This window comes from Cynocephalus volans, chromosome X (assembly GCF_027409185.1).
Source record: "Cynocephalus volans isolate mCynVol1 chromosome X, mCynVol1.pri, whole genome shotgun sequence".
Lineage (NCBI taxonomy): Eukaryota > Metazoa > Chordata > Mammalia > Dermoptera > Cynocephalidae > Cynocephalus > Cynocephalus volans.
The window spans coordinates 112633752-112705840 of NC_084478.1; the positions used below are offsets into that span (position 1 = coordinate 112633752).

The window sequence follows — 72089 nt, forward strand, 5'->3', positions numbered from 1 at the left end:
TTGAAACTTTCCCAGATAATGCATAATGATTGGAAAGAAAGAAATAAAAAATATCCCTATTTTCAGATGACATGATAATATTCCAAAGACTGTACAAAAACAAAATTCTAGAACTAGTATGTAAGTTCAGTAAATTGGTGGGATACAAGGTTCACACACACAAATCAATTGTATTTGTATATAGTAACAACAAAAATGTGGAAAGTGCAATGTAAAGCACAATACCGTTTGCAAATGCTCTAAAGGAAATAAAATTGTTGTGTATCAATGTAACAAAACATGTATAGGATCTATATCCTGCACATTCCAAAACACTGATGAAAGAAATCAGAGATGTAAATAAATGTAGAGACATATGTGGTCATGGATTGGAAGACTCAATACAGCAAAGATGTCAATTCTTCCCAAACTGATCTATAAGTCTAATGTAATTTCTATCAAAATTCCAGCAAGGTATTACAGACACAGAGAGGCTTATTCTAAACTTTGTATGGAAATGCACACACCCAAGAATAGCTAAAACATCCTTGATGAAGAATAATAAAGCAAAAGAAATTACTCTGTTTGATGTTGCTCTTACTCTATAGCTACAGCAATCAAGACAGTGTGGCATTTGCAGAGGAGTAAACACATATATCAGTAGAACAGAATGTAGAACCCAGAAATAAACCCACACAAATACGTTCAACTGTTTTTTGAGAAGGGTGCAGAAGCGATTTAATGGAGGAAAGATAGACTATTCCACAAATGATGCCGAAGCGGTTGGACATCCATAGGCAAAAATACATAAATTAATGAATAAATAAAAATGAGCCTTGATCTAAACCTCACAACTTATACAAAATTTAACACAAAATGGGCCACGGGCTTAAATGTAAAATGTAACACTATAATAGTTTTGAAAATATCAAAGGAGAAATTCTTTGGGATCTAGGGCTACGCAGAGTTCTTTGACTTGACATCAAAAGCACAATAAAAAAAAATCAATAAATTGTACCTCACTGAAATTAAAAACTTTGGCACTGTGAAAGGCCCTGTGAAAGGGATGAAAATAAAAGCTACAGGCTGGGAAAAGTGTTTTCAAGCCACTGTTCCAACAAAAGAGTAGTATCTAGAAAATTAAAATAATGCAAAACTCAACAATAAACAATCAAAGAATCCAAGTAGAAAATGGGTGTATTAGTCCACTTTCTGTTGCTTGTAACAGAATAACTAAAACTGTGTAATGTAGAAAGAAACAGAATTTATTTCTTTCAGTTTTGAAGGCTGGGAAGCCCAAGGTCTAGGGGGCACAACAGGTGAGGGCCTTCTTCCTGGTGGAAACTCTCTACGGAGTCCTGTGGCAGCATAGGCAATCACCAGTCCACGCCCATGAGAACCCATTAAACCATTAACCCGTTATTTCATGAGTAGGTTAATCCATTCATGAGAACATAGTCCTCACAATCTTATCACCTCTTAGAGGCTCCACCTTTCAACACTGCCACATTGGGGGAATCAAGTTCCCACATGAGTTTTGGAGGGGACAAACGTTCAGATCCTAGTAATGGGCAGAAGACATAAAAACAATTTTTTTTTTCACGGAACAGGTTACACAGGTGGCAAATAAGCACACCAAAATGTGTCCAATATCATTAGATGTCAGAGAAATACAATTTAATAGAATGGTGAGATATCACTATGCACGTATTAGAATGGCTAAAATAAAAAATAGTGATAACACCAAATGCTGTCAAAGATTTGGAGAAATTATATCACTCATACATTGCTGGTGGAAATGTAAAATGTTTAAGCCACTTTGGAAAACAGCATGGCAGTTGCTTTAAAAATTAAACATGAACTTAATATGCCAGCCAGAAATCTCTCTCGTGGGCTTTTAGACCAGAGAATTGAAAGCTTAATTTCATACAGAATCTTGTACATGATTGTTCACTGCAGCTTTATTTGTAAATAGCTAACAAGTGGAAATAACCCAAATGTCCTTGAATGGATGAATGGCTAAAGAAACTGTGGTGCATATGTACCATGGAATACTACTGAACAATAAAAAGTGACAAACTCTCGACAAATGCAGAAAATTTGATGGATCACCTGAGAATTACGGCGAGTTAAAAAAAAAAAAAGAAGAAATTACATACAATTCCATTTATTTATTTTTGTAATGGCAAAATATTGAAAATGGAGACAGTTTGTAGTTTCCAGGGGGTAGGTATGGGGAATTGTTCTGGGAAGGAGATGGGTGTGGTAATTAACTGGCACTAGTCAAGGGATTATTTTGGTCATAAAACTGTATATTACCTTGTCTATTGTAGTATATACATGGACCTGTGCATGTGATAGAACTTCATAGAACTAAATACACACGCACACATACAGACACACACTCAAGTAAAACTGGGAAAATCTGAATAAGATCAATGGATATCATTGGTGTCAGTATCCTGGTTCTGATATTATACTATAACTTTACAATATGCTAGCATTGGCGGAAATTGGATAAAATGTACATTGGATCGCTATGCAATATTTTTTGCAACTGCATGCAAATCTACAGTTATTTTGAAGTAAAAAGTTAAAAAATCTCCTCATCCACCCTGCATCTATGGTGCATTCCTCTCCTATTGAAATTGCAAAGATCCTGAGATAAAGTTTTGTGGCGGCAAAGTGGGTTTCCTTTTTCTAGCTTTCTGTCTTTCTTACTATCGCACTAAAACCTTAGAATTAGGATTCAGAAGGAAGATGTCATAATGAGTCATTCACACAATTTACTCAAACTGAAAAATGAAATCAGAATTGTTCTTACAAAGAACAATTCTGATCAGATTTAATATTGTTTTTTCAGTGAGGCCTAACTTTCCAAATAAGTCGTCTGCTGAACATTTTCCATAAATTGATTAAACTATATTTGCAGCACCAAGGTTTAGAAAAAGTGTAATTTTAGCACATATAAATATACAAGATGCCAGAAATTACATCCTTTAAAAAAAATGAGAAGTCTGTTTTAAAAATTCTTCTAGGGGATATAAGAGAGAAGGAAACATAAAAAAGCAACACTACCTTAAAACTCTACTTTTAAAAAGTCTCTGTGCTATTCTGACCAACCAATGATTCACCTAGAGACAGGGTTAAGTAATTTCTCATCCTACCCTGCCTGGCTGCCCTCAGTACAAGGGGCACTCTAATCTCACCTTTCAAAATTGCTTTCTGTTCAGGGTTCCCCAGGCAGTATCTGACATTAGGTTAGGCTGGTGTCCTGTCCTTTGAGGGAGGGAGAACAGGCTTTCTAATTATCCCTTCCAAGGGTTCTTCAGGATTTTTTTTTCCCCTCTGGACACCGTAAGCACTTCAACTCTCTATCACCCATTTATAAAGTAATACCGAGTTCACAGTGAGTTAAAGATTTATATTGTCTTTAACATTCTTCTGATAAATAGTATTGACAAGGCTTACTGTTCCTTTCCACTGAAACACAATTTAAAGCGCAGTGTGGTTTAAGGCTTAAGGCAACTTCTTGGAATTTGCAAAATATGTTCAAAATATAGAGACTGGGAAGAAACCCGACCTCCTGACCCTCAATCCTGATAACTTGACCAATGACAATTATTATAATCATCCACTTATCAATAAGTTCAATTGTTTTGCTAAGCTCTATATATACATCATCGGAATGAAACCCTATCAACAGTCTGATGAAGTTGACATTAGTAATGTCATTTCACCAGTAATTAGAGTAAAAGAAAGAAACATTTAAGAAGGAAAACAACAGCAAAACAAAAACGCCACAATCGCATGGTAATTGCTACGAGGAAACGAGGAAACATAAGACACATCTGATAAGGTGACCAGAGGTGTGAATTAAATAAGGAAGGTGGCTATAGGGACATGTGGGGGCAGAGCGTTACAGGAAAACTCGTAATGGGATAGGGGTATGCTTGGTGAGTATGTGTTAGAGGAACAAAAGGAGGCTAGTGTGGATGGAGAAAAAAATCATTTATTCATTTCAGAAATATTCAAGTATCCATTGAACCAGGGACTGCTCTGGGCACTTAGAATACATTAATGAGCAATGGACAAAGATTATTGCCCTCCTGGAATTTGTATTTTCCAGCACGGGAGACAAGACAATAAAAAACAAAGACAGCATATGAGTAAAATAAATGGTATCCCAAAGGTGGCAAATTCTGTGTAAAAGAAATAAAAACCAGGTAGGGAAGAAGTGGAACCAGGAGTGAGAGGTGAGAATTGGACATGTAAACAAATATCCTGCAACTGATAGTACCATTTTTAGATGGGTGGAAGTTTTCTCCTTTGTGCTTTGTCAGGCGCAAGTGTAAATGCTATGCTGGCTTCACTGCACAGAGGTCAGAACACACTTTTCCTGTCTTTGGTCTGGTCTCGATTCCCTTCTTAATACACCAGAGAACCAGGGACACCACTGCCTGATAGCCGTTTGTCATCAAGTGCCTACTCATTTTGAAGTTATCACCCCCTGCTACACGTCCACTAAATTTGGGCTTTAGTTGTCTGGGCTTGAGACCCTGCCTGGTAGAAGCCCTGGCCAGGCAGTGCCCAGACCACAGGCAGTGACACTTTTCCCGGAAGATCTTAGCCGGTGGGGCAGGCACGTGCTCAGCATCTTTCCACCAGCGCCGAGCTGAAGGGAACGCGGTTCCTCCCAGTATGAAGCTGATTGATGGAAGCAGGTCACGTGACTCGGGGTTAGCCAATGCAAGTCGTCTCCAGGATGCTTTAGCTTGGAGAAGAAACTGACGGTTAAGATGCGGGGGCCACAAAGACTGGGGTCTTGTTTGCGGCAAGCTCCTAAGTGGAAGAAAGGGACTCCAACTGCTGCGGTCCTGGATGTTTCCCAAGTTTTTTCTGACTCTTTTTCTTTCAATTAGGTTAATTACAACAATATCTTTTTTGTAAATTAAACCTATTTTGCTGTAAATTACCTAGGGTCAAGGTTTACGGATTAGTAGGAAAGGCCGTCCAGCTGTTCAGTGGTCCACTTTCTTTCCACCCTCTATGAGTCCTCATGTGTGATTAGCTTCAATTGCATGGCTAATCAGTTCATACGCGCTCTAAAATTCTTCAAACAGCCTTTGTCTTCTTCAAAAAGTTAAGCTTCTCCTTTGCACCTTGGTTTTGTGGTTACTTTTGATATGTCAGGCTTTTAAAAGTGAGATATTTCCCTTTCTATTGTATTTCATCTATTTTATGCTTAAAAACGATTTTCTCATCTGAAGAGTGAATAAATATTCAGCTGCATGTTGAAGATGACTGCTTTCATTTCTTTCTTATAATGGCCTCTCTAAAGCAATTTGATTTTGTAATTATAGGTGGGTGGCATGGGGTATAATCACAATTTGTGGTAATGAACGATATGTTGTGAGCCTTTATCCATCTTTGTATCCATTCCTCTGACTTTATTTCAACTGGTTAAACTATTGAACAGTGTGGTTTATAGATAACCATCCATTTAGCCACTCATTTTGTCTCTCTTTCATTCTGTATTTTGAAATAATCTAGACTTACAGAGCAGTTGCAGAAAAAATTGTACAGGGAGCCTTCACCCAGATTTCCTTAACGTTGACATCTTATATAACCATAGAAAAATTACCGAAATTAAAACATTACTATCAATGTAATACTACTATATCTAATATATAGAATTTATTTGAATCTCACCAGTTATCACATAATGTCCTTTTCTCTCCTAGGATCCCATTCAGGATACCTCGTTGCATTTGTCTGTCATTTCTGCCTACTCTGCTCCAGGCTGACAGTTCCTCAGTCTTCACTGGTCTTTCAGAAGCCTGACACTTTTGAAGATACCGGTCAGGTATTTTGTAGAATGTCTCTCAACTTGGGGTCATCTGTTGTTTTCTTAAGATTAGATTGAAGTTATGCATTTGCGTCAAAAATACATGTTTTATTCTCCTCCCCTTCACCCCATTGGTGAGCGTGCGATTCCCACCCTAGTGTTGTGGGGGTGGCCAAACACATGGCACCCAACATTGGACAGATGAAATCCACAGCAGTTTATTAGTCACATCTACTCACAGCCTGGGAGAGGAGGACCCCACAGGCCAGGCAGAGCCACACAGCATCACAGTCTGGAAGAAAGTGGACAAGCAGGGTCTGTAGGGCGCAGTATTGTAGTAAGAGGATTAAGTGCCCCTCGGTTCATGGGAGGATGACTGGCTTCTTTGGATAATTCTGTGGGCTGGGTGAGAACTGAAACCTGCTACTTAGGGATAAGTAAGCACTGTGCCCGGTCCACATGATAAGGAGGGTACTTTGGCTAAGGGACCTTTTTCTGTGGGAACACAACAGGGAGCAGAACCTGTGGGTAAGCCATAAACGGTCATCCCCTCTTCCCTAGACGTCAAGGCACACATATTATTAGGCCTTAATTTTAGGTCTTATATCACATTACTGCTAACATTATTTTGTTCCCTTCTCTGTGAATCATGTCAGGGGGTAGGTATATGATGCCCATATGTTGTATTACTACTAATGTTCACCTTGATTACTTGGTTAAAGTGGTGGCAGTTAGGCTGCTCCACCATACCATTGCTATTTTCCCGTTTTTTAGTAATAGATAGGGTGTGCGAAATACTTTAAGGCTCCGAAAATACACTGTTTCTTCTCAGACTTTGACCCATTACTTTTGGAATCCATCTAGGTATCTTGCCTACAACAAATATGTTTCCTAATGGTAATTTTCTATTTTCCTCATTCTTACTACATGTATTCATTGGAATTATTCTGTAAGGAAGAGCTGTTTGTTTTCCCCATTTATTTGTTCAATTTATGTACATCAGTATGGGCTCATGAATAATTATGTTATACTATGAGTTATAATCAAATTATATTATTATTTACTTTGTTCCTCAAACTGTTACAGCTTTGGCCATTGGGAGCGTTCTTTGGTTGGTTCTGTGGTCTTTCGATATGCCCCCATTCTTTCTTGCACACTTCCTTATGTTCTGGCACAATAAGATGTTCACAACCATCTTCTGTTCTTTTGTTTGTTTGTTTGTTTGTTTGTTTGTTTTTCCCCCACCATACCTCTGGATTAAAACCGTTTCTACAAGGATCCCTGGTTTCTTTTCTTGGAGAATAACATTTAGAAACCTGTATTTCAGTGTATATTCATTGTTACCGAAATTTCGTTGCTGCTAGGATCTCTCCACGGACAGAGGTAGGAAGTATATTGTATGTACATTCCCATGCTTATAGATACATCTGTTTATTTCTGCATCTACCTATTTGTATAGATATTAAAAGCCAGGAACTCATACTGATACTTCTGATTCCAGTCCATTCTAGCCTTACCTGTAAATTCGTTCTCTGAACTGGCTTTCATTATCTATGATGCGCTTACTTATTTGTTCATTCCTGGTGTGTGTACACATAGCTTCAGAATTGCTAACCAATACCCCTGTTGGAAACAGATTTACTAACTTGTATTTGTACACAGTTTTTTTTCGTCTTCAGCCCTAGAAGATACTGTCAAAATGCTTTTTCAAAGTTTCTTCGCTTCAATATTTTCTTCCTCACTCCTTCAGTGTGGATAAATTAATCATTTGTAATACAGTTAGCTGACTTTGCTGCTACTTGTATTGGACTTTGTGTTTTCCCCCATATCCTGGTTGATTTTAATTGTTAATATTTGGGGTGGAAATGTTACTATGATTCAGAGTCAGGCCTATAGAGAAACAACGTGTACTCAGAGAAGTATCGCTTCTTTCTCATTCCTTCTACCTCATTCCCATTCCCCATTTCTTGCTATTTCTTTCCCACCCTCCCCCGTAGGGTAACCAATTTCTTTAGTTTCTGGTTTAATCTTTTCTGTATTTATTTTGCACAAATTAGCAGAAACATGATTCCTTATTTTCCCTTTTTACACAAAGGATAGCATACTATTCATATTTCTTTCCATTTTGCTTTTGTCATTTAACAGCCTTCCTGAAACCACCCCATACCGTGTCATACAGATTTTCATCATTCTTTTTCTTACAGCTACACTGGACTCCATTGCATGGCTGTACTATACTTTATTTAACCACTCATCTATATGTGGGCTTTTAATGTGTTTCCAGCATTTTGCAGCTACAAACAATGCTTCAGTGAATAACCTTGGGCACAAATAACTTTGTACTGGTGAAATGGATCTTCGAAGTATATGTCCAGTAATGAGATTATTGGGCTAAAAGTTAGGTGCATATGTAGTTTCTTTAGGCATTTCCAGATTTCTCTTTGGAAGGGTCGTATTGGTTTTCATTTCCACTAGCAATGTTATGAGAATGACCGTTTCCCCACAGCCGCACTAACAGAATAGGTTGCCTCACTTTTTAAACTTTCGCCTATGTGTTAGGTGAGAAATTGTACCACGGTGTTGTTTTAATGTATGTTTTTGTCTGTTGGTGAGTAAGTTTTGACACATCATGTTTGAGGACTGTTTCTATTTTTTTTTTTTTTTGCATGAATTGTCCGTTCATGTCTTTTCCTCATTTTTCGATCCAGTTTTTGGTTATTTTGTCATTCAATATTTAAGAATTCTATATATGTATTTGGAATATTATCCATTTGTCTGAGGTATATGCTGCAAATACTTTATCCCAGTTTGTCAGTTGTGTTTTGATTTATTTATGATGTATTTTTTGCAACACTTTCTTTCGTTTTTATGTGGTCTAACTGGTTATTCTTTTCTTTCATTGCCTCTGGAATTTGAATAGTAGATGCCTTTCCGTACACTGAGGTAAAAGAAGAGCTCTGCCATATTTTATTCAAGAACTTGTATCGTTTCATTTTTTATGTTTAGATCCCTGACACGTGCAGTCTATTTTTGTGAATGGTGTATTGTATGGTCTACTTTTATTTTTCCTAATGTCTCAATTGCTCCAACACTATTTAGTCAATGACCATCTTTGCCCTCATGATTTTACATGCCACTTTTATCATATGCTAATTTCCATATGTATTTGTACTTGGGTTGTATTTTTTGGTTTTCTCGTCTATTATTCCACTGAGCTATCTGTAATTTAAGGAAGTTTTCTCTGCCATCACATGTGGAATCAAAATCCCAAGTCTTTAGAATGTTAGCAAACTTTTCCTGTAAAGAGCCATATAGCAAATATTTTAAGTTTGTGGACCATAGTGTCTCTGTCATAACTACTCAACTTTGTCATTGCAGCACAAAAACATCTATAGATAAGATATAAATGAATGAGCATATCTGTGTTCCAATAAAACTTTATTTACAAAACCAAGAACTGGACTGTATTTGACCCAATGGGCCACAGTTTACAGACCCCTGCTCTAGTAGATTCCTCAGATAGGGTTGAGGGGTGCAGAATCTCCTAAGTTCCTGTCTGTTGAAAACTGTTTTTCTATAAGCTGTGATATTTGAAGGGTCAGCCCTGCTGGATGTAACATCTTGACTTCAGACGTTTTTTAAAAATTTTATCATTACACAATGTAAACATTTTTTTTTTGTGGCCCTTTACCAATTCCTCCTTAACCTCTCCTCCCCCTCCCCCTTTCCCACCGCTGGTGTCCTCAGTTCTGTCCTCTCCTTTTGAGAGTTCAAGGAATTTTTGTGATTGTTGCATCACTCTTCTTTCCTTCCTTTTTTCAGCTGCCGCTTATCAGTGAGGACATGTGGTATTTCTCTTTCTGTAAGTCTGACTTATTTCATTGAACATGATTTTCTCTAAGTTCATCTATGTTGCTGTGAATGGCACAATCTTACTCCTTTTTATGGCAGACTTGTATTCCATTATGTCTGTATACCACATTTTCCTTACCCAGTCATCCGTCAGTAGACATTTAGGTTGCTTCTGACTCTTAGCTATTGTAAATAGAGCTGGAATAAACATGGGAGTGCAGGTATGCCTTCGACACGATGATTTCCATTCCTTTGGGTGTACACCCACCAGTGGGATTGCTGGATCATATGGCAGCTCTATCTGTAGTTGTTTGAGGAACCTCCGTACTGTTTTCCGTAAGGGCTGCACTAACTTACAGTCCCACCAGCAGTGTAGGAGGGCCCTTCTTTCTCCACATCCTCTCCAGCATTTGTTATTCTTTGTCTTTCTGATTCTGGCCAGTCTACTGCTGTGAGGTGATATCTCAATGTGGTTTTGATTTGCATTTCCCTGATGCTTACTGATGTTGAGCATTTGTTTTTTCATGTGTAGTTTGGCCATTTGTGTATCTTCCTTTGAGAAATGCCTATTCAACTCCTTTGGCCATTTTTTAGTTGGATTTTTGTTGTTGTTGTTGTTGTTGTTGTTTTTACTGTTAAGTTGTTTGAGTTCCTTGTATATTCTAGATATTAATCCCTTGTAGGATTCATAGATTGTGAATATTTTCTTCCATTCTGTAGGTTGTCTTTTCACTCTATTAATTGTTTCTTTTGCTGTGCAGAAGGTTTTTAGTCCATTTCTGATTTTATCTTTTTACAAATATTCTGATCGGAGGTAGGTTTCATATCCTCAAATGCTTGTTTGAATATAGTTAATTCTGTTTGAACTGTTCACTTGGTTTCTTTCTGCTTCATGGTTGTTTGCTTTGTGTGAACTTTTGTTTCCTCATCTTTTTTTAAGAATGTTTTTGTATGGTTTTTTTTCTTCCTTTTGTTTATTTGGATGATATTAGTTTGTTTTACAAAAATCCTAGTTTAATGATGCCATTTTTTGTCGGTATAGCAAAGTCCAGGTCTTTAAGCCTTTTCGTTCGCTTGTTTTGGTGGCAAAGGGAGAAGTTTTGAGTGCTCTGATTCTGTGCTTCTCTCATGTCCTGCAAGACCACTTTTCTTTTCCCTTTTTGTTTATTTTCCCTGTCATTACTAAATGCCAAATGATGCTTCACCCTTCCTCTTTGCCTTTTCTCTTTTTTTTTTTTTTTTTTTTTTTCCTTTGTGGCTGGCTAATATGGGGATCCAAACCCTTGACTTTGGTGTTATAACACTGTGAAGCTATTTTTAAGTCTTGTAAGTCTTCCCTACCTCTTTAAATGGCACACATTTTGAAGTCTCTTCTCTATAGACCCTGCTCTTATCTTCCAGGATATCTTTTTGGTATTTTCAGACTTATTATGGGCCTAGTCATTCTGGCCGTACTTTTAGATCAACTTTAAGCTTGCCATCTTTCTTCCTCAGTATCTCTTGCAGCTCTTCTTGGTCTGTCTTTGCTTGCCCCTAAGCCCACAGATGAGCGAGTGACAGATCATGTGCTGGAATTTTGTGCTTTTTCTCGTTTTACTCACAATTATTTTGAAGTTTTGTCATCTGTTTCTAAGTGATGATGAGTATGTGCTTTTGGACAGATTTACATTTGTTTTTTCTTGGTGATTTGTATCCTTTTGGAAAGAAGTATTGAGAGGCAGGTAGATAGATGGTCAATGTTGTCTTCTGCTCACTTACCCCTGATTTCTACTGACATTTTATCTTATGCCAATATGTATATGTATGAAGGCATACACAAACGTAAACACTTACACACACACTCGAGTCTATTCCTATTCTATGTCTACAGTGGAGGTCTCCTGAGGTGGCTGCCTGATTCACCATATACAAGGGTACTTCAAAAAGTTCATGGAAAAACAAAATTAAAAGATAATATGTAACTTTTCATAAACTTTCTGAAATAACCGAGTGTTTATTCAATAAATATTTTGTCCACTGCTAACCATGGTGGCAAATAAGGGACTGTGGATGTCTTCTCAGGATTTCTAAATATTCTTCACTCTGAAGCAGGTTTATAGAGATGGACAAAAACGCCCCAGCCACACTACTAGACCTTGCTGTACGAAGTCTGCTGAGTAATGAACGTGTAGCTATCCATGCCCTTGAAGAGCTCCCAAGAGGCATGTTCATTCTGTTTTTCACTGCCGCCTTCTTGGGTGGTCATAAGAAGGTATTGAAGGCAATGGTGAGGATTTGGCCCTTTCCCTGTCTCCACGTCGGGACATTGAGTGTACAGGAGTCACAATATGACAATTTCGAAGCTATGATTGACGGTCTGCAGATCCTTCCTGCCCGGAACTCTTCTTCTTGGTAAGACTATGTATAATAGAGACATAGTGAGTCAGCAGGAGGGTATGCTGGAGCCTGGGGTAGGAGACGGCCTAACAGTCTTTCAAAGGTAGTTAATGGTGAATGCTGAGGATCTCTGTGAGGCTGTTGGTGGAACATTTGGGGTCACCTTAAGGTCTCTAATGTCTTACAGAGTTGATTATGGAACAGAAGGGATTGAGGATACTATTAATAGATTTGCCTCCTGGGTATGATTACATGGAAAAAGGACATGGGCATTGAGACTGGGAACATCAGGAGAGAAGAAAAGATGGGGAAAAGAAAGAAAGGTGCTAAATTTTTATGGAAAAGGCTTTGTTGGTAAATGGTGTGTGGAGTGAAGACCAGGGATAAAGGGATTTTGTTTCAGCTTCCCATCATTGATCCTGCTGGGTTGTATTAAAATCAGCTACCTCTCAGATATTCTGTCTTCTCCTCTCCTTACAGGGGGCCAAAACTGAGGATTCTAGATTTAAGGCAGGATCCAGGCTGCAGGACCACATGCTCTGGGATCAGGACCACATTCCCTTTCTGTTTTCGTTCATGTGTTCACTCTCAGCACTCTATAGTGAAAATAGAAGAAGCCCAACACAGAGTTAGGTGCCCCGGAACCGTAAATTCAGAGTCTGAGCCTCAGTCATCCAGGGAACCTATGGAATTATTAGTGGACATTTCCCTAGATGGTACCTCGAGAACAAAGCAATTTCTTTCTTTACTTCGGAATAAAGTACAGCAGAGCGTTGGGTCCTTGCACCTCTGCTGCAGAGATTTGAAAATTGATAGAAGGCTTGCCCATGAACACATCCTACAGCTTCTGGATATGGGATGCATTGATCACCTGAAAGTGGATGAGATTTATCTGAGTGAACTCACCAGACTTTTGGCTCAGATGACCCACCTCCACAGGCTTAGTATGTCTCACATCCCTTTTACATCTTATATGAGGAGAAGCTTTGGGACTTTTCTTGCCCATCTTGGGCAGATGGACACCCTCCAGGAGATCAGCTTGTCGTACTGCCACACACATCCGCTTCACGAACTGCTCAGGTGAGGAGTTGGGGAAAAACGTGGGTTCCCTGAACCACCCCATTGTTAGGACAGGAGAGCAACCATTCTTGGATATTCCTAATCTCCTTGTAACCCATTTCTCCTTCCAACTCAATATGGGCACTGCTGGGAGTATGAAACTGGCCAGGCTAGAGAAACTAGAAAAATAAGCTGTGATCATTCATTCATTCAGTCAGTCAGTCGACCATGTGCAGACACCATAATAAGTCTGTAGATACATTGGTGAAAAAGACACAGTTCTTCTCCCCTTGGAGTTTACAGCCTTTTAGGGAGGAAGGGGAGACATTCAGATGGGGAAATGTTTTATGCTGTGGCACTGATGCACCTCACCATGGACTGGCCAGACAGTTAATACTGCCAGATCATTTTGCTCCTGTATTTTACCCGAGCGTTAGGCCCTGAATCGAGAACTTGTCATTTGGGTTTTGGTCAAAGGGAATCCTTAGTTGACTGCTTTCCAAATAAGTAAACTAAATCCACCATTGATTACATTGTAAGTATTAAGTGAATTAAATTTTTTCCACTTAATCTTTCCCACAACTCTACATAATAGTTGCTATTGTGCATGTTTTAAAGATTTTAAAAACTGTATCTCCGAGTAGAAAAGTAACTTTCTTAGAGTGTGATTCCAAAGCCCACATTGTTAACTGCTGTTGCAACATATGTGCAAGTTAGTTTATTCTAGAGCCATAGATACCTCTAACTCAGGACTCTTTGTCCTGGTCCAATCCTCATTGAGCAGAAATAACTTTCTTTTTTCTGTCTACAGATGCCTGCCACCTCAATTGGATGCATTGTATCTCTCTTTCTGTGGACTTTCTAACAGAGACATCACTGTCCTGTCCCAGAGCCCTCCAGCCACCCATCTAAGATTGCTGAGTCTAAGTAACAACGAGATATCCTGGGAACTTTCTGAGTCCTTCCAGACTCTGCTGGCGAGTGTCTCAGGCACCCTGCAGCATCTAGAGATAGATAATTGCCTGATAACTGATTCTACTCTCACTGCTGTCATTCCGGCCCTGAGCCGCTGTTCCCACCTCCGTGTCTTTAGCTTTGCCTCCAACCCCATTACAATGCGTGTGCTCACCAGTCTTCTGCAGCACTTAACAAACCTGATGGAGCTGAAGCGTGTAATTTATCCTGTCCCTGTCCATTGCTATGAACAATTGCGTGATCCTGGCAGTTTGAACCAACAGAAGCTTTCTGAAGTGCAGGCCCAATTGAAGACAATGCTGCAGGCGGTAAAGCGGAATGACATGCGCTGGACCAGTTCTCCTGAGTGATTTTCATGGTACAAGGACTTGATTTAACACTGACGTGTGGCCGTTAAAGCACGTAGTGTTCTCACCTGATGCCCAAGTTTTAGAGACACATATGTAAAAATTTATAGTTCCAGGAAACTGGTGTTAGGAAGATTCCATGTGTAACTGACCTCTATAAAAATAAAGAACTCTGAAGAAAACAGAGGGCTTGGAGAGGTCCTATGGGTCTCTTACCGATTGTCCTCCAAATCCTCCTCCCTGCTCCTGACCACAGTGTTGGGTATGCGACATTGGCTGACCTAGTCATGGTATACCATTTCCCTGCCCAGACTAATTGGTTCACTTGTGGGTACTTGACACAAGTCAAAAGAGTTGAAACCTTTTCTTGATGATATTTTGGAATAGCTGGTGGATGTTAAAGCCAATAATTTTACCCTCCAAGTTTCTTTAAACTTCTCATATTTATGACGGCCTTAGGCTGCTTATGAGAAACTATTTGCATCTAAAAGGAAACAAAACAAAACAAAAACCTATGTCCATACCTACTGGTGTCTTTATCAGTACATTGCCACTTCCTTTCTTAGGTCTTAGTACCCTGTGGCTCAGTCGTTCCTTATATCACACACATTCACCAAGGATCTCTTATTAGTTCAGTACTGTTCCAGGTGCTGAGAATAAAAAGGCAAATAAGGCAAAGCCCCTACTTCCAGCCACTCAGAATACAGCTGTTCCTATGATTTGTCTGTTCCCCTACTCTTTCTTAGGGCATTTGGGAAAGTTATTTAAACTCCCTGGACCCCAGGGTTTTTTTTTTCACACACTCTGTTCAATCCACGCTGGCCTCTTTATGCTGTTGGATAGCTCCTCAGCACTCAAGTCATGGCTTTAATGTTACCTCCTCAGAGAGGTTTTCTTTTACTTCCCTTTACTTATTGTACTTCCCTTACTTCCTTTGCTTCCCTTACTTTACCATGTTGTAGCTCTCTCTCAATGTACCATGTATGTTCCCTTCATGGTACCCATCGTTCCATATGCATTTGCTCCCTCTGCTCTTACAGCAATAATTTGTGCATATCGTTTACCTGTTGAAGTGAAAGCACTGCACTTCAAAGACTTAGTAAGAGAATAGAATGTTAAAATAACTAATTATGTATCTTCTTATATGATGACACATTGAAATGGTAAAACATTGTGTTTCAAAGACTTAGTAAGAAAAAATGTAATGTCAATTAATAATTTTTTCTAATTGTTTATATGCTGAAATGCCAAAAGACTGAATGTCAATGAATCAGTAACAAAAATGAATGAAAAGTAATTAAAAATTAATGTATAGTGTTCCCATGTTGAAATGAAATCAGACTACATTTTAAAGACTTAGTAAGAAAGAAGTTGTAAAAGTAGTTAATGTGTTTATACTGTTTCCATGTTAAAATGATAACATACTGCTTTTCAGACTCAGTAAAAAAATAATTAAAATTAAATAAATTTTGTTCTTATTGCTTACATGTTGGAATAACATACTGTATTACAAAGACTTAGAGAAAAGAATGTAAAAAAATAATAATTAATAAAAATAGTTAATAATGTTTTCATTGCTTCCATTGTGTAATGACAACAAACTGCATTTCCAACTTCGAAAGAAAAACATGTTAAAATAACCAAAACAGAATTTGTATGTGTTGTTTTCTTGGTGGAATAACAGATGTGGTTTTAGTTTGCATTTCCCTGATGGCTAATGATGGTGAACATTTTTCATGTACCTGTTGGCCATTTGTATGTCTTCCTTTGAAAAATGTCTACTCAGTTCCCTTGCCCATTTTTAAAATGGATTATTTGGTTTTTTACCGTGTAATTGCTTGAGTTCCTTGTAAATTCTGGATGTTAATCTCTTGTTAGATTTATAGTTGGCAAAAATTTTCTCCCACTTTGTAGGTTTTTGTTTCACTCTGTTGCTTGTTTCCTTTGCTGTGAAGAAGCTTTTTAGTTTGATATAGTCCCATTTGTTTATTTTTTCTTTTGTTGCTTTTGCTTTTAGGTTCATGTTCATAAAGTCTGTGCCCAGACCTAGTTCCTGAAGAATTTCCCCTATATTTTGCCTTAGTAGTTTTACAGTTTCTGGTCTTACACTTAAGTCTTTAATCCATTTTGAACTGATTTTAGTATATGGTGAGAGGTACAGGACCAGGTTCATTTTTCTGTATATGGATGTCCAATTTTCCCAGCACCATTTATTGAAGAGTCGGTCTTTTCCCGTATGTGTGTTCTTGCTGCCTTTGTCAAAGATCAGTTGGCTGTAAGTATACAGGTTGATTGCCGGGATTTTTATTCTCTTCTATTGATCCAAGAGTCTGCTTTTATGCCAGTACCATGCTGTTTTGCTTACAATAGCCTTGTAGTATAATTTGAAGTCTGGTAGTGTTGTGCCTCCAGCTTCATTATTATTATTATTTTGCTCAGGATTGCTTTGGCTATTTGGGGTCTTTTGTTCTTCCATATGAATGCTTGGATTGCTTTTTCTATTTCTGTGAAGAATGTCTTTGGTATTTTGATGGGGATTGCATTGAATCTGTAGATTGCTTTGGGTAGAATGGACATTTTTGTGTTGAGAACTCTTCCCATCAAAGAGCATGAAATGTCTTTCCACCTTTTTGTGTCTTCTTTATTTCTTTCATTAGTGTTTTGTAGTTGTCATGTAGAGATATTTCATGCTTGGTTAAATTCATTCCTAGGTGTTTTATTTTTTACTGTGCCTGTTCTAAATGGGCTTATTTTCTTGATTTCTCTTTCTGTTAGCTCACTATTGGAGAATATAAATGCAACTGATTTGGGGACATTTATTTTGTATCCTGCAACATTTCAGAAATTATTTACCATCTCTAAGAGTTTTTTGAGAGAGTTTTTAGGTTTTTCTATATATTGTATCATGTCATCTGCAAATAGGGAAAGGTTGACTTCATCTTTTACAATCTGGATGCCCTTTATTTCTTTCTCTTGCCTGATTGTTCTGGCTAGTACCTCTAGTACTGTGCCAAATAGAAGTGATGAGAGTGGACATCCTGTCTTGTTGCTGTTCTTAAAGGAAGAGACTTCAGTTTTCCCCCATTCAGAATGATATTGGCAGTGGGCTTGTCATAGATGTCTGTTACTGTCTTGAGATTCTTTCCTTCTATACCTAATTTGTTGGGAATCTTTACCACGAATGGATGTTGAATTTTGTCAAATGCTTTTTCAGCATCTATTGAGGTAGTCATATGGTTTTTGTCCTTGATTTTGTTGATGTGTTGTATCACATTTATTAACTTTTGTATGTTGAACCATACTTGCATCACTTGGATGAATCCCACTTGATAATGGTATACAATTTTTTTGGTGTTTTGCTGTATTCTGATTGCAAATATTTTGTTGAGGATTTTTGCATCTATGTTCATCAAGGATATTGGCCTATAATTTTCTTTTTTTGTTGTGTCCTTATCTGGTTTTGGTATCAGAGTTATTCTGGCCTCATAGAATGAGTTAGAGAGAATGGCTTCTGTTTCAATTTTATGGAATAGTTTGGAAATAATTGGTATTAGTTCCTCTTTAAAGGTTGGGTAGAATTCAGCAGTGAAGCCACCAGCCCTTGACTTTTATTTGTTGGAAGATTTCTGATTACTGCTTCAATCTCATTGCTTGTTATTGGTCTGCTCAGGTTCTCTATGTCTTCTAGGATTGGTCTTAGGATTTTGTATGTGTCCAGAAATTTATCCATTTCCTCCAGGTTTTCATATTTATTGGTGTAGAATGGTTTATAATAATCTCTAATGATTCTTCATATTTCTGTGGTATTGGTTGTAATATCTTCCTTTTCATTTGTAGTTTTTGTTATTTGTGTCTTGTCTTTTTTTTGTTTTGTTTTGTTTTGTTTTTTTAACCTAACTAATGGTTTGTCTATTTTATTTATCTCCTCCAAAAAAACAACTTTTTGTTTCATTCATCTTTTGTATCATTGTTTGGATCTCAATTTCATTTAGTTCTATTCTGCTCTTCATTATTTATTTCCATCTACTATCTTTAGGATTTGATTGTTGTTGTTTTCTAGTTCTTTGATTCATACCATTAGGTCATTTATTTGAAGTCTTTCTGTCCTTGTGATATAAGCATGTATTGCAATAAACTTCCCTATTAGTACTGTCAGTATCCGACAGGTTTTGGTATGATGCATCTTTATTTTTATTAGTTTCAAATATTTTTTTTTATTTCCTGTTTAATTTATTCTTGGACCCATAGGTCATTCAGGAGCCTATTGTGTAGTTTCCATGTATTTGTATAGTTTCCAGTGTTTTGCTTGTTATTAATTTCCATTTTTAGTATCTTGCAGTCTGAAAAGATACTTGGAATGATTTCAGTTTTTAAAATTCGCTGAGACTAGATTTGTGACCTAATATGTGTTCTATCCTGGAGAATGTTCCATGTGCTGATGAGAAGAAAGTATATTCTGTAGTTGCTGGGTGAAGTGTTCTGTATACATCTGCCAGGTCCAGCTGGTCTAAGGTGTAGTTTAAATCTTGTGTCTCTTTGTTGACTTGTTGTCTGGAAGATCTGTCCCATACTGAGAGAGGGCTGCTCAGGTCACCCACGATTACCGTATTAGGGCCTATTTCTTTCTTTAGCTGTAAGAGTATTTGCTTTATAAATCTGGGAGCTCCATTATCTGGTGCACACATATTTGTGATATGTCTTCAAATGGGATAGATCCTTTTATCACTATACAAAGGCCTTCTTTATCTCTTTTTATGGTTTTTGCTTTGAAGTCTATTTTATCCGATATAAGAATAGCTACTTCTGCTCATTTTGGGTTTCCATTTGCATTACATATCTTTTTCCATCCCTTCACTTTTAGGCTGTGTGTGTCTTTATAGGTTTGGTGGGTCTCTTGAAGACAACACATACTTGGGTCTAGTTTTTTAATCTAATCAGTCAATCTGTGTGTTTTGGATGAGAAGTTTAATCCACTTACATTTAGGGTTGTTATTGATAAGTATAGCTTTATTCCTGTCATTATATTGCTTTTTGTTTAGGTGTTTTAAACATCATTTTTCCCTTTCTTCCACTTTTTATTTTTTATCATCCATGCTAGTCAGATTTTTAGGGAGACAGGATTTAGCTTCTTTCTCTATCTTGTTTGCATTTTGGTTGTATTGGCAGGTTTTGTTCTTACTAGTGAATACATGATATTGATTATTGTTTTGCAGATTCTGGATGCAGGAATAGTTTGAGTATTTCTTGCAGGGCTGGTCGTGTGGTAGTGAACTCCCATATTTTTTTTCTCAGGGAAATACACAATTTTTCCCTCATTTCTGAAGTATACCCATGATGGATATAGGATTCTTGGCTCGCAATTTTTTTCCATTTAGCCTTTTGAATATGTCATCCCATTTCTTCTGGCTGTAAGGTATCAGTTGGGAAGTCTGCTGTTAGTCTGACGGGGCTCCCTTATAGGTGACTTAGTGCTTTTCTCTTGCTACTTTTAGAATTCTCTCTTTGTCTTTGAGTTTTGCCAATTTGGCTATCACATGTCTTGGAGAGTATCTTTTCAGATTGAATCTGTTTGGGGATCTTTGGGCTTCCTGAATCTGAAGGTCTGCATCCCTCCGTATACCTGGGAAGTTTTCTGTTATAACTTCTTTGGATAAGGTTTCAATGCCTTTTCTTTTTTCCTCCTCTTCTGGAATACCCATGACTCAGATGTTTGTGTGCTTGACATTGTCTACTAGCTCTCTTAAATCTTTTTACTTTTTTAAATTCTTTTTTCCTTTTTCTTGTCTGCCTGAATTATTTCAAAATGACCATCTTCGAGGTCTGAAATTCTTTCTTCTGCTTGTTCTAACCTGTTGTTCAAGCTTTCTATTCTGTTTCATAGTTCATTGGGAGAATGCTTCATGTCCAGGAGTTCCATTACATTATTTTTAAGTTATTAATCTCTTTGTAAATTTTATTCTTCATATCCTGGATATTTTTTCTAGTTTCATTGTGTTCTCTAGTTGATTCTTATTTCTTGGAGTTTTCTTAAAATGAGTGCTTGGAATTTTTTTTCAGACATCTCAAGGGTTTCTTGCTCTATGGCATTTGGTACATGAGAATTACCATATTCCTTTGGTGGTGTCATATCTTCTTTATTTTTAGTTTTAGTATTTTAATGCTGATGTTTGGTCATCTGGTAGAACATTTAATTCTTCTGTCACTCTGGAGTGGGTTATGAGGGGGAAGACTTCCTCCTCTGTTTGTAGGTTCTGCTGGTGACTATTCTTTTATCAATGCAGTTGAGTGTGTGGTGAGCTGCCTTGGCTCCTGTTCAGTCAGTGAGTGGGTCCTGTGCACACTCACCTGGATGGCCCACATGTTGGCTTGGTGGGGACTGTGAGCCCCTCTGATGCTCACTTGGGTGTGTTTGTTTGGACATTTTAAATTAACACTGGATAAATTCCGAGCTACTTACAAAATTTCATTCTAGATTGAATAAAAAGAAAAAGTGGTGACCACTAAAGAATGCATACTACAATCTCTAATTGCTTAATGTTGCTTTGCCTCCCATGGATTTGTCACCTCTCTTCCCCTGGGTGATGGAGCCACAAAAGGATTACTCAAAGCCGATCTCTTCCAAGCAGTGAGAGACCATGAAGGGGTTAATCTCCCAGAACCTGCAAGAGTGAGGCATTCCTTCCTGGGGAAATTAACCATGTATTAGGGTTCTCTCCCCACATTTATTTTCCATACCAAGAAGTTACAAAAAAAGAAAATAGGTGGGGTAATAGTTTAAAAATAGAGGCAGGTAACAAGCAAAATGACATTCCATAATGCAATTTGCAAGAAGTTAAGTCGATCCACTAATAAAGGCTTGATCTTAGCAAACACCATTTTTCTCTACAGCAATTTCCCAGTATCTTTACATATCAATCAGTAACCCATCTGTCTTTGAGCCAGCAACCTTGCTGTGTTACAAATCTTTATCTTATAACAAAGACTTTAGTCTGGGGAAAGTTTCCTCTCTTTTGCAAGGTTAACATTTTATATGTACTTTTAAGAAGTTAGGCTAAACCTGAAATTTCAGGGAACTAGACTCTTGAAATATATTTGCTTTATAAATGTAAGTGTACTCCACAGCTTAAAATACCCTCCAACCAACTGCATATTTCAATACCCATCTGAGAGATACACAGAAATCACTTATTATTATTTAAGCAGGTGTTATCACGGAAAGTTCAGCAACCCTGTGGGTAAGCATTCTTATCCCCATTCTACAGAGGGGGAAGCTGGGCTCAGAGAGAGTTTGGGTTATGTGTTCTATCCTCCCACATCCTGCTTTACATGGCAAATAGCTCCAGGACACCCTTGCGTAGGACACCAAACACACTGGGGCCAGGGGGACCTACATCTCTCTCTCAGGAGACAATGGGGCACCAAGTTTCAAAGTGGGAATGAGGCCACTTGGATCTGGGATACCTTCTTCTCCCCACAACTGAGGGAGGCTCAGCCCCCACTGTAGGGCAACCACACCCTGAGCTGAGTCCAAACACCTGAAGGGGGGACTCTAGTCTTATGGCAGGGCCACAATGGTCTCTATTAAAAAGTTGTCACAGTCGCTACTATGACGTCTGGTTTCCATGGCAAGTGTAATCTGCAGTCTTGTCCTTCACACCTAAAATACCTCTGTCCATCCCTATGTCCTGATTAGTGAGTTTGGAATGAGAAATAAGGGTTGCACAGCCAGGGCCCTCTTCCTTCAAAACTCAATATTAAGCTGCTCTTCAGGAGCACTTGTTCTGCTCTGCCCTCTGGGATGGCTCTCATAGCAGACCCACAGCAATTTTTCCCTTTCTGTGTCTCTGTGGCTCTCCAACTATTCCTGTGGTCTTACTTCACAATGCTTGCATCTTTAAGGGGCCCCTAAATACCCTCCTGCTCTTAGTCAGGGCTCTAGGCAAAGAAATATGACAGAAGAATAAGGACAAGAATACATCAACTTTATTCTTTAGAAAGATGATATTAAAGAATGTGATTTAGATCTGCTGGCATGTGGGCTTCCTATGAATGAACCGCAAATTTGAACAGACTTATCCACTCAGCAGTGCTGCATTGCTGCATTGGGACAGTCACAAAGGCCAAGGACTGCAGTGCATATCTATTTGCTGTCTGCTGAAGGAGCCATGTCTATGTGTGCACAAGAAAAGTGACCTTGTAAAGGGATATCCCTGCAGTAGGAAAAAGTGTTTCAAGACACCATCTTTGAGAAACACTTCTCAAAGTGAATAAATAGCCCTTGTCCTGATTGCATACTTATCAAGAAACCTGCTAAAGATATGGCTTTCCTTATGGCTCAGGTAGCAGTTTGTAATAACGGCTCATCAATTCATTCACACAAATGATTGCAATGGAGGTTCATTTTACCAAGGGGGATTGAAATTAAATTCTAAATTCCAAGAGTGGGTTGAAAATAAAATAATATGAAAAATTCCCTTGAAAATCCTTCAGAAAAGAACTAAGAAAATGTTCAGAAATTGATACCCACATATAATTTCATATACAGATGATACCAAGTCCTACCAAGGCTTTGATGGGGTTCAGAACATGCTACCCCCATATCTGGGACCTTGGCTTTTATGAAAAGAGGAGAATCATGAAGGTGACTTTCACCTTTCCCATCCCATCTTCTTGGATCACTGTACAACCCAAAAGAGGCACCAACTCTTATACACAATGTGGGTCTGTGTGAGTTCATTTCCCCCCCTTTTGTCATGTTTCCAGAAGCTCCTTAGGGCACATTTATGTTGTTTAGGGCTATGCAGTTTAGGTAAAAGTCATCTCAGAAGCAGAAGCTAGGAAGTGACTTGGTGTGAGGAAAATGGAGTCAGTATAGTCAGGCCCCCTTGCCTCATATCTATCTGGGTGTGATTCAGCACGTCCATTGTAAACAAGTTACGTAAGAGTGGTGTGACTGCACATGTGTGCCCATATACTCCTTGGCTAGTTGCCATTGTTGTGTACTTTTGGTATAAAAAGGCAGTGGCTCTGAACCACTGGCTGGCAGAGCTCATGTCGGAATAAAGCATGTCTATCCTGTTATCAGCTGCCAGAATCTTTTTACAATTACCTGACTCATGACCAACACAGGATGGGGCAGAGGGGTCTGTGATCCAGCCTGACACTTGGGAAGGAAACTAATTCTTCAAGGGCCTACCACTGGCCAGACAATGTGGTAGGCACTTTACGTACTGTTTCTCTAACTCTCTACACCAGTTCTCCAAGTTGAGTATCAGTATTCCTCATGATAAGTCATTCCTCCCTCAAGACTCTACTAAAGCTCATAGACGTTAAATACAATTTCTAAGGGAACATGCCAGGGTTGCTGAACTCCAAAGTTGGGTTCTGCTCAGAACCTAAGCCCATAGGTGTGGATGGTAACATTCAACCAGCTCTAGAACAGGTTTTCTCAACCTCGGCACTATTGACATGTTTGATTGGAGAGCATTTTGTTGCAGGGGCTGTCTTAGGCATTGTTGGATATTTACTTTCAAGAAGCTAAAGATTTTTTTTTATAGGTTTCCCCATGTGGCTACAGGACCCACAGTTGGATATTCTGTTCTGTCTTTTTCATTCTTTTTTTTTTTTTTTTTTTCAGTTCTGGAAGTGTCTGTTGGCATATTGTGAAGTTCACTGATTCTTTCCTTAGTCATATGTAGCCTAACTCGTGAGCAAATCAATGACATTCTTCACTTCGCTTGGTGTTTTGGATTTCTAGCATTTCGTTTTGATTCTTTCTTAGACTATATGCTTACACTGTCCATCTGCAATGATGATTGTAGTTGTCTTAAATTTGCTGATCTGATAATTTCAAAATCTCTGCTATATCTGAATCTGCTTTTGATTTTCTCTTTCTGTTTTTCTGTCTGTCTTTAAGCTATGTATTGTCTTTCTGTATACTTTGTAATTTTTTGTTAAAATCTGTGATGTGCTGGGCAAAAGGAATTCAGATGTATAGGTCTGTGGTGTAAGGTTTATTTGTATCTGGTTAGGAGTTACTCTGTATTTACACGTTCTTGTATCTGTAGGTTTCAGAGGTTAAAATTTCCTCTGATATCCTTGCTTTTGTATTTGTCTTCCTTGTTGTCTTTAGATTTTCCTAGAGATTTCTTTTTAATAAGTTCTGACATGTGAAGGTTTTTTCCATTGTATATCCCTGTTATTATATAGAAGTCCGGTTGATTTGTTGATAAGTAGTAGGGGAAGAGAACTGTTCTACTGTCCTATAATTAAGTTTTAGTCGTTTAGTGAGTCTGTGCCTCTGGGCTGTGACCTCCACAAGTACTTCTCAGTTCTCCTCTGCCAATTAGTTGACTCAGGAAGGCTAGAAGTAAATGTAGTTTTATATCTTCCTTCCCCCAATTCGGTTTGTATCTCTTGAGGTCAGGTGTTATTATGAAGAACAAAATGTCCTGGGTGTATATCAGACAGTTGTTTTACCCTCCCCTTGCTAGAAACAGGAGGATATATTTTTCGGATCTTCACTGTGAGAACCTGGTAGGGATCTTGGAGGTAAAACTCACAAAAGTGGGGGATGGGCTAAGACTGGGCCTACTTGGAATTTTTAACTCTTAATCTTGCTCACACTGCACTAGCAATTCATCAATTGCAGTTTAAGTTTTCCTACTGTGGTATTGACTCCAGTGGTGGTTTCTGCTCCTGAGTAAGTTTCTGCACTAGTAAGCTGTGATTCTCTCTATATAACCTGTCTTGAAGAAAAAAAAAAGAAAAAAAAACTGTCTTTCCAATTTTGGGGAAGAGATGCAAGTCATGGACTTTGAGGAGTTCAAGTGAAAGACACATTCATGACAAAGATCAGAGATGCTCCTTCCTCTGGGGGTAGAATCTCAGGGTCAGCAACTCAGCCAGTTTTCTGCACCTACTCTAGTGCAAGTTATATAGCAAAATATCATTCTCTTCTTTCAATGACTCACCTACCTCATTTTTCATTCATTCAAGAAATGTCAGGTTGTACCTTATGAGGTTACCAATGTGTGCCTGGGTTTGACCTAAAAAATGCCAATTTCATACCTTTCAACCTACAATCTCTTGAAACCTACCAAGTGTCAGGCACTGGGCTAGATGCTGGATTATGCCCTAGTGAATCAAATAGACATGGTCCTTCTGAACATGGAATGTACAATCGAGTAGGAAAGAAAAACATGTAATCCCAAATTGTGGTAAATAAGTAGAACAGTATCCTAACAGAGATAACAGCATGATGGTTTAGACCAGGAAATGAGAGAGGGACTCTCAGGAGGAATAATTTTTAAGCTGAGTCCTAGAGGGTAAATAGGTGTTAGCCATGGGGAACTGGTTAGCCTTCCAGAAGGAGAAATAGCATGTGCACAGGCTCTGAAGCAGGAAACTCCTTGGCCCATTTAGAACTAATAAGGACCAGTGTGGCTGGAGCTTAGCAATGAAGGAGAAGAGTAGCTGAGTGGGAGGAGTGGCCAGGAACCAGGTCTTGCAGCGCCTGATGGCCCCGGTAAACACTGGATTTTTTGAAGTATTTGAATGCAGTGGAGGCCTTTAAAGGGTATAATTAAGGGGAATAGTGTGCTCTAATCTTCCTTTAAAATATTCCTTGGGTTGTCACGTAGAGACTGGATTGAAGATAGGCAAGAGTTGAAGCAGATCACTGATCACTCAGTTGCCTGAGGACTGTGAAAGATACAAAACAATTATTAAACATGACCCAAGACATCATGGAGTAGGGGTGTGGGTCAAATATGTGGTCTCTGCATAGGTACACTGAATATAACAACTGCTGGGAAAAATAAATTGAAAAACTCTGGGGTCCTGTCAACTCAATAGGAGTCAGAGAAGAAGAGTATCTGTAGAGCCAGAGATGCTGTCGTGATGAAGAAGAATCTGGGTTGGGCCTTGAAAGGTGGGTACAATTTAACAAACTGCCCTTGTTTTGCTTGTTTATGTCAGGGCTTCAGGGATCCCCCAGATTTCTGTCAGTTGGGGAGATTTTGCTGAGTCATATTCATTATTCTCTCTCTCTCTCCCCTCCACCTGAGCACTGTCACTTTCTGAACTACTTCAGTTATTTATGCCCTTCCTCCTTTCCTTCCAAAGATTATTCAGTATGTCTTCTTGTTGTCTTTCACCTCCCACCCAGGGCCTCTTGAAGATGCAGTGTCCTGGGCCATTTCTATTTTTGAGGCTCTCAATATATTGTATGCTTACCCAACATCAATTTTTCCCTTCCTCCCTAGGAGAACTTCAAACGTTCAGGTGTCAACCTCATCCCACCTCACCTCTGACTTCAGAGAGCAAGTTCTAATTATTCCAAATCTGTCCAGACCTGAAATTTACCTGAGGATCATTACTAGTTGAGTGTAGCCAACTATCTTAAAATTGTCCAGTCAAATTGATGGAATGGCCTTTTTATCCCACACTCGGGAAAGAGATTTTCCCCTCTCTCCTGAGGGGCAGAAACAAGAAGGAATGTAGCCTCAATCGCCATATGCAGCTATCTTGTTACGTTAGAGATAACCCCCAGCCTAAGGATAAAGCTAACACCAGGCATAGCAAAAGCTGACCAAAGATGGAAGGAACCTGAGTCCTTGATGACATCTTTTAGTTGCTGAATCAATCAGCCCTGAAGCCTGTCTTGCCTACCTCTGTTCTTCTTGCTATGTGAGATCATATACTTCCTTGATGTTTGAGCTAGTTTGGATCAATTATTCTTCACATACAGCTAGGACTCCCTATCCAATATAACTGATATAACAATATTTCATACAGAGTTTTCCATTTCATTTTGTTCAGAATTCTTCTACTATTTATAATGGCTGCATGTTTTTCCAAAGTATTATTTCATCTCAATGTACTTACCTTTCCCCATATTTATGAGCATTAAAGTCTTACCTAATTTTTTGGTACTTCAAAAATGCCAACATAAACACTTTATTATTGCATATATTTATATACTTGCACACTTGAATATTTTCACAGCCCAGATACACATCATTTGTATGATTATTCACCTGGGATGTAGTATTAGGCATATAATTTCTAGGTTAAAGGCTATAAAATTGTTTTAAGGCTTTTAATACATATTTCCAAACTAACTTCCAGAAAAGTCGTACCAATTCTAATTCTTACCAGTACTGTATGAAAATGCCCATTTTTCTAAACCTTCACCTCTAGGTATAAATCATGAACAATGGCTTGGACTCAACAGTCATATTGTCTGTTTTCAAATTCCAGCTCTACAAGTTAATAGTGATGTGGCTTTGGGTATGTGGCTCAATTCCCTTATAATAGTATCTGTATGCGACTTATGTGATTAGGAAAATTGAAAGAGATAAAACATACAAAGCACTTAGAATATAAGTGTTGGTAAATGTTGGCTGTTATTATTATTAAAATTATTTACCAACTTGATACTTGAAAATATTTTTGTTCTGATTTGCATTTCATTGATTACTGATTAATATGGACTCGATGTTTGTGTCTCTCTCCCCTCCACACCCCCACAAATTCATATGTTGAAGTACTAATCCCCAATGTGATGGTATTTGGATGTAGGGCCTTTGGAAGGAAAATTGGGTTAGATTAGGTCACAAGTAGGAAGCCCTCATGATGGGATCAATGCCCTTATAAAAAGAGGAGGAGATATGAGATCTATGTCTCTGCTCTTGAGGTTACAACAAGAAGGAATCCTTTTGTAAGCCAGAAAGGAAGTCTTGACCAGAACCAGACTATGCTGGCACTCCGACTCCCACCCTCCAGAACTGTGAGAAATAAATGTCTATTGTTTAAGCCACACTGTCTATGGTATTTTGTTATAGCAGCCAAACCTAAGACACTGATGAAATTGACCGTTTTTTCTATGTCTATTAGTTAATTGCAAAATTTTTTACCTTTTCCTTTTTTTGTCTATTTTGATATTGCTGTTCCCCCCCCCCTTTTTTTGACTAATTTGAACCAATTCAATACATGGTTATAGTATTAACACTTTGTTTTTCCTATACGTTTTCCCCCCAGTCTTTCATTTGCCTCTCTTTATGTTGTACTTATACTATACAAAAGTTTATTTTTTGTGTAATAAAATCAGTTCTTTTCTTTTTAATTTCTGCTCTGAGTTGTATGCTGAGAAACAACTTTATCATGCTTGAATTGAATTATTGTCTATATTTTCTCCCAATTCTGTTATCATAGTATTCTATTTGTTAATCCATTAAACAACTTTGTTTTAAATAATTCTTAAGGATATTGGAAAAAGATTATCTTAAAATGTTGAATGAAAAAGAAGCATATACAGTTTGGTCCAATTTTTATAGAACAAGACTCTATTTGTGAATATTTCATGTAGAATAAAACTAAAAGATACTGAAATATTTAACAATGTTTACAAAGATTAAGATGATTTTAAAATTTTCTTTGTTATCCTCCTTTGTGTTTTCCAAACTGAATATATATCATTGTTATTATCAGAAATTTTACAAATAAAAAATTTTAATTTAAAAAACACAGTATATCTTTAAAATGATTTGGAATGGTGCTGTTTAATAGATATATATTATGAACCATATATCTAATTTTAAGTTTTGTAGGAAACACATTTATTAAAAGTAAAAAGAAACAGGTGAAATTAATTTTAATAATATATTTCATTTAATGCAGTATATCCAAAATTCTATAATATCAACATGTGATCAATGTAAAATCATTGATAAGATGTTTTACATTCTTTTTCTTGTACTATGTTTGAAATTCAATGTGTACTTTACACTTATTATTTGCTGAACCATTGCTTTAAATCACTTTTGAAATGTAGTTGATATAAATTAGAGCTTACAAATTGATGTGCCTCTAAAGGTCAGGAAGATAACTAGGTAATGTGTATAAGTAAAGCTGAGTAAAACAAGTAAAACTGAAACACATGCCTTTCTAATGGGTCGAAGCCATCGCTAGGCTCTTTCCAGTCAATTAGTGCAACATGGGAATGCAGGCTCAGAGTTGACAGATGTTCTGGTTTTTCATGAAAACCTAAATTATTGATTGTTCTGTGCAATTTATCAATTATTAAATATCAGCAATGACTCAACAATTGTACAGCACTGTGTGGGACCAACAAATTGTGTGCTTACCAAATGTGATCCTTCTTATGCCAAATTTTGACCTCTGGTATTAATAATTATTTTTTAAAGACCACTAATTTCATTAACCTGGAAATATTTTTAGTGAACCTAAACATATTTTTTCCATTTTACATAATTTATTACATTAACAGCTAACATTTACTGAGAGCTAAGCATATGACAGGCATCTTGCTAAATACTTTCTACATTTTACAGATAGGATAACTGAAGCTAAGGGAGGTTGATCAACTTTGCTCAAGGTCACAGAGCTTGTAAGTTGTGGTGCCAATATTTGAACTGAAGTCTGCCTGACTCCAAAGTCTATGCTTCTACAAATGCTCCTTTAAACTGCCTAGGAGTATCCATGTTTAGGTAGTAACCAATCTCTCTCTCTCTCTCTCTCCTCTCTCCTCTCTCTCTCTCTCTCTCTCTCTCCTCTCTCCCCTCTCTCTCTCTCTCTCTCTCTCTCTCTCTCTCTCTCTCTCTCTCTCTCTCACACACACACACACACACACACACACACACGCTCACTCACTCACTCATTCCTCTAAACCCTTTTACTCACAAGAGTACTGCATAAACCTAGCCTCTGTCTGTCTGCCTTGGCCTCAATCTCTTTCATATTTCCCTCTTTTATGATCATTTACAACAGACAGTTCTTTTCTTCACTTTCACCTTCTATTTTCCTTGCATGGTATTGTCCCTGTTTTAATCATCTTGATGAAGGAGGCCTCTAAGCTAGTGGTGTGCTCTCGATAGATAATTATGTACATCTCTTCTCAACTCTGCATTAAGTGACATCATGTTGGTAGCTGAAAATCAACTGTAGTAAGAGTATTTACACAGTGGAAATAGGCTAACACTACGAATAGTTTGTTAGAAACTCAGTTAAACATTTATCAGTACACAACTGCCTTTGTCACTGTTAAGGCATCTGTTTTATTGTTTGTTTGTTTGTTTGTTTGTTTCTGTCTGAGGGTGGCTGTAAGATGTTAAGAAGCATACCTTTACATTTTCCCATCCACTTTTTCTTTTGGTTTTGCAAATATTATCTTTTGGAACCCAAACATTTACATTAACTTCTTCAGCTGATTATGTTGATTCATAGTTTGTGTGTGATGAATTTTACTCCTTTGATATTCAGAAGACAATTTTATTTCCAGGTCTGTTGGGACACCTTACTATAAACTTCCTGTGGAGTGAAACTACTTTTTATTCTTGTTTAAAAAAATCTATTTCAGTACATCAAGTATCCATTAATCATCTGTTCTGAATGTATTTTCCTCACTGGGCCAACTGAATATAATAGTCAGAACCCCCTTCAGCTCATTCTGCTTTGCTTTTTGCTCTGTTTTTGCATTTTTTTTTTTTTTAATTTTATTTTGTCGATATACATTGTGGCTGATTATTGCTCCCCATCACCAAAACCTCCCTCCCTTCTCCCTCCCACCCTCCCCCCCAACAATGTCCTTTCTGTTTGCTTGTCATATCAACTTCAAATAATTGTGGTTGTTATATCTTCTTCCCCCCCCCCCGGTTTGTGTGCGTGTGTGTGTGTGTGTGTGTCTGTGTGTGTGTGTGTGAATTCATATATTAATTTTTAGCTCCCACCAATAAGTGAGAACATGTGGTATTTCTCTTTCTGTGCCTGACTTGTTTCACTTAATATAATTCTCTCAAGGTCCATCCATGTTGTTGCAAATGGCAGTATTTCATTCTTTTTTATAGCTGAGTAATATTCCATTGTGTAGATGTACCACATTTTCCGTATCCACTCATCCGATGATGGGCATTTGGGCTGGTTCCAACTCTTGGCTATTGTAAAGAGGGCTGCGATGAACATTGGGAAACAGGTATACCTTCGACTTGATGATTTCCATTCTTCTGGGTATATTCCCAACAGTGGGATAGCTGGGTCGTATGGTAGATCTATCTGCAATTGTTTGAGGAACCTCCATACCATTTTCCATAGAGGCTGCACCATTTTGCAGTCCCACCAAAAATGTATGAGAGTTCCTTTTTCTCCGCAGCCCCGCCAGCATTTATCGTTCAGAGTCTTTTGGATTTTAGCCATCCTAACTGGGGTTAGATGGTATCTCAATGTGGTTTTGATTTGCATTTCCCGGATGCTGAGTGATGTTGAGCATTTTTTCATATGTCTGTTGGCCATTTGTATATCTTCCTTAGAGAAATGCCTACTTAGCTCTTTTGCCCATTTTTTAATTGGGTTGCTTGTTTTCTTCTTGTACAGTTGTTTGAGTTCCTTATATATTCTGGATATTAATCCTTTGTCAGATGTATGTTTTGCAAATATTTTCTCCCACTCTGTTGGTTGTCTTTTAACTCTTTTAATTGTTTCTTTCGCTGTGCAGAAGCTTTTTAGTTTGATATAATCCCATTTGTTTATTTTTCCTTTGGTTGCCCGTGCTTTTGGGGTCGTATTCATGAAGTCTGTGCCCAGTCCTATTTCCTGAAGTGTTTCTCCTATGTTTTCTTTAAGAAGTTTTATTGTTTCAGGGTGTATATTTAAATCCTTAATCCATTTTGAGTTGATTTTAGTATACGGCGAGAGGTATGGATCAAGTTTCATTCTCCTGCATATGGATATCCAGTTGTCCCAGCACCATTTGCTGAAGAGGCAGTCCCTTCGCCACTGAATAGGCTTGATGCCTTTGTCAAAGATCAGCTGACAGTAAGTGTGTGGGTTGATTTCTGGATTCTCTATTCTATTCCATTGGTCAGTGTGTCTGTTTTTATGCCAGTACCATACTGTTTTGGTTATCATAGCTTTGTAGTATAGCTTAAAATCAGGTAGTGTTATGCCTCCAGCTTTATTTTTTTTGCTCAGCATTGCTTTGGCTATGCGTGGTCTTTTATTGTTCCATATAAATGTCTGGATAGTTTTTTCCATTTCTGAGAAAAATGTCTTTGGAATTTTGATGGGGATTGCATTGAATTTATATATCACTTTGGGTAGTATGGACATTTTCACTATGTTGATTCTTCCAATCCAAGAGCATGGGATATCTTTCCATCTTCTTGTATCCTCTCTAATTTCTCTCAGCAGTGTTTTGTAGTTCTCATTATAGAGATTTTTCACCTCCTTGGTTAACTCAATTCCTAAGTATTTTATTTTTTTGGTGGCTATTGTAAATGGGCAGGCTTTCTTGATTTCTCTTTCTGCATGTTCACTATTGGAGAAAAGAAATGCTACTGATTTTTGAGTGTTGATTTTGTATCCTGCTACTGTGCTGAAATCATTTATCAATTCTAGCAGTTTTTTTGTAGAGGTTTTAGGCTGTTCGATATATAGGATCATGTCATCTGCAAACAGGGACAGTTTGACTTCATCTTTTCCAATCTGGATGCCCTTTATTTCCTTCTCTTCTCTGATTGCTCTGGCTAGTACTTCCAACACTATGTTGAATAGGAGTGGTGAGAGTGGGCATCCTTGTCTAGTTCCTGTTCTTAAAGGAAAAGCTTTCAGCTTTTCCCCATTCAGGATGATATTGGCTGTGGGTTTGGCATATATGGCTTTAATTATGTTGAGATACTTTCCCTCTATACCTAACTTATAGAGGGTCTTTGTCATGAATGAGTGCTGAACTTTATCAAATGCTTTTTCAGCATCTATAGAGATGATCATATGGTCCTTGTGTTTGAGTTTATTAATATGGTGTATCACATTTATTGATTTGCGTATGTTGAACCAACCTTGCATCCCTGGGATGAATCCCACTTGATCGTGATGAATAATTTTTCGTATGTGTTGCTGTATTCTGTTTGCTAGTAATTTAGTGAGGATTTTTGCATCTATATTCATCAGGGATATTGGCCTGTAGTTTTCTTTTTTGGTTATATCTTTACCTGGTTTTGGTATCAGGATGATGTTTGCTTCATAGAATGAGTTTGGGAGATTTGCGTCCGTTTCAATCTTTTGGAATAGTTTGTAAAGAATCGGTGTCAATTCCTGTTTGAATGTTTGGTAAAATTCTGCTGTGAATCCATCTGGTCCTGGGCTTTTCTTTGTTGGGAGGCTTCTGATAACAGCTTCAATCTCCTTTATTGTAATTGGTCTGTTCAAATTTTCTACGTCTTCACGGTTCAGTTTTGGGAGCTTGTGTGTGTCCAGAAATTTATCCATTTCCTCCAGATTTTCAAATTTGTTGGCGTATAGTTGTTTATAGTAGTCTCGAATGATTCCTTGTATTTCAGATGAATCAGTTGTAATATCGCCTTTTTCATTTCTAATTTTTGTTATTTGAGTCTTCTCTCTTCTTTTTTTTGTTAGCCATGCTAATGGTTTGTCAATTTTATTTATCTTTTCAAAAAACCAACTTTTTGATTCGTTGATCTTTTGAATTGTTTTTTGGTTTTCAATTTCATTCAGTTCTGCTCTGATCTTAATGATTTCTTTCCGTCTGCTAACTTTAGGTTTGGATTGTTCTTGTTTTTCTAGTTCTTTAAGGTGAAGTGTTAGGTTGTTCACTTGCCATCTTTCTATTCTTCTGAAGTGAGCATTTAATGCAATAAATTTTCCCCTCAATACTGCTTTTGCAGTATCCCACAGGTTTTGGTATGATGTATCATTGTTTTCATTAGTTTCAATAAATTTTTTGATTTCCTGCTTGATTTCTTCTTGGACCCATATGTCATTAAGTAGAATGCTGTTTAATTTCCATGTGTTTGTATAGTTTCCAGAGGTTCGTTTGTTATTAATTTCTAGTTTTAATCCATTGTGGTCTGAGAAGATACATGGGATAATTGCAATTTTTTTGAATTTATTGAGACTTGATTTGTGACCTAATATGTGATCTATCCTGGAGAATGATCCATGTGCTGCTGAGAAGAATGAATATTCTGAGGTTGTTGGGTGGAATGTTCTGTAGATATCTGCCAATTCCAATTGGTCTAGAGTCTTGTTTAGATCTTGTGTTTCTCTACTGATTCTTTGCCCAGATGATCTGTCTAATATTGACAGTGGGGTGTTCAGGTCCCCTGCTATTATGGTATTAGTGTCTATTTCCTTCTTTAGGTCTAATAGAGTTTGTTTTATAAATCTGGCTGCTCCAACATTGGGTGCATACATATTTATGATTGTTATGTCTTCTTGATGGATCAGTCATTTTATCATTAAGTAGTGTCCCTCATTGTCTCTTTTTATGGTTTTTAGTTTAAAGTCTATTTTGTCAGATATAAGAATAGCTACTCCAGCTCGTTTTTCTTTTCTGTTTGCATGGTAAATCTTTTTCCATCCTTTCACTCTTAGTCTGTGTGAATCTTTATGGGTGAGGTGGGTCTCTTGTAGACAGCATATAGTTGGGTCCTGCTTTTTGATCCAGTCAGCCAATCTGTGTCTTTTAATTGGGGAATTTAAGCCTTTTACATTAAGAGTTGTTATTGAAAGGTGTTGATTTATTCCTAGCATTTTATTGGTTGTTTGGTTGTCTTAAGTGTCTTTTGTTCCTTGCTTTCTGATTTACTGTTTGTTTTCTGTGTTTCTTGGTTCCTTAGGTTGTAGATAGTGTTTTTGTTAGCTTGTTTTCTCTTCATGAATGCCATTTTTATTATACTAGTGGGTTTAGAATTTTCTTGGGTTTTTATGGCACTGGTAGTTATTTTTCAGGAACCAAACCCAGTACTCCCTTGAGGATTTCTTGTAAGTGTGGTCTTGTGGTAGTGAACTCCCGCAGTTTTTGTTTGTCTGAGAAATATACTATTTGCCCTTCATTTCGGAAGGATAGCCTTGCAGGGTAGAGTATTCTTGGCTGGCAATCTTTGTCTTTTAGTATTTTGAAAATATCATCCCATTCCTTTCTAGCTTTTAGGGTTTGTGATGAAAAGTCTGATGTTAACCTGATTGCGGCTCCCTTATAGGTGATTTGACGCTTCTCTCTTGCAGCTTTTAAGATTCTCTCTTTGTCTCTGAGTTTTGCCAATTTGACTATGACATGTCTAGGAGAAGGCCTTTTTGGGTTGAATACGTTTGGAGATCATTGAGCTTCCTGGATCTGAAGATCTGTGATTTTTCCTATACCTGGGAAGTTTTCTGCCACTATTTTGTTGAATATGTTTTCAATGGAATCTCTATTTTCCTCCCCTTCTGGAATACCCATGACTCGGATATTTGATCGCTTATGGTTGTCTGATATCTCTCTCAGATTTTCTTCAATGTCCTTGATTCTTTTTTCTTTCTTTTTGTCTGCTTGTGTTATTTCAAACAGCCCATCTTCAAGTTCAGAGGTTCTCTCTTCAACTTCAACAAGCCTGCTGGTTAAACTCTCCGTTGTGTTTTTTATTTCGTTGAATAACTTCTTCAGTTCAGCAAGTTCTGCTACATTTTTTTTCAGGACATTGATTTCCTTATACATTTCCTCTTTCAGATCCTGTATACTTTTCCTCATTTCATCATGATGTCTAGCTGAGTTTTCTTGTATCTCATTCAGTTTCTTTAGAATTATCACTCGAAATTCCTTGTCAGTCATTTCAAGGGCTTCTTGTTCTATAGGATCTAGAGTTTGAGATTTATTAACTTTTGGTGGTGTACTTTCTTGATTTTTTGTATTTCTGGTATCTTTTTTTTGGTGTTTATTCATTGTGGCCGGGGGTTTCACCATCCACCGGTTTGAGACTAATGACTAACTAGGATGTTGCTGTGGTTGCCAATTTCGTATGGCTCCCTCCGTGACTGCTCAGTTGGCCTCTAGTGCCTTGTGTGTGTGGTCTTGGGCTTCTCCGGGGAGCCACCTTTCTGGTCAGCTTGGACTCTGCTGGGCTGGTGGGTCATGTACCACAGGGTGTGTGATCTCTGTTGAGCTTTCACTTCCTGTGCAGGACTTCTCCCTGTTCCGTGTGCTCTGGCCCAGGCTGTTAGATCGTGCAGTAGCGACCCCACTGGGTGTGTGGTTTTTGTCGAGTCTCCGCCTCCCTGGCCGCACGTCTCCCCACTCTGTGCGCACTGTGCTGGGCTGGGGCTTGTCTTCTGCACCCCTCGTCTAACAGCTGGGCCTTCAAGACCCTGCTCGGCACCGCCTCGCCCAGGAAGTCTACCAGGTTTCTGCTGGGCACAGACGACCGGTCTCTCTGGGTGCCTTTGTAGCACTATGTAGATCTTTCTCGGGTCTTGTTCACCTTTGTATCCCCCCAGTATAAACCGAGTCTAGCGCCCACCTGCAGCCTGGTCTCCGGCAGGTTCAAGCGGACCTGGAAACTCTCCTACCACACTATTCCCAACCAGAAATTCGTTAGGCTTTTTTCCAAACTGGTGGCCGCACAGATGGTATCTCCCTCCCAGTAACAGGGAGTTTACCTGGGGCCGGAGTCCAGGGTATGGTGGAGTGACAGTCGGCCCGCCCGTACTTCCTTGCCCTCCCAAAACTGGCCCGGGACGCCCTCCGCCACCAGCCCCGCCAGAGAACCGCGGAGGGAGTGGGAGCCAAGGCCGGTCCGCAGGCTCCGGAAAGCCTGGCGCCAGGCCAGCAAGTGGGTGGGCTCAGTGATGGCCGAGCAGGGCGGAGCTGACCGCACCTGGGAAAATGGAGGCAGCACCGGAGGTGAGTGGGCTGGTGGTGCAGGCGGGAGCCGCGTGGGCATCCACCCCCCGAACAGAGCTGTGCCAGGGATCACTCACAGTGCTGTGCCACGTCGGGTGCTCGCTCTCTGTCTCTGGTTTGCCGCCTTTCCCAGTTCTCGGCCGCTGCCGCCTCGGGCTGTTCAGTCGCGGCGCGGCTCGGGCGCTCCCAGGAATCTTCTTTAATGCCGGCCTGAAACCTCGAATCCTGAATAGGGCAGCTGGCCGCCTTCAGCGCGGCCCCGGCCTCCGGGATCCTGGCTGCATCCACAGCAGCCCTGGCGCCGTGTTCCCTGTTTCGAAACTCACTTTTGCAGCTAAGAAACAGTTCTTTTCCTGCTCCACACTTTAAAGCTGTTGTCTGTAAATGAGGCAGCCTCTCCTGCCGGGGGCAAAGTGGCGGTCACCCCCCACGACCGGTCAGCAGCAGCGGTCCTCCCTTAAGAGATGGCGAGAGGAAGGACCACAAGTTTTCCGGCTGCCTGAGGCCCAGTGGCCGCCTTTTCCACCTCAGCTACTCCGCGCCAGCCGCCGCAGCCGCCGCCATCTTGAAAAGCCTCCTGTTTTTGCATTTTTCCTCCTTTCCTATGCTGCCTCTTATCCTACACTTACACAATCTATTTCATGGTTCCCTTCCCTAAAATCTGCTAAAATTTGTCCTTGGACTTCTATCTCTGTTTTAACCCCAAGCTGCTTAAAGGATCTCCAAACCTTCTCACATGTGCACATTATTATTATTATTATTATTATTATTATTATTATGCTTCATGAAGCACTTCCATGGCCCTTCCTTCATGAGACTACTGCCAGATGACATCGATTGGGGTACTAGATGTTCTCAACCCTTTCATTATCATATTCACAGATAATTTCTTACTTTATCCACAGAGATGGAAAACCATGCCCATTGTAAATCAGATTTACCTGTTTATAACTCTCAGAGGACATTCTCATTTCTCAGATTTGAGGTCCTGAGAACCCACAAATTATATCATTGATAAACTTATATAAATCCCCTAAATTTTGTGCTTCTTGAAGAAAAAATAACTTCATGGTGACATACACCATGCCTCGTTTAATCACACTGGAGGATTAAATGGTTTCATATGTCTGTTGTCTCAGTTTCATGTTTCCTATAATATGGCTTTAACTTTTCATTGCAGGTATTTACTCACCCATAAAAATTATTGATAATCTTATGATCTGTGCCTGCATCTTTCCAACTTTGTCAGCCTGGCAGCCACTTTTTCTAGAAGATATTTTTTTCTTCTAGGGTTAAACAGGTTGTTCTGACAAATCTGATTAAATATAAAACTGTTTTGCCAAGATTTCTGCAAAATGCACATATCAGAATATCAAATGACTGTTTTTGGTTACTCGGTTGTGTGTGTGATGCCTGTCCCTGCCCCCCAGCCTACCATAAATTTTCATTACATAAAATAGAGCAGCTTTTCTCTTAGCATTTGATAGACTTTCAGAGTCTGTGGCCTCAGGCCTATGTTGGATCTGAGGCTCTTTTTTAAACACACACATTTTGTCAGCTTACTAGTAGAAATCTTTCTATTACATTGTTTCTGTCATTTGCAAACTGACAAGGCCAATAGTGTTGATCAGACACCTAATTTATTTTTTGTTAGTATATATAGCTGGGATTAAAAATTATAAAACTACTAGGAATTTGAACACTGGCTGTACATTAAGTAATTTTTGCTCATTTTTATGTGTGATAATGGTACTGTGGTTATGTTTTAAAAGCATCATTATCCTTTAGAGATACATACTGCGTTAGTTATCAATCGCTGTGTAACAAATTAACACAAAATGTAGCAGATTAAAATAACACACATTTAGTATGTCAGAAATTCTGTTCTCATGTTGGGTTCCCCTTTTTCTTTGCTCTAACCTTCTCCTTCTCCTGCCCATGACCCCATCCTCCACGTGTGCCCCTGCTCTGACCTCTGCTTCCTCAAAGGCTTTTCACGTTTCAGTTTTTCGCAGCTCCTCTCACCTGGCGTCCACTTGGCTGTGCTCCATTGCCTTTTGACTCCAGCCAGAATTTCGCCCAGCCCAGCTGCCCTTCCTGTAGCTAATACCTGAAATGGATGCTGCCAGATATTCCACTGTAAACTTCCAACCTTTCCTTGACACCCGTCATCACCACTGGGCCTCGGCTATAATTGCTGTCTCTGTTGCTACACTAAATGCCACCCAGGTGTTCCTCTGTTTTTGCTCATCTTCCTCCCCTTTTGGAGTAAATGACATTTTATTTCTGTTGTTAAACTAAGAGACCAGCTCCTCGCAGGACTTTTATGGAACATCTGCCATCCACAAGGCACCGTCCCTAGGCAGTGGAGTAGACATCACTGTTAACGTGGCTGCTGTTCATTGTCAGTCATGCTCCAGAACTTTCATATACTTTATCTTATTGAATCCTCACAACAAGCCCATGAAATTGTTATGTTTTAGTCTTGTTTTACAGATGATGGAACCAAACTCAGAGAGTTAAGAAACTTTCCCAGCCTCCCATAGCTAGTAAGTGGCAGATTTGACGTCAGGGCTCCCTCACTGTAAAACCAGGGCTGCTCCCCCCACACCAGACTGCATGATCCCTATTTTTGTAGATCCTGCGGCCTAACGAAAGAAATGTCAACAAATAATACAAGAATTTAAAGATGGAGGACCATCATTTAAGGGCAGTAACCTTGCTGTAAATGATTCTCAGTCTGTGGGGAGGCAGGATGTTTGAGGGCTGAGAAGTCTTTAAGGAGGAAGTAGAATCTGAGCTGAGCATTCAAGGCTCTGGGCGAAGCAGAGACTGGGGTGAGGCTGTGAGCTGAGGGAAGCAGGCAGAGAAAGCCAGGTCTGTTGAGGAGATGGAGGGTGACCCCCTGCAGCTGAAAACAGAAAACAGAGAAAGGACAGCTTGGAGGGATGAGCTGGATGCCAAGCTAAGAACAAAACCAAACTCAGAAAACCAGAGAAGATTTTTGCACATTGTTTTAATGAAAGCGTCGTTAAAAGTTAAAATGTAGAGCTGTGGGGTCAAATAGATTCAAGATCAGAGGCAGGTAGGTGCCCCTCTCCCCAGCAACAGTGCCTGGTTTCTCCCAGTCCAGCTGAGCTGCCAGTTCAGTTGGAGGTGGGCTGCTCACGTCCACAGCCGGTGGCCGACTCGCAGCACCACAGCTGCAGCGTGGGCTGGTATAGGCGGTATCTAAAAGGTAACCGCAGTTCTCCAGCCATTCAGTCTGAAAATCAGAATTAAATACATTCACCTTCTCTGCATGGTATCTACTCTTTTCTTAGCTTATTTACCCAGTAATGGGATTAAAGGAAACATTTACATGAACTTTTGAAAACAAATATTCCAGTTTTGTCTCTTCTCCTGCTTATTCCCCACCTCAGCTCCAGAGTCGGCTGCAAGAAATCTGTTTGATCTGTGAGAACCAACTGGTTAATACATAAACAAATGTTATCTATTGACAGCACAACTGAAGGGAAAAAAAAAAAAAAAGAAACTACAGGAGACATTCATAAGTGTCCTTTGTATTAGCTGCATGGGGGTTGTTTGTTGGCCCTGATTCTTCCAATGTGAAATACGGGCAGACAATAAGAATTTGTATTTTGCTTCAAAATAACCAACAGTAGCAGGCAGCTGGGATGGCCTTCCTTGTGACAAAACCAGATAAAAAGACTTCTAGATAAAATTCCTCATCTCGTCCTGCTGCCCATTCCCACACTCCCCCACCCCTCGTCTCCCACAGTTCCATACAGCTACAGAGTAGCAGTGCCCAGTACAGAGATCTGCTCCTCACACTCAAGAAAAGCAAGACTCCATATTTCACCCCTTCCTCCTCTCCTCCTTACATCAATAAGTTCTTTTATTTTTTTTTAATTTTTTTTTTGTCTTTTTCGTGACCGGCCAGTCCTATCTAGGATCCGAACCCGCGGCGGGAGCGCCGCTGCGCTCCCAGCGCCACACTCTCCCGAGTGCCCCACGGGGTTGGCCCCATCAATAAGTTCTAAGAGCTGTTACCTATTCTCCACTGTGGCAGAGGTGTTGGAAGCACAAGCTCCATAACTTGCTGGTTTCCAGTGTTTCACTGGGAAAAAGTATGGACCATTAATCCAGATGAACAATCTTCAGGAAACACAGCACTGCTCCTGAGAGACTGTTTAAAATCCTCTCCGACTTTGAAAAAGAGTTTGCTTTTTTACATCACTTTTTGATTGCCATGAGCTGGATTTGTAAATATTGTAAGTGGCTGAGTAATACTCATCTGGTAAACTGACCGAAGGAAATGGACATCTTTTTTTTCCACTCTTACAACTTTGATATCCCATGCCTGCCCCTGAAAGGGACTCTTGAGTACTGGAAGGGAAAATCTGCCTCACCAGGTGCTAGTGGTACCAGGCAGAAGCCAAGTGAGGTGCGGAGGAGACGATGCCATGGGCAGGAGCCTCACCAGGTGTCTGGGGTGCGCACTGGGGGCAAAGAGCATTCATTGTTTAAGCAGTTGGCGGGTTCCCAGAAGTTCAACTGTCTTTCCTCATTCTGAAATATCAGACATTTCCATAGCTGAGGGATGGATGACTTGACCACCTGAGGTTTAAGCACTATTTGGAGGTAGAAGAAATAATTCTCTCTTTCAAACTGACTGAATACAATTCGAGATCTTCCTATGTCCATACAGGAGGATGGTCTCCTGTGTCCTCGAGGCCAAAACCACTTTCCTACATCAAAGGTGTTGGAGGCCCTCTCCTGCCTTCATCGTTAAGAAACATCAAACCCTCTGAGGTTATGTGTGGCAGTGTTGTTTTTTTTTTAAATGGGGTCTTATCTTTTAGTGATACTTACTGAAATATTTGTAGAAGAAATATGCCTGGGATTTGTTTCAAAATAATGCACTGGAGACAGGGAGCAGGTGAGGGTACAGGTAAAACCAGACTGGCCATGAATTGATCTTGTCAGAACTGAGTTCAGTATACTCTTCTGTGTACTTTTCTATATGTTTAAAATTTTCCACCATAAACAGTTAAAGAAAGCAGGGACACAAAAAGAAAAGAGAAGATAAAAAGAGAAGTTTATCCCAGTTTTTCAGCCCCAAGGAGTCTGGGCCCCTCTCCCTGATCAACCCCACACTCTGTTGTGAGTCAGCGTCCCCTGAACAGCTCCACTAGTACAGAGAAGGGTTAAGAGCACCGGCTGACGGGTCCGACCCTGCTGCACTCCAATCCTACCTCTTCCTCTTACCAGCTGTAGGGCCTTAGGTACGAGAATCAACCTTCCAGAACCTGGCTTCCTCATATCTAAAACAGAGATGAGGGTTATTTATTGCAGAGAATTAAGTGGGGCAGTATATCAGTAGCACTTGTACAAACCCTGGCACGCGTGAGTACTCTGTGTATGGCGTGGCTTAGCTTTTCCAGGCTTTAAAAAGATCCTTGTTTACTCTTTCTGAAACATCTTTCAGAGGAAAGAGATGGCTACATTCAGATAGGTGCCAGAGCTGTAATCACATTCTGAGAAGGCCAGACTTTTTTGAGAGGAAGGATTGCAGTGATAAGGTATACAAACACCTTCTCTTTGACCAAAAGAACCCACAAGGCTGAAGTTGGCTTGGCTTATCACTGTCATTTGCCACCTTGAAAGACTTCCTTAGCTGACCCTCCGTACATACCAGTTTAGTTAAGCCTGTTGAAAATCTCCTCCCAAAGGACCCCTGTTTGCTCAGAAAGGGTTTAAAATATAAAAGTCTTATTTATCATTGCTCTTAAAGTCCACCTTTTCATCTTTGGACAAGAACCCCCCAGTTTATCACATATTATCAATTTACCATCTCAGACATCAGTATCTGAAGTGTATGTTCATTTGTCATAGGTATTGTGTGCCCTGTCATGCCTTCACTTGGCACCATTTGTCTAATTCAGTTTCTGTGATAGAAAAAATAGCAGCTTAAAAAGGAATCGCTGTATTAATAACAGTTCAAATAGATCCACCCACCATTCTGCTCACCCTGTGCTATGGAAATTCTCAGAAACCCAGGAGCCTTTCTCTGTCTTCTCGGTGTCTCTACAGTATTTGTTGGTGGATATTGACCACTTTTTGAATTTGCTCATCAACTGGCCTCCTTGATACATTTTCCCAGTTTCTTCCTCCCTGTTGACTGTTCCCTCTGTGTCTTATTGCCTCTTTTTGTCCCTTCCAGATATTCAGTATATTTACTCATTTATTTAAACATATATGTGTAGTGCCTCTTTTATGTGCCAGACTCTGTTCTAGGTGAACAAGAAGGCACCGTCCCTGCTGTAGATGCTCACATGCCAGGGGAGGAGACAGATAGTAACCACCTGAATACCTAATCAATGATTTAATAAGGGTTACTGTGGGGACCTGGTGTGATGAAGAGAGCACAGTCAAGAGGTGAGGAAGGAACTCTTTGAGGAAGTGACACTGATGTTGAGCTTTGGGGGATTAATGAGGCCAAGGGGGGATCTCTCTGGCTGTGTAGGGGTCAAGGGGTGGGAGGAGCATGGCACATTGGGGGAACTGAAGAAGGCTGGGATGACAGGGCACAGGGCACAGAGAGTGGCTGCCAGGAGCAGAGGCCAGCTCGTGCAGGGCCTTGTAGGCCAACATAGAGAGTTTGCATCTCAGTTTAGCCATTGAAGGGTTTTAAGCAAGGAGGTAACCTGATCTGATTGACATTTTATAAAGATTGCTCCCACTGCATTGTGGAGAATGACTGAGTAAAGCGAGAGGCAGGTTGGGCCAGCACTGCAGTTTCATATCAGAGACGGTGGTGACTGCCCATGCTTGCAGGCCTCTTCCCGGGGATTCCAAGCTTTGTGTGCATAAACTAAAACCAGATGTATTTTCTTCTTCCCAATCAGTTGTTGTTCCTGATTTTTTTGTTCTCATCTCTTGTTCTGCTATCCTCATAATCACTGTGCTTTGAAAATTTACGGTCACTTGCATCGGCCTCTCCTCCAGGCCTTCTTAGCCTTGGTTCAGAACCCTTGCTGTCCAGGAGCTCCTCAGCCCCAAGTGCTCTCCCAGCTGTGATCCTGCCTGAGCTCCAGTAACACACCTCTTCTTAAAACACCTCTCATCATCTCCCTTATTTCCTCAAAAACTCGGCACCCACCCTTGTCCCACGGTGAGCCCCGGCTCTGGAGTGCCAGTAATTGACCCCATGCTCCACCTCCGTGTGTCTGCTGCCTCCATTCCCTTTGTCTTCTCCTGATTCTGCACAACATAAACCTTACACCCCTGCCAGGAACAAGTTTTCAACAAAACACCACACATGAGGCCAACTGACCAAGAAGGAGTGGGACTCTTGCCCAGGTGGAGCTTCCGTTAAACCCGAAGATGATTCTAGAGGCAGAAATCAATGAAAAGAAGATTTGTTGTTCTGGTTCTGGCAAGAAGATGGACTAAGATGATACTAACACACACACACATACCCACCCCTCACTCCAAGCATCTTGAAATGCTAGATAAAATATTATAACCACACCCCCAAATGTTAACACACAGCTGAATTTACAAGGAAGAAAGGAAATCCTTAGATGAAAGAAATGAAAAGGAAATTGAAAACCAGAGCCCAAGTGAAGGAACCAATGCTGCAGCTGGATGGTTATCAGCCATTGTGATGCAGAGCAGGGCCGGCAACTGCTGGAAGTGGCCGGGGAATAAAGGGTTTGGGCTGGGCAGACCACAGATGGTACGTCATATCCCCTCCTTTTACTTTTTTGACAACTCTTTAAAGATATAAAAAACATTCTTAGCTCATGGGTTGTACAAAAGCGGACCACAGCCAGATTTGGTCCATGGGACTGCAGTTTGCAGACTCCTGAGGCAGAGGCTTAGGTTTATGTCCACACGAAAACCTTACGTCCCTGAGAGGTGGGACTCTCAAAAGATTGGCTCATCCGAGAAAGAGGCGATTTTAGAAAAAATTCACTCATTGTCACAGGGAGATGACAAGGAAGCTTGCCATATATTCTTTAAGTCCTTTTTCAATATTCAAAACCATGGGCAGGCTGTGCTTACATGGGTTGGGTTTAAAATTTACACTACCTGATCTACATTGAACCCTGAGGATCTGGGGATAGAATTCAGGAACTTGGATGGAAAACCAAATTGCATTCTTGTTTTCACTAACACCTAATTGAGATTTAATATTTTCTTCAATTACAAATCTAGGCAACAAACCATAGTAACATTAGTAGTATTTGTGACTTTGTCACCAACAGAAATCAGATATTTTCATGTCAAAATATAGTGCATTACCTAAGGGATTAAAAAATATATATATTTATAACCATGTTTCAGTATAATTAGAAATTTTAAAACACACTTCTAAATAATTGGGCTAAAGAAGAAATCATTGTTGAACATTTTTTAATATTTAGACTTTAGAAACTAACAATGGAAATTTTTAATATCAAAACTTGTAGGCTTAGAGGCATAATATTTAGAAGAAAGATGGAAAATGAATGAGCTAACTTTCAAGAAGTTAGAGAAAGAACAGCAAAGTAAATCCAAAGAAAATTTATGAGGAGGGTTAGTAAAAATAAATGCAGAAAATAAAACAAAATGAAGAAATGGGTTGGTCAACGAAGTCAAAACTTGTTCTTGGAAAAGATTAATGAAAAGAAACATGCTTGTGGCAAGGTGGTCAAGGAAAAAAGAGAATGCATAAATTAGCGGTGTTAAAAATGAAAAGAGAGACATAGATACAGTCCAGTTTGCATCTCTTAACGATGGGGATGTGCTCTGAAAAATGCATCGTTAGATATGCAAACTTCATAGGGTGTGCTTACACAAACCTAGATGGGGATAGCCCGCTACACATCTAGGCTGTATGGGATAGCCTCTGTCTCCTAGGCTACAAGCCTGTATAGCATGTTACTGTACTGAATACTGTAAGCAATTGTAACACAATGGTATTTATGTATCTAAACATAGAAAACATACAGTACAAATACAATATAAAAGATTAAAAAATGTCACTCTTGTATAGGGCACTTAGCACGAACAGAGCTTGCAGGACTGGAAGCTGCTCTGGGTGAGTGAGTGAGCAAATGGTGAGCGAATACGAAGGCAGAAGACATTACTGTGCTCGACTGTAGACTATAAACACTGCACATTTAGCCTGTACTAAATTTGTAAAATAATGTTTTTCTTTCTTCAGTAATAAATTAACCTTAGCTATAACTTTTTAAATTTATGATCTTTAAATTTTTTAACTCTATGACTCTTGTACAAAACACATTGTACAGCTGTAGGCTTGTTTACACTAGCATCACCACAAACACGTGAATAATGTTTGCACTACAATGTTATGACGGGTACAAGGTCAGTTGGTGATAAGAAATTTTAGCTCCATTATAATCCTATGGGACCACCGCGGTATATGTGGTCCGTCATTTACCTAAGGGTTGTGTTGCGGTATATGACTGTAAAGTGTTTAATTTATAAGATAATATAGTGAAAAGTTTTATGCCAATAATTTCAAATACTCAGAAAAAGGCAGTTTCCCAGAAAAAATATAATTTAACAAAACTGACTCAAGAAGAAGGGAAAACAGAACTTCTGATGTGAGAGACTAAGTGTCAAGTGAGTGTTCAAAGACATTGAGCAGCCGTTTATTCATTTATTCAGCAAATACATACTGAGTCTCCAGGCACTGTTGTAGACACTAGGGATACAGTACTAAATAAAATTTAAAACCCCATATAGTGTGTTGGCGCTGTCCAATAAAACTTCCTGTGACGGTGGAAATGTTCTTTATTGTCACTAATACGGTAGCCACTGGCCAGACGTGACTATAGAGCATTTGAAATATGGTTGGCACAATTGAGGAACTGAATTTTTTAACTTTAGTTTGAATTAATTGCAACTTAAATAGCCAGATGTGGCCAGTGGTTACCTAGAGTACAATCTAGCTACTGAGATCAGTTATGCCCTAGTGGCTGCATAACATAGGAGAATCAGGAGCTGGACTGTGTGAATCCTGGCCCTTCTCTGAACCAGCTCCTCAGTCTGCAGTGAGCAGTCCTGGTGGCCAAAAACCACAGAACCCTCTGTGGGGCTGGTGGACAGAGCTGAGCTCGAGGGGAAGACTGGCTGCGAGGGCCAGTGCCCTCCTTTGTGTCCTCTAGCCAAAAAGGTTAGGTAGTTTAAAACTGGAAAATACGAATACAAAAAAATATATATGAAGAAAAGTCCCTCTATTGGGGGATAATTTTACAGATGGGTGACAAAAGGATCTTGGACTCAAGAAGACAAGGTGAAGTCATGTGGATAGTGGAGAAAATGGATTCTAGAGTTAACATTTCTTTGTAAACTCTTAAGCCTTTTGCTTTATCGATGCTTCATCAATGCACGATCCGGTTGGTCACAAGGGTGGCCACCTGCAGCAGCTTCCACAACCCCTTTGGTCCAAGCTGCACACAGAAGCTACTGCCAGGGTCTTAGCATGCACACCCCTCCTTGCCTGAGTGTTGAGTGGGTGGCCCAACCCCACCCAGGTCCCCCCAGTGTCTTGAGGTGGTGAGGGCTGTTTCCAGTTTCCTGAAGCCCCAGCCTTCTGCACCTACCAGCCTGCAGAGCCAGAGTCACGCAGCAGCAATGCCCGGGCTGCTGCCAGCCCCGACCCTACCCGAGCATGAGCTGAAGGCACAGAGGGAGACACATACTGGAGAACTGTATCCAGTATCCTCTCTGCAGATACTTAATGAAATGTGTGATGCTTTTCTGGTATGGATCATTAAAAGAGGTATTTTCTGCTTCTGTTTTTCAGGGATGATAATGGTGATTTTATTACTGCTTGTGGCTATTGTGGTTGTTGCAGTCTGGCCAACCAACTGATGGCAATAAAGGGACCACCAGCCATGACACCTGCCAGTGACAGATAAAAGCCCAGCACCCTTTTGGTACATAAAACCCGCTCTCAATAAATCCCCCCAAAGCTCTGAACTCTTGATGTGCATTGCTTCAGTAAAGGCGCATAGCTCAGCAGCTCTGCAGAGCTGCCTGGAGCATTAGGCCCCACGTGGCCCTTTTGGTTTCAACCTTGGTCATTTTGGTATTAGTCAGAGGTCCCTCAAGCAGTCACTGCCCCATAGCTGCTAGTGGATTCCTGCCACCCCACAGTGTGCTTTGCATCTCGGGAATTCCAAATTAACATGTAACCTTGATGTTTTTCTGCTTGGGGAAGTCATGTGCCCATGTAGGAAATGAGTGGACAGTCAAGGCCATAGGTGTCCAGGCAGTGGGGAAGGGTGAGATAAGGCCATGCGTAAAGGGTAGCCACACAGACACATGTCTACTATGTCCTACTATGCCCAAGTCACCCGCAGGGCTCAGCACTACTTCTGGTGGTGTTAGCTCCCACTGCCGAGAAACATGTCTGGATTCTACTTTGGGAACTGCCTTTCAGACCTGGGAGCACATTCTTTTTCACTGCCTCCATAGTATTAAACTCATTTTTCAAGGCTGAAACATCTTTCTTTATTAGCAGCCAGAATCAAGTCTGTTGAATCTGGTGGGTGGGTGGGAAGTGGCAGGCTGAAAAGTACTGCTTAGGGTTCAAAGAAAGGTAGGATTATGAATTAGGAGAACACTGCCTTTATTTGGCTCCTAAACAGGCCCCGACAACCCTGTGTGGGCAAGTGTGCCATGCATATGTATGTGTGTGCGTGCATTTTTTAGACAGGGTTGACACTTGGGGTAGGCCTGCAAAAGACATAGGCCCATGGATTGGGTGAGTCCTGAGTTAGAAGGGGCAGAGGCCCAGGAGTCATGCCCTCTCTCCTGTCTGTATAAAACACAGAGGGGCCAGTGGCCTTGCTCTGCCCTCTTTGGCAAAAAGAGAAAAAATTAGGGTTGGTGAAGGGGTAGTTTACAAAGCACAAGATTTCACTGGGAAGAAGGAGAGAAGGGGCTGTGGTAGGGGACAAGAGGGGGGTCTCCTGTGGATTTTCTTAAGAGGATGTGACCCCAAACCCCCTCTGGGCAGAGACAGACACCAGGAAGAGAGCCATGGTGCAGCCTGGCTTAGGGTTATTTCCTAGGACCTTGAGACCAACGCCTCCAGGTGTGCTGGGAAGACCTGGGGTCTGGGAGTCCAGACATCTGCCCAGCCTGAACATGCCTCCTCACGCCAGAACCCAGGCTGATAGGACAGCCACTGCAGTCTCTCTGGCAGAGGAAAAGGGGGCTCTGGAAGCTCTCATAAGAGCAGTGAAATGTTCGGCCCAGAAGGCAGAGAGCCTGAAGCGTGTGGCGAGCAGCCATGCCACCTCCTAGCTCGGTGGACATGAGCAAGGTATCTCTCTGTGCCCCCATTTCCTCACCTGGAAAGTGGAGATAAGACTATTTTCTTCTTACTCATAGGTTTATTGTGAGGATAAGTGAGTTAGCACATGTACGCACAGAGCACACTGCTTGACCCATTTAGAAAAATGATTCTTCCTCTCTAAACCCAAGTGTAAACTAAATGGGTCAGATGGTCTCCAGGTCCAGTGCTTGGGCGTTCTGTCACATGCTTTTCACCTAGTGCAGCGAACAAATACTGTGAGGACATGAGCGTGATCCAGGGCGGAGGGACGAGCACTCCTGTGCATGTGAACCCTGATCCCCATTGACCTCCTGGGGTTGCCAACACATGCAGACCAAGGCCAGCCTGGGCACGCTGAGGCTCTTGCAGCAGGTTTAGTGGAATGGCTGGGGCAGTGTGGAGGCAGGAGGTGGCAGGGCTCGGAGAGTGCCCAGCAGGGACAGCTGGGAGGGGAAGCCTCGCTGTCAGGGACCTGGATGTGAAGGGAGGGGGAGGAGAAGTATGCAGGCTCGGTGCAGGTGGGTGTGACCCTGAGTAGAGGAGCCACAGAGGACGGGGGCCCAAGGGCTTTGGGATGGTAACATGCCCTAGGACTTGGTTCCTTGTTGGCATGGGACAGTTGCTAATGGATCATCCAATGAAAGATCAAGAATCCACAGAGCCACATCTTCCAGTCTTGTGTGAAACCTCAAATCTGTACAAACAGTTTTTCCTTCGTCCCCCCACTTTGAGACTCAGGGAAGGTGGCATTGACAGTCTGTGTGACTTTCTCACCTCTTCTTGACTTGCTCAGCATGGAGCCCCGGCGACTTGTGGGGCATTTGAACAGGGGTCACAGAGTCCTGGCTCAGTCACACTGAAAGCCCTTTTCAAGCAAAACACTGGCCTGATGTCTGCACACAGCAGCTTTTGTTCTTTTGGCTGAATGTGCTCTAGGCCCAGATCTGGTATTTTCTCTGTGTGACCCTGGACAAATTACTCCACTTCTCTGGAGCCAAAGGCAGAGTAGGATGGATGAAAACTGCCCAGGAGGTTAGAGTTTGAGGACCTGCCATCCAGGCCTTGGGCAGTGCAGGCCATAGAGCATGGGGACATGCCTGGCAGGAAGACCCCGTCTCCCCTTAGTCTTCCTCATGTGAGATACCTACCCCAATCTGAACAGAAGGGTAGGCCCAGAGGGGCAGGGCATACCCTAGTGGCTGGATGAGCCACTTTTGGGGATCTGTTGCCTTAAGTAAGACTCATGCTGAAGAAACGTGGCTATTATAAAGGTGGCATTTTCCAGCATGGTTTGCAAGGCCTAATTTTTCAAACCCTCTAAGTTTCCAGGACCTCAGTTCAGGTGATCGTCCAGCAGGTGCTCTGGAATTGGTTGGGTGAGACTTAAGATTTTTAAGCCTAAAGAAGAGAGGCAAGACAGGGTCTTAGCACCCGCCACCTCGGGTGCTTTTTCCATGAAAATAAACTATTAAAATAACAATAGAAGTATTGTTTAACTCTACTGATTATTAATTATAAGCATTTTAAGTCTCGATACCTTATAAATAAATCCAGTTAAAACTGGGTACAGCTGGTACTTTTGTTACATTTAAAATTCAGTATTATTAATAACTGTAAATAAACCTTATTAGCCCCAAGACAATCTGCTCCTTTCAAGACCCGCAGGGACCCCGCCCAGACACAGCCTCCCCCTGTCGTTTGTGGCTTTGATACGAAAAGTCCTCACGCCTCTTGCCTCTGTGCTGCTGCAGGTTTCAAGCCTGGCAGGGCTTGTGCTTACTCCCTGAGCTACAGATCCCTGCAACTTTCCCTCCGCAGGGGTGCTGCAGAATTCCCAACTGATCCTCTGCTTCAGGGTCTGTCAGGCTCTCTCCTGACTAGTCTGAGAAGTGCTAGTAGGCCCTGTAGCTGCGTCTTTCCTCTTAGTTGAGAAAGAGTGCCTTAGCCTCCTTAGACTTCTGTTCCCTGCTTCCTCAGGTTCAGAGATACACTGATGGCTGTTTTGCAGACTAGTTAAAGGTAATCTCTTATCTACTTACATTTTCTATCCTAACCCTACTGAAGTGTGTTTTCCCCCCCCCTTATTTCAAAAAGAGGGCTAAGATTCATCTTTCCTCTAATTGCTTCATATAATTTCACAGACTTCCTCCCAGATACATGCCAATAACAAAGGCATTAACCTCTTTCCAGAAAAGACTTGCTGTCCCGCTGAGTCTCCAGTCTGATAAAGCAGTGAGTTCTTCCTTTCATCCCCTGTTTTTCTTGGTGTATTTCTTATATGTCTTTATTTAGTCTTAAAAAGAGCAGGGAGATGTCTGTTCAACAAAATCTGAAACCTAGGGGTGTGTCTGCCACAAGTGGGTATCCCCACGCCAGGGCACTGGCTCCAGGAGGTGAGGGGTAGGGGAGGGCTTTACAAATGACAGCTGACTGGGATAGCCAGGCAGACCCTGTGAAGCTTTGTCACCCGTCAGGGATCTGCCCTGACCCCTGAGTCCCTGACCAGGATCACTCAGCTTCCTTGTGCCTCAGTGTTCCAGTCTCTAAATGGGCTTTTCCCACCACCTTGGGTCAGTACTTAGCAGCAACCCAGCTTATTCCCAATATTGTTTGAGTTTGGCCCATGTCAATGCCCACTAGAGCATAAGGCCCTGGGAGGCAGCGGGGCTGTCTGGAGGCCATGTTCTAATGTGCCTCTGACTGACAGCATGTTCCTCCAGGCCTTGGGGCTGCAGCTGCCGGTACAGGGACTGGCTGTGGGGAAGTCCCAGAGGACACACGGCACTCTCAGACAGGCACACTTTTTTTTTAAATCGCCAGATAAAAGCCACATCATGAAAGTCCTTGAGAACTGCACCCTTGACCTAAAATGACCAAAGCTGAGAATCAAACTGCTAAGTGCAGACAGACCTCTTAGCTTCAGACTCTCTCTCCATGTGTCTTAAATCCTGCTAGGTCAAAGCCATGTTTTAAAGTTGCGCAAAGACCATCCTTCTCTTACTTCCCCGCATGCCCACGACCCATAGCTCAGGCTACCAATAAAGACAATATTATTTAATGATATCTGAATTTAGTTCTACCATGTGGGGACGATGTGACAGGTTCCATCTGGGTCCATTATAACTCTAACCAAAAACAAAACAAAAACAACAAAAAAAGAAAATCCACAACTTTTTTCATGTCATTAAATATATTTATATATAATAACCATAATATATTAGTATGCATTGGAAAGGAACACTGACCCAAACAATATGTCATGGTCACAACTAAACATTTACAATTCTGAGTGAACAGAAATCCAAAGCACAGGAGGGAGCTGAGGGAGGTTGGGAAGTGCATTTGGGAGCAGGCAATGGGAAAGGACATCCAATGATACAAGCAGTGGGACTGGCTTGGTTTTTGGCAGGGGGCAAGGCCCTGCAAGTACACATTGTGTTACCCCTTGGATATGGCATGGCTGTGGCCCACAGGAATGTGTGTCTGTGAACCATGGCCCAATGGCCCCATCAATGAGTCTGAGTCAGTTCGTCTATTCTCTAGGCTCGAGTGGCAGAGGGAGGGGGCAGGGGGGACTTCCTTTAAGAGTTGAGACCCTAAATGTTTTTCGGTTTCGTAAAGGAACCATTTCCCAATCCCTTAGGGATGCTTCTTAAGTTGAGTCTCATTCCAACCTGGGGCAACTTCAAGAAGGTCTGTACCCATTTCCTGTATGCTACTACTGAGGCAGAGTTCCAGGACACCAAGGGCCTTGACCCCAGAGGTCTTTCCTTCAAGTTTGGAGGAACCTAAGATGCTGCCTCCTGCTCTGCTTTCTGGGAACAGAGCTGTGGCCTCTGTCCTCTACAGGTGAATCTAGGGGCCGCCCCATTGCCTTCTCTCCACCCCAAGTCTCTAGCATTCCTGCGTGTCAGTAAAGCAGGCACTCAGCTGTCAGGGGCACCAGACCACCCAGCTGGTAAGAAAAAGGACAACCGGGGAACCTGTTTTAAAAACAAGAAAAGGACTAATGTGGTATGTTTTTCCTCAAACACCTACAAATCACAATTCTGGTTAATACAATCTTCAAAATCAAAGTCTAGTTCCGTTTTACATCCCTTCCTAACTGTAAAAACCAGGACACCTCAATTCCTATTTCCATCCCCGTCCTGGGGTGGGGGGCAGGTAGAAAAGGGATGCTTTCCTAAGGATGGTCGCTGGGTTCTGGCTGGGGTCTGAGAGACGGGAAAGGCAGCCTGTGATGACTGCTTAGTCCCACCAGTGACCTTGGCCCCGACCTGGCTGAGCTGGCCCCAGAACGGATGGCCTTTGCCCTCGGGGTGCTGAGTGGAGGGTGAGGCTGGTTGAATTCTCAGCAGGATGACTTGCTGCTTGGCAGGCCCCTGGATCTGTTGCTATGGGGGTCTCGGAGACCAGCAGTGCAGCCCCTCACTGGACACGGAGAGAGAGTCAAGCCCTGAGGGAGGTGCCAGGGCTGCCACAGCCATTCTAGGCAGGGTGGAGAAGTCAGGCTGGGATAGGCAGTACCAGGACAAGTGTGCAGGCAGCATACTGCTTTTCAATGCTAACGGCGCTCACAAGCTGCGCTGGGCGTCAGAAGGGGCTGGGGGCATGGAGTGGCCCTTGCCCTCCAGCTCCAGAACTGAGCTCAGGGAAAACAAATACTCTTTCCCAGGAAATTCTGTCTTCTCCTTGCCCTTGAGGCATCTCTGCCAGTCTCTCCCGGAATCCTTCTAACCACCCCTAGGCTGCCAAACCACCTTTCTAGGAGCAGTCAGGGCCTACCTTCCTAGAACCTGGGCTTTCCTGGGGCTGCCCTCTGGCAAGTCCAATCCCTGCATTAGCCTCCTCTCTAGCTGTCATCTCTGAAGATGTTTTTGTGTCCTCTACCCCCAACCCCAGGCTCCTGTTGCCAGGCTGAACGCCAAGGTCCTCAAGAGGCAGTAACCAGAGCACCCCTTGCAGTGGCTGCAGGAATTGGGTGGGTGGGCCAGTGTGGCCTGTGGTCAGAAAGCCTGGCTCTGGAGTCTCAGTCCCACTTATTAGTGGTGTGACCTTGGGTGCAGGTACTCCAGTTTCCTCACTGGTGAGAATCCTTGTCCCACAGGGTTGGCCCCCAGGAAAGGCTGGGAGCACGAGGGTAAATTGCCTGGCACAGAGCAGGCGCTTAGTAAATGGGCGGCAGTTGTGGAGTACACCAACATTTATAAAGCAAATGTATTTCACAGGGCCTATTTTCCAAAGCCCTGTAGTCTCAGGTTTAGCCTAACCTTTTGGAACTACATATAGAAATGTTAACTGTGCAAAAGACAGGAAACGTTCCACAGGCTACCGTCTTTGCAACACAGCAAAGTTGCTGGCTCAAGGATAGAAGAGTTACTTGATTGATATGTAAAATACTGGGGAAATTGCTGTGGGGAAAAACAGTGTTTGCTAAGATCAAGCTTTTGTTGGTGGATCAACTTAACCTTTTGCAAATTGCATTATGGAATGTCACTTTGCTTATTTCAATGATGTTACTAGTTTTCTATTTGTTAGGCATAATTCTGCCGATATCCTTGTATCTTTGTAATGGTTAAATCAACTGAATTTTCTTCTAAAACTTCCTTGTCTTTACAATAAAAGGGAGAGGCTAACTTTGGAAGCAACTGACACCTTCAGTTTTGCCCCTCATAATGAGGAAATTACTGAAGTGCAGTCCTTCTGGGCCTCAATGAATACATAGTGCTTGAGTATTTGCGTAATTCTTTTCTTCGTATCCATTACACAGGGAAAAGAGGTCTAACAAGCAGTGACGTGGCAGAAGTGGGGGAGGCAGAGGGAAGCCAGACAACCGAGGGGCCGAACTGCATACTTGGTATGACCCTTTTGAGCAGCCAAACTCCTGCAGGGAAAATGAAACCAATTTCCTGACTGAGAGAGGAGCCAGGCCTCTAATTCAGTGTGCCAGGTTTGAGTACGGGACACGGCCAGAGGCCCCTGGGCAGTGCAGAGAGCTCAGGAAGGCAGGGAGCCAGGAGGCCCTGGGGCACAGGATGGGTCCTGCGGGAGGCGAGCAGACCAGAAGGTCTGGGGCTGCCTGCCTGGGGATAGTGCCTCTAGTGGGCTGTGGAAAGGAGGTTTGGGCACCCTGGAGGGTGTGGATGGCCTCCTCCAAAAGGGGAGCTGAAAAAGGATGGGTGAGGTGCTGCCTAAGCCAGACCAAGACAGCTGTAGGGGCAGCCCACAGCCAGGGTGGCTGCAGTGGGCTTTCTTGGCGCAGCAGCCTCTGTCCTTTCACTTGGTGAGCCAAGAGAGAGGGCAGCCACAGGAAATGGTCATGGCTTCCTTGGCCCCCTGTCTGCCTGGTCATCCCTGCCTCTGCCTGCCCAGGACTTGGGCACTCTGGCCCCCCAGCCTCTGGCTGAGCCAGCAAATCCTCTCCCAACTCCAGCAATCCCCCTCCCCCAAGCCAGGCCTAACTGCTGTCATGCCTCATTCCATGCTGGTCCAAGCCCTTTCCAGCTGTCGACATTGCTGACAGTCCTTGTGGGAGCTAGTGTCACTGCCATAAACCTAGTCGGTACCCCTTCCCCCTCCCCTGGAAAATGTCATAAAAGAGGCTGGTTCCAAGTTTCCAAGAAGGAAACTCTCTCGGAGGTTTTGCCTTTGCAATGCTTCCTCCAACAGGCAGCTCCAGCATGAGGCAGTGACCACCCAGCTTGGGCTTCTCTGGGGTCTGCTTGGGCCCACTGCCCTCTGGATAAGCCAGAATCCCAGGCCAGCCCCAGCCCCTGGCTGGGCAGAAGCAGGCATCAGCAGGGGCCTCTCTCCTCTCTCCACAGATAAGGAATCCCCAACCCTGCCCCAAGACCCCAGCCAGGAGGACCAACTCAGCAGGTGGCAGTGGAGACCAGAGGCAGCATTGGGAATGCTGGCTGGACAGGCTGCTTTCCCACCCCACAGTGCCTTCCAAGCCCCTTCAGATGGGACCCAGGTTGAAACGACCAGGCGTCCTGTGGACAGTGAAGGGTCAGGGTGGTAGGGGGTGGCTTTTATCTTTTCTGTTGGGATGGTGGTTGGGTAGGGCTTGCTCAGCCCCCGCCCAGGCTGTGGGCCTGAGAATTCACAGTTCTCCCTCTGTCTCTTTCCCCATAATCCGCCACGAGCCGCGTGTGCACCCCCCACCCCACACTGTGCTGTTCCCTGCCGGCCCCTCAGGCCCCAGGACAGGCTGCCCCCAGCCCCGCCAAGAGAACCCACCTAGTCCTTGGGCAGCATGTCACTACTCTGGAAGGAGCTCTGTGAGGTAACTAGGTCTCCTCATTTCTGCAGGGCCTGGCCAGTGGTGCACACCACCCTGCGCATGTGCTCACGGCTCCTGTCCGGGTGCGCAGGGCGAGGGGGCGGGGGGGGGGGGGGGTGGCTGGGGAAGAGGCCAACGAGGGCCCCACCCTCGTGTCGCTGCACCTTGTCCCCACCTGGGAAAGCCCTCGCAGGCCAAGTCCAGGGCGGCGGCGACATTTGCCGCCCACTCGCGCTTGGCCCGGCCCTGGAACCCGCCCATCCGCCCTCCCAGCACGCCGCTGCCTCCCCGCTGGGCCTTCTTGCATTTGCCCTTCTTCTCACGCTGCTGGAACTTAAGCAGCCGCCACGCCCACGTGTCCTGCCACTGGATCACCAGGCTGTTCTTGTAGGCTACGCCACAATGCTGCTCTGGTTGGGAGAGTCTTTGGCGTTGCCCAGCAGCAGGTACTTCTTGAGCGGCTTGATTTGGGGCACTTGCATGCGATGCCTCATGAGCGGATCCACAGGCTCTGGTCACCGCAGCGGATGCGGCTTGTGCCCAGCTTGTACATGGAGATGATGTTCACCGTGAACTTCCACCAGTCCCCCGCCTTGTCTGCCTTCAGGATGTAGATCTGGACGGCTGCGAGGAAGCACAAGCAGCCGGTGGGCCACGGGCCAGGATGTACAGCATGATCCCCAGCTCCTGTGGCCAGATTGGCCCTATCTGCCTCTCCCACTCCGAGAGCCCGGGAGAAAGGAAAGGAGACCCAGAGCTGGGAAGTGACTTCAGAGGGTACCCCAAGGGGCAATGGGTGGGTGGTGGCAAAGCTGATCCTGGAAATCCACCTGCTAATACTTGAGCCAAAGCCACTGCTCCAAGAAACCTTAACTCCTGCCTATTTAGAAGGTGCCACCCAGCACTGCCTTTGGAGACAAGCCCCCTCTTGACCATTGCCGAGGTCCACTAGACTCCAGGAAGGCCGGAGGAAGCCTACAGGTCCTGACCACGCCTCCAGCCTTCTGGGCACTGTTCATCTGCCCAGGGCAGGTGCCCTCGATGACAGCAGTGCTGGCCACTCCTCTGACACTGGAGGAGAGGGGACCTGCTCAGGTGCCTATATCTCCAAAGGCCCCAATCACTTAACACCAAGCCTCATGACACCCCAGACACACAGCCTTGCCCTAGACCCAGTCTCAGTGCCTAGATGCAGAAGATAAGAACCTGCCCTTCCGGGTGGCCATAGAGCTTTTTCCAGAGCTCTGGGTCCTTGTGCTGCCCCGGTTGCATGCCTATACCATCCCTGCCAAGCCGCCTCCCTCTGTCTGAGCCTTTCAAGTCCCCCAAGCTGCTTAATCCCACTTCTCTGCCAGTATTTCCCCTAGTACAGGAGTCCTCAAACTGGAATGTATATCAGAATCCCCCAGAGGGCTTGTGAAAACATACACTGCTGACTCCCACCCCAGAGTTTCTGATTCAACAGGATCTGGGTGGGGCCCCAGAACATGCATTTCTCACAAACCCCCAGGTGGTGCTGATGCTTTGAAAATCAGTGCCCTAGTAAATGTTAGCAGATGTTATTTCTGCAGGATAGTAGAAGGTATTTTAAAAGGAGGAGGAAATGCTTAAAAAAAATAAATAAAAGGAGAGAGACCTTTGTTCAGATAAGTTTGTGAAATACTAGGTTAAACAAAGTTGAGATGTTTCCTTACTGCCGGACTTTACAGAGCCTTTAATCTACAAGTTGTGTGCATGTGCTGATTTGCCAAACCACCCTGACTGTAGAATCCTTTGGTTAGTGCATCTCAGGTCACCAGAGTTTCATGAGGCCTCCTTGGGGAAGTGCTGGGGGACATGTGATCATTCCCCCCAGTCCATGAGGTACCTGCAGAAGCCTCTGCCGTGCTCACCTTTGTTCAATGGAAACTTTGCCATCTTACCCATCCCCAGGGTCAGAACAGGGCCGCTTCACCTTGCTGAGCCCACCCACCACGACCTGTGCCCATTACCCCACTGAGCAGAGAAGCTTTGTCCCCTGGACCAGACTGAAGACTACCCTGGCCACTGAGTGGTCTTGAGCTCCCCTAAGAAAGGAGTACCACTTGAAGAAAATGAGACACAGGCTTCTAGCTCCAGCCATAAGGACATGTCCCCAGGGAATGGCAAGCAGTCATCACCTCCCCATGTACAGCTCCAGGCCAGAGCCAACCCACAGTTTGGCCTGCCCTCCCCTGCTGGACAGCTTCTCTCAAGGTCTCTGGGAGCCACTCTGCCACCTTCGCTCCCAGAGGCTCTCCACACAGTCTCACTCAGGCCGGGGTGATGGGGAGAGGCACGGACGGCTGGGCCAAGGGGAGCATCGAGTGCCACCCACTTATCCTTCTGGGGTGAGAAAAGTGGTGGATTTTCCCATATTTGCATTTCAGTTGTTCCTGGGCATCCTGAACTTTGCACTCCAGTGTAAGGGCGCCAAAAAATGGCTGCCATGGCAACCATTTCCATGTTTTTGTCACCAAGGGACTCAACACTCAGTGTAAACTCTGAAAGGGTGGGCCCCTCCAGTCCAGAGAAGTAGCTGGGCCATGTGTATTTGATTGTGCATGTAAGAACCCAAATGCCCCAAGGGATCACACCCTGATCACATAAGTCCTTCTCGGCCACACCCCATCATGGCGCTGGTTGCCCTTCTCTTCGTACTCTCCTTCCCACTGGCGCAAATCGCACACCAATCAGCTCACTCCAAGCCCCATGTGGTATGCTAAGTAGGGATTGTATTTTAAGCCAATCAGCCTTCCCTAAAAGCCCTATATATATGTGTGTGTGCCGCTTAATAAACGAGCTCTCTGGTGGATCGTCAACTGGTGTCAACTCATCCTTTCATTTGGTGCCGAAACCCAGGACGGAGCTTCTCTCGAGCAGCGACACTTTTCAGATTGCAGCGGCAACACCTTCCAAGTCGCCCCTCAGGACTCCCTCAAGCTGTAACACTTTTCGAATCGCAGCGGCAGCACTTTCCAAGTCACCCCTCGGGAACTCCGTCCTGCCAGGACCAGCCTCCCTTCCACCACTCACCATTGACGGTCCACCCTCGTCCATTCTTTTCGGCGCTGGCTCCTTCCACTCACCACCAGCTCATCATTCGGTAAGCCCCCTTTCCTAAAGGGCACCAGCCCTTTTTCAGGCTACCACAGGGAGTCTAGATCGTCCGGTAGCCCCTAATGCCCATATCCCACCCCACCACGGTCTTCACGACCACCATAAATTCCCAAACTATAACAGGTTCCAAAGCCCCAGTAAACTTTTACTTTCATTTTTGGAGGTTAAAAGCCCCATTCTGTTCTCTCCTTCACCCTCCTGTCCACCACTCTCTTCTCTCCACTTCCCGGGTCCAGGACCCAACCAGAAAATCCTGGCGCTAGGTTCCTTCAGGCACTGGGCTTTTGCCCTAGAGAAGTGGAGGTCTGAGTGACGACCCACACCTCCCTTCTCTCCTCCTGGTTCGTACCTGAACCTGCCGGGACTGACGTGACCTACTGGGGACGCCCTCTAGGATCCCGCCTTTCCCAACCGGCTGAAGGATCTGTCCTATCACTAAATCTCTGTCTGATTTCTGTCTAAATTTCCATTAAGAGACCAGAATGGGCGCTTCCTCCTCCTCCCTAGGGGACTCTCCACTTCAATGCCTTCTGAAAAACCTCACCAACCTTTCCCTCAGGCCGGATATTGAGCCCAAACTCCTCACCAAACTCTGCACACAAGATTGGCCTTATTATCCTTTAGATAATCAAAACACATGGCCCCCTGAGGGCACACTAGATCCTAACATTCTACGAGACCTCTTTAACTACTGCCAGCGCCTAAAAAAATGGAAGGAGATCCCCTAGGTCGAGGCTTTTCACCTCTTGGCTCAGAACCCCGCCCTCTGCTCCTCCTGTGCTCCCTCTCAAGTCCTTTTAGCCTGTAAACCCTCTTCACAGTCACCCCTCGATTCTTCCACCTTCAACCCTGCTGATGAACCCCCACCCTACCGATCTCCTCCTCCCCCAGTGCCTCCGGCGTCCACTCCTCCTCCCCTGTCATCTGTGTCACCTTCTGCACCTCCTGCACCATCCACTCCCCTGTCTTTACCCTCACCTACTCCTGACTCACTAAGCCCCCCTTTCACCCGTTCCCGAGGACCTCCCCCCGCCCCTTTAACAATCACCCCACTACGTGAGGTAGCTGGGGCTGAAGGAGTAGTTAGGGTCCATGTTCCCTTTTCCCTAGCTGACCTTACAAAATTAGAAAAAAGACTAGGCTCTTTCTCTACCGACCCTACCACCTACATTAAAGAATTCCAATGGATCCTGCAGGCCTACAGCCTCACACATCATGACATCTTCATGCTCCTAGCCAATACCCTCCTCCCCAAGGAACGCCGCAGGGTCTGGGATACAGCCCAAACCCATGCCACTGACACCCATCGTACCAATCTGAATCACCCGCCAGGCCCCCAAGCAGTCCCAGAACAGGAACCTAATTGGGATTATAACACAGCCCAGGGAATCCAGGCTCAAGACCGTTTTGCCTCTTGCTTAATAATTGGCCTCAAAAAATCGGCTCACAAGGTCGTCAATTTCCAAAAAATTCAAGAAATTGTCCAAAAAAAGGAGGAAACTCTCTCCGAGTTCCTCAATAGATTAACTCAGGCCTTTCAACAATACACTAACTTAGACCCAAACTCAGAAGACAGCTGGCATGTCCTTATGGCCTATTTCCTGGCCCAATCCTACCCCAACATTAAAACTAAACTTAAAAAATTAGAGCAGGGTCCTGCAACCCCTCAGACCGAAATCCTGTCAGTGGCCTTCAAGGTTTTTCATAATCGGGAGGAGGAAAAGGAACGTCGAAAACAAAAGGCCAACCACGCCAACTTCCAGATGTTGGCCCGGCTTATCAAACCCCCTGGGCACCCTCCCACAGCCTCCACCTCTAAGCCTCCACCTGGAGCCTGCTTTAAATGTGGAAAGGAAGGGCACTGGGCAAAGGCTTGCCCCACTCCCAGGCGACCCACCATTCCTTGTGAAAAATGCAAAAAGAAGGGACATTGGGGATCTGATTGCCCCCTCGCCCGAAGGGGTGAGGGACCAACTGCCCCACAGTCCCCCGAACCGTGGACACCACCTATGGTGGGCCTCGCTGAGGAGGACTGAAGGAGCCTTGGGCCCTTCCTGACCATCTCTATAACAAAGCAAGAGCCGAGGGTATCCATGGTTGTGGACGGCCACCCAATATCTTTCCTCCTGGACACTGGAGCCACCTTTTCGGTCTTAAGGGAATATAAAGGCCCCGCCACCTCCAGCAGCTCTCCTATAGTCGGGGTAGGAGGTAAACAAATCTTTCCCCAAAAAAACCCTCTTTTAACCTGCTGCCTTCAAGGCACTCAATCCATTTTCTCCCATTCCTTTCTAGTCATGCTCCATTACTTTGCCCCTGTCCTTTTCCTCTTCCCCCGTTTCCTTCCTCCTAGTGCTAGTTCAAGCCCAAGATCCTACTAATTCCACCACTCCAAAGAAGTCCTTACCCATGCTAACGCACCCTGTTAACCCCACAGTTTGGGACACTGCCAGCCCCGCTCTGGCCCAGTGTTCCCCTGTACACATAAAACTAAAAGACCCCTCCAAATATATTTGTCAGGCTCAGTATCCATTAACCACAACAGCCCTCCTCGGGTTAAGCCCCATCATTCAGGACCTATTAAAAAAGGGGTATCTCCGTCCCACTCGCTCCCCTTTCAATACTCCCATACTTGCTGTAAAAAAAACCTAATGGCGCCTTTCGTCTCGTCCAAGATCTCCGCCTTGTTAACGCCGCTGTCTTTCCCATTCACCCCCTTGCACCTATCAAAACAGTTGGACCCCACTGTACGAGGCTGGGCACCCTGTCTAAGAGCCCTAGCAGCGGGGCAGTTACTGCATAAGGAGGCATCCAAATTAACATTTGGGGCACCTCTCACCATTCTCTCACCACATCACCTCAAAGACCTCCTTACCTATAAGGCTCTCCAATCCCTCCCACCTTCCAGAATCCTAACACTCCTATCCTCGTTTCTGGAAAATCCTGCCCTATCCTTCACTACCTGCCCACCCCTAAATCCGGCCACCCTACTGCCTATACCAGATTCCCCCAACACCCCTTTGCACAGCTGCGTAGAAAGCCTTCAAAATTTTATACCTTACCGCTCTTCCATCACTGAGGGACCCCTATCTCACGCTGATCTCACATGGTTCACGGATGGGTCCTCATTCAGGGAAGGAAACACTCATTACACAGGGTATGCCATAGTCTCCCTTAATTCGGTTATAGAGGCCCAGCCTTTACCCAAGGGTACTACCAACCAGCAGGCCGAACTTATCGCCGCCACACGAGCCTGCGTTCTAGCTGAAGGAAGAACTCTTAACTTATACACTGACTCCAAATATGTCTTTCATATACTTTTCTCTCATGCTGCCATATAAAGAACGCGGTCTGCTTAACACCAAGGGTAACACAATCACCAACTCAGCTTTAATCTCCACATTAATTGAGGCATCCCATTTACCTTGTGAATTAGGAGTCATTCATTGCAGAGCCCACCAGAGGGACGATTCCCCAATCACTCGCAGGAATTGTAAGGCTGACCTCGCCGCACGCACTGCGGCAATGCACCCACAGACACAAAACCAACTTCCCATTCTTCCATACGGCTCCCAAGGTTCACAGACACCCTCTCAGCCTCAACCACCTAATGATGATAAGTCCTCTCTCTTTCGCTTGCTCCATGACCTGTTTCACTCTAGCCCCCAAGCTTTATCCCAGTTTTTACAAGCCTTCTTCTCAATCACCCCATCTGACAAAGCCCTCTTGCAAAAAATTTCCTCCTCATGCACAATCTGCCAGCGTACCAATCCTAATACCCCTCTCAAACCTGGGCCATACCCCTCCCACCAGGCCAGAGGTCTCACACCCGTGGCCGACTGGCAAGTCGATTTTACGCATATGCCTTCTGTCCAGTGCCTCAAATACCTCTTGGTGTTCGTTGATACCTTTTCAGGATGGGAAGAGGCATTCCCAACATCCAATAAAAAGGCCTCCACCATAGCCCAGACTCTCCTTTCCCAAATCATCCCACGATTTGGGATGCCCACTTCCATTCAATCTGACAATGGACCTGAATTTACCGCCCAGATAATACAAAAACTCTCCCAGTGACTCTCTCTCCCCTGGCACCTACATTGCCCTTACCGACCTCAGGCATCTGGAAAGGTAGAGAGAACCATACTAACTAAATTGTCTCTGGAATTACAGCTTGATTGGGTCCGTCTTCTACCTCTCGCTCTACTCAAGACCAGAGCTCTCCAAAAAAAGCCCTCCAATCTTTCCCCTTTTGAAGTCATGTATGGTAGGCCCCTCCTACCCCCGGGGATCACAGCAACTGAAGGACCCATACCACCCACCATGGCCTTACCCTTGCTCTCCCACCTTCGCACCGAATTATGGAAGTACCAGGACTGGCTACTTCCAGATCCGTCACTTTCCAAAAATAACCTTTACACTTCCCCGGAACCCAAAACCCCCCTAACCCCTAAGTGGGAAGGCCCATGTCCTGTCATCCTTTGCACTCCAACTGCTGCTAAACTTGCCCTGCCAGGTAATCATGTTAACCACACCGTCGCCCCACCAGGCTCTTTCTTCTGGTGCAATGGAACCCTCTCTACCTCCATCCTGCCTAATCTTTCTGCCCCATGCCTTCTTGTCACCATCGTCCCTCAACTCACTCTGTACACCAGTTCAGAACTGTTCCATCTTCTTCATCACCCCTCAAGGCAAAAAAGGGCCGCCTTCCTCCCGATCATGGTTGGTATTTCCCTAACAACATCAGCGGTCAGAGCCGGCCTGTCGGGAGGAGCCTTAGGACACAGTTTATGGGCGGTCGAAGACATAAATGCTAAACTTGAAGGGGCTCTGACCTCCACTGCCGAATCTCTTTCCTCTCTACAGAGACAAATTACCTCTTTAGCTCAGGTCACCCTTCAAAATTGTAGAGCACTAGACCTCCTCACCGCAGAAAAAGGAGGTACTTGCATCTTCCTTGGGGAAGAATGCTGTTATTATATCAATGAATCCGGTCTAGTAGAAACAAACATCATCAAACTCACCGACTTAGCTTCCAGCCTACGAACCACATCCAGTTCTAACCCCTTTTCTTCTTTTATATTAAACCCTATCCTAACTTGGATTTGGCCCATTTTGGGACCTCTAATCATTATCCTCATAACCTGCCTTTTCTTGCCTTGCATCATTAGGTTTCTTCAAACCCAAGTGGGAAAAATCTCTAATCAGGCCTTTAACCAGCTTTTGCTTAGAAACTACCAGCTTCTAGGTACCAATGAACCCCCCGCCTCATCTCTTGAGCGCCTCAGCCGATGCTGAAGAGACACCACCTTACAGAGGAAACACATTCCTACACGCCCTCGCCACCGACGCCTGGCTGCTCCCTCCAGTCTCCAACTACAAACAATGGAATCGGTGCATATTCGACTTGTGGCTTCAAGGAACATTTATGGACTTTTCCCCTTTTGAAATTACTTGTTTCTCCACCCTCCTTTGGGGTTTCATAATGGGTATTTATGTACCTTCCTCCCTTTGCCCCTCCCCACAACGCCCCAGTTCAGCAGGAAGTAGCTCGATGACTTCAACGTTCCCTTTCCTAAAACAAGAAAAAGGGAGGAATATAAGAACCCAAATGCCCCAAGCGATCACACCGAGGAATGTAAGAACCCAAATGCTCCAAGGGATCACACCCTGATCACATAAGTCCTTCTCGGCCACACCCCATCCTGGCGCTGGTTGCCCTTTCCTTCCGTATTCTCCTTCCTACCGGTGCGAATTGTACACCAATCAGCTCACCCCCCAAGCCCCATGCGGTATGCTAAGTAGGGATTGTATTTTAAGCCAATCAGCCTTCCCTTAAAGCCCTATATATATGTGTGTGTGCTGCCTAATAAACGAGCTCTCTCCGGTGGATCATCAACTGATGTCGACTCGTCCTTTCAGTGCAGATGGAGGTCAGCGTGGCAACTGAGTGCTCCTCAGCTAAGCAATGGGGGAGCCACCCCAGCCTCCCTGAGAGCCCCAGTTTCCTCTCCCCAGGACTTAGCTGAATACAGAATGAGCCTCCCTCAGGATACAGCTGTTTCCTGAACTGCACCTCGGGTTGACCCCTGGCCCAGGCATAATGTCCTCTTAGCTGGGATGGGCTGGAGTGGCCTGACAAGGAGGATGCGGAAGGCACCTCTAGCCGGGGCCCCTAGAGAAAGCAGCTTTTTTCCCAGGCCCTGAACATCTGTTGATGCTGTAAGCTGAGTTGTGTCCCCCAAAATTCATGTGTTGAAGCCCCTGTACTTCAGAGTGTGACTATATTTGGAAATAGGATCTTTAAGGAGGTAATTAAGATAAGGTCATTAGGTTGGGCCCTAATCCAATTATGACTGGTATCCTTATAAGAAGAGGAGATTAGGACACAGAGACACACAGAGGGAAGACCATGTGAGGACACAGCAAAAAATGGCCACCTACAAGGCAAGGAGAGGGGCCTTAGAAGAAACCAACTCTGCTGGCGCCTTGATCTCAGACTGCTAACCTCCAGGATTGTGAGAAAATAAATCTCAGTTGTTTAGGTCACCTAGTCTTTGGTACTTTGATCTGGCAGCCCTAAAAATAAATTAAACTAATCTCAAGGACTCAGGATCTTGGGCATCAGCTCAGGGCCAGGTAGAAGAGCAGACCTGGTGGGGTCGCTCAATGTTGCTGAGAAGAGGACAGAGAAAGGGCTGCTGGACAAGGTCTAGCCTTGGATTGGCCCTCCAGGTCCCCCAGGGGACCTTCTTACTCCCTGGGGGCTCTTTAAGAACATGGCCCTTCATAATAGAAGGGTTGGCAACCCCTGCCCCACCTTCCCTGGTCTCTGAACTCCCCCCCCCACCCCACTCAGTGAATGCCCTGGAAAACCAGGAAGGATATCCAAAGCCAGAGCAGCCCTTCCCCAGGCACAGCCAACACAGGCCTGAAGGGGACCTGCTTAACTGCTTAACACTGAAGATGAAGCCCTGAGGAACTCCCACCCCCCCACTACCCCCCACCGCCCCCACCCCATGCTGTCTTTGAGAATCCATAGGGGCAAAGCAACCGGCCTTTGTCCTCCTTCCACTCCCAGAAGATCCCAGCAACTCCTGGAGTGGGAGCTACCCTGGCCACAGGGTGGGATGGCACAGGCCTGGAGGCAAGGGAGGGTGGTGGTAGGATTCATATGATTATGCTGGAAAAAATCCACATTTCTGCTGCCCTTGGCAGTGCCTCTGCACATTACACAGCCCAGCAAGTATGAGCTGCACACGCAGTGCACAGGCCAAGTCCCTGCAGTGCACATACAGTTGAAAATACTCAAGTTACCCATTGCAGCAGTGACCTCAAACAGACCTTCTGTGTGGGCTCAGGGAGCCCTCTTGGCGGCAGCCACACATGCACCGCTGGAGCTGCGGCCACCTTTAACTGGCCACTGGCTCAGAGCGGGGAATGACTGGGGTCTCTAGGCTGCACAGAGCCTGGGGGCCCCACCAACCCAGATGTGCCTGTGGCACTGCCAACGAGGGGGTTGGGCATCATGGGCTGCAGGCAGCTCTGCCCATGCTAGGCCCATGGCCCCAAGGACGGGCCCTCTTATACCTGGCTATTGTCCTAATTTTGGTGTCTACCTTCCCCTCCTTCCCCAATTCATATGTTAGAACCTAATACCCAATATGGCAGTATTAAGAGGTGGGGCCTTTGGGAAGTGATTAAGTCATAAGGGCTCCACCTCATGAATGGGATCATTGCCCTTATAAAAGAGGCTCGGGCTAGCTCCCTTGCCCCTTCCACACAGCAACAAGGCTCCATCTTGGCAGCAGAGAGCAGCCCTCAACAGACAGCAAATCTGCTGGCACCCTGACCCTGGACTTCTCAGCCTCCAGAACTGTGAGCAATACATTTCTGTTTTTTATAAATTACCCAGTCTAAGGTATTTTATTATAGCAGCCCAAACAGACTAAGATATACCCACGCAACGAAACCCATCCCAGGCCAGTTAGCCTCAGCCCTTAGGACACCTAAACCCCACTGTCCTTGCACTGATTTCCTAAAAGTTGTCCTCAACAAGACTGGAACATGGGGCACTAGTGAGGGCCCCCCACCCTGTATTCAGAAATGAGGAAGGTGAGATTACCCTCAGAAAGGCAGACTATGAAATCAGACCAGGGAGATGAGAGGCATGCTGAGCCGCCTTCAATTAGAGAATGCTGGCTTATGGGAAGAAGGTCCCAGCCTTAAGGCAAAGTGCCCATTCTCTGAAGCAGAGACAAGGGTGTGGATGAGACAGGGTCCCCCAGCCTGCTGGTGCTTCTGGCTGCACTGTTTGTGATCAGCAGCTCCATCTTGGGGTCCACACCACAAATCCATCCACCCTTCCTCTGAGTCCTTGCTTACCTCACAAGTGAGGGCTCAGGCTGGGTGGCTGCTGCAGGTGAGCTGGTGCGTTTGTCTTGTGGGGCTCTGCCTGAGGGAGGGCTGTGCTCTCAGTGCAGATAAAGTCAGGGTTAGGATGTGGGAACTGGAAGCCTCCATGCTGGTTAGGCTGACTGCGAACCCAACTGAGCCTGGTACACCACGGGCAGCGGCAGGTGTGCAGGAGGGAGCAGATCCCCCAGAAGCAAGAGGAGAGTGCAGGCTCCAGAGAGGCAGGGGGATGGCCTCCACTGTCTGCTCCAAGGGGTCTACCTGGACCTTGCGTTCTGGCCTTGGGGTCCGTGAGACACCCGGCGTCTGTGCAGTAAATGCTCCTCTCCTGAGGCCAGCCGCAAAACTTGGTTAGCAAGGCTACAGGCGGGGCAGACAACAGCCGCCCCCCTCAGCGATTCTAGGTTCACAGGAAGGACTTCTCAGCCACCAGGGCAGGGGAAGCCATGAGGACTGGCTTCCCGTGCCCCAACTCAAGCCTGCTGTCTTGGCTGGCAGGGGCACACACCTTCCTCTGCTCCTCGGCACAAGCCCACATTGGGCTCTGGGGAGCTGGCTGTGGCTCCGAGGGGGTGAGAAGGCAGCTGAGGGCTGGGACCATGGAAGCCAGAGCCAGCAAGGGTAGCCTGTGCCAGTGGTGGGCTGGATCTGGCCGGAGGGTGGGGGCAGGGCAAGGAGGCTGCCCAGCCTACCCAGCCCCAGGGGTCCTTTCTGCAAGGCACCAGCATATCTTCCCTAGGAGCAGACACCTGGCCATCCTTCCCATGGTGCTCCAACATCTCCAGAGCCCCAACATTGGGGAAACTTCAGGCCACCAAAGACAACCTGAAAAGTGGGGAGTTCCAGGTCATACATATCCTGTGCTTGGATACCTCTAAAGGGGGACTTGCTGCCCCACGGCAGCCCTGTCCTCAGTCCAGAGCCCCAGTTCATTCAAAACCTGCCTCCTTCCCTCCCCAGCTCCAGTCCTGGCCCAGGATCCACCATAGCCTATGGGCTCTGGGTCTTCTGAGGACCCAGCATTGCCACCACCCTGGGAAGTTAACGGCAGGAGGTAGCTCAGGAGCTGACTAGTGCTCCTACTTGCAGGTTTTGGGGATCTCCCACTGGGATCAAAGCCCCCCCACTGGGCGAGGCTCTAGGAAAGCAGTCTGAACAACAAAAAGATACAGATGCTGCTCACTGAGCTGCCTGCTGGGAACTGACACCGCAGGAAAAGGCCCAGCCAAGGCTAAACAACCTGCTGGGCTGGGCCCTGGGGGGTGGCCCTGGCACAGGCTCCAGGGGGGCTGCTAGTTGCTCTCCTCTCCCCAGCAATGCCTGAGCACCTGGGACACCTCTGCAGGGAGGCTTTCTACCTCTTGGAGGTCTCCTGGATTTATGGGCTGCTCAGGGTGGGCCCCCAGGGGCTTCCCAGCAGCTGCCCCTCTCAGGGAGGCTTGGGTGATCAGTCCCCTGCCTCCCTCCACACAGCCATGCCTTCCTTTTGGGCCAGTTCAGCTAAGGTGGGCTTGTCAGCCATCTGGCTCAGAGACAGCAGCCAGGACGCAGAGGTCACCCATTACTGGGAGCCTATTAGGCACCTGACACTGTGCTGGGTGTGCCCCATACACGCTCAGTAGGTGGCATCATCTCCATTTTACAGACACGGAAACAGGCTCAGATAAATGACCATGCTCTCCCCAATTCCAATGAGAGAAGTGTGACCAGGACAGCCTTGGAAAGCTGGACACAAGAGGGGCTGCTCTGCTTCTCAGAGGGGGCCAAGATGGTGCGGGGGCCAGTAGGGATACTGAGACCTTGGAAGGGGAACTTGTCTCCTGAGGCCAAAGAGGATACAGGCCAGACTGGGGCACATCCTGCTAGATTGGGAAGGAGGGCGGAGGGAGGTGGGAAGATGAGGATGGTCGTGGGCCGGGAAGAAGAGGCCCAGACCAGGTTCAATCAGCTGGCCTCCATGGTGGGAAGACCAGGACCAGATGCAGAAGCCCTGAGCCTGGGCTCCTCCTGGCCGGATGGCAGGGGCCTTGGCCGTCCACATGGATGCCCTGTTATGTGCTCAGAGCCTCTCCTAGTTCTGCCAGTGGCTGGCTAGATGACTCTTTCGGGACTTCTGTTTGTGTCTTCCCCACTAAAGTGCCCCCCCACCCCCCACTGTCTCTTGTGCACAGCTACCTGCTGGCTGCTGCAGGCCCCTGCTCCTGCAGGCTCCCTGACTGCCACCGTCAGGCTTTTCCCCCTGTGTCAGGCAGTGTCTGACTAGTTCAGGCCTCCAGACAGTACTGATGTGCTCAGGGACCAGAAACCACAAAGCCAACTCCTCACTGCCCTCGAGGCAGGACAAGAGACAGAGAAGGGGTTGCAGGGGTCTGCTGTCCCCAGTGCACAGTGAGGGGGGGGGTGACAAGACACCTCCTTCCCCATGAAGGGGAGCCTGAGGGAACAGGTGACAGGCAGTCTCTGCAGGTGTTTCCCAGGGCTATCTGCCCCACGGGTCGTACCTGAAGAAGGCCCTCAAAGATCCTCCTTTGGTGGCATTCAAATTTCAGGTGCAGCAGAATTACCAGCGAGCCGTTTACAATCCAGATTCCCCAGCCACACCACAGCTTGGTGGAACATTTTAAACATGACACAGAGCTCCTATCCCCTTCACTGAGCTACACAGACTCAGGTTGAATGCCCATGTACAGATGTGGACACGGAAGACCAGAGAGGTAAAGTGACTGGCCTGTAGCCACACAGCCCACCAAGGGCAGAGTTATGGCACAGGCCAGCTTGGGAATCCCAGCCTCGGGGGGGCCCCACTGGCCTGGATTCCTGTCTATAGGGCGAGGGGGAGAACCTGACTGCTGAAGCCCTTTGCGACCCTTGTCTCTGAGGGCCAGGGTGGAAGAGATGAGAAATATTGGGGTGTGAAATTGATCCAGCTGGGCTCCCATTGGTCATGGGGACTCCACGACCAACACCCAGCCAGGGACATCTGCACCCCAACCCCAACTCCTTGCTAGTCACGTGGCTCTGCCTCTGTAAGACCCGTGCACTAAGCACAAATCCCATACTTCGGGGATGGCTCACTTCACCAAGACCACGAGACAAGAGATCACTGCAATCAAGCAAGAGGAGTTTTATTTCAGCATGCTGGGTCGCTTTGTCTTCTGGACATAAGCGGCCCCAAGTTCTTCAACACCAAGGTTTTTATACAGTTTCTTTAGACAGTTTTTCATAACAGGAATAGCTGCTAATTAACTGAGGCGCCTTAGGGTTTATGGTTAGGCTCAACAGGCTAGCCCCCCAATAAGAGATGATACATTTTTCAATCGTTTATCTTCCCTGGTCCAGCCAGGTGTCTTGAAGATAAGGGGGTGCTGGTTTAGTCCTTGGGACCAACTGGTTCCTGGAATGTGTGTTTAAGTCTGCCTGACCTCTTCTTGACCTCTTAGAAGCTGCTTTACTTAAAATGCCTTTAGATATGTTTCCCCGTTTTAGCAAGCGTTTGCAGAAAAATTGTGCAGGTTAAAGCTATACTAGCAAATTGTGCAGGTTAGAGCTATATTTTTCCATTACTACAATCTTACACCTCTCCCAGACATGGGGACTCTCTCACCATAGTCCTTCTTGCAGTACTTTTTCATGTTAATCTTTGCTTCCCTTTGGAGGCCTTGCAGTAGGAATCATGGTCTGCAGGGGAGGGAGAAAGCACAGACAAAAACTAATTAGGCTGGCAATGAATAGGCCGGCGGGCCAAGCAGGATGCCGCC

At 43.9% G+C, this 72089-nt stretch overlaps 1 protein-coding gene across 1 annotated transcript; it reads left to right on the forward strand.

Annotated features, from left to right (window-relative positions):
- Window positions 1-11780: 11780 nt before the first annotated feature.
- LOC134368203 (melanoma antigen preferentially expressed in tumors-like) lies at window positions 11781-14439 on the forward strand. Its single transcript, XM_063084746.1, has 3 exons — window positions 11781-12070; window positions 12536-13135; window positions 13926-14439. The coding sequence occupies exons 1-3, from the start codon at window positions 11781-11783 to the stop codon at window positions 14437-14439; spliced, it is 1404 nt and encodes a 467-aa protein (XP_062940816.1).
- The last annotated feature ends 57650 nt before the right edge of the window (window positions 14440-72089 follow it).

Coding starts and splice junctions, on each gene's coding strand:
- LOC134368203 (XM_063084746.1), top strand. CDS start 11,781: ATGGACAAAAACGCCCCAGCCACACTACTAGACCTTGCTGTACGAAGT. Junction 12,071..12,535: donor GCCCGGAACTCTTCTTCTTG/GTAAGACTATGT, acceptor CTCTCCTTACAG/GGGGCCAAAACTGAGGATTC. Junction 13,136..13,925: donor CCGCTTCACGAACTGCTCAG/GTGAGGAGTTGG, acceptor TTCTGTCTACAG/ATGCCTGCCACCTCAATTGG.